Source organism: Nomascus leucogenys, chromosome 17 (assembly GCF_006542625.1).
Source record: "Nomascus leucogenys isolate Asia chromosome 17, Asia_NLE_v1, whole genome shotgun sequence".
Classification (NCBI taxonomy): domain Eukaryota; kingdom Metazoa; phylum Chordata; class Mammalia; order Primates; family Hylobatidae; genus Nomascus; species Nomascus leucogenys.
This window is the reverse complement of record NC_044397.1, coordinates 38,188,212-38,258,596: the sequence shown is the minus strand read 5'-3', so window position 1 is coordinate 38,258,596 and position 70,385 is coordinate 38,188,212. Positions and strand designations below refer to the sequence as shown.

The 70,385-nt window shown below is 49.3% G+C and overlaps 2 protein-coding genes and 1 pseudogene across 3 annotated transcripts; 2 read left to right on the top strand and 1 right to left on the bottom strand.

Annotated features, from left to right (window-relative positions):
• The first annotated feature begins 14,731 nt into the window (after window positions 1-14,731).
• On the top strand, window positions 14,732-21,469 carry TRIM73 (tripartite motif containing 73). Its single transcript, XM_030797550.1, has 4 exons — window positions 14,732-15,121; window positions 20,080-20,172; window positions 21,100-21,330; window positions 21,443-21,469. Exons 1-4 carry the CDS (start codon window positions 14,732-14,734, stop codon window positions 21,467-21,469), a joined length of 741 nt encoding a protein of 246 aa, XP_030653410.1.
• Window positions 21,470-23,358: 1,889 nt separating this feature from the next.
• LOC100604611 lies at window positions 23,359-41,815 on the top strand (annotated as a pseudogene). The gene is made up of 10 exons (XR_004026549.1): window positions 23,359-23,522; window positions 23,668-23,787; window positions 24,470-24,644; window positions 24,721-24,829; window positions 39,940-40,075; window positions 40,172-40,287; window positions 40,630-40,795; window positions 40,992-41,205; window positions 41,298-41,438; window positions 41,510-41,815. The product of XR_004026549.1 is annotated as a probable 28S rRNA (cytosine-C(5))-methyltransferase (transcript).
• Window positions 41,813-68,655, bottom strand: POM121C (POM121 transmembrane nucleoporin C). Its single transcript, XM_030797552.1, is given in 14 exon segments — window positions 41,813-43,946; window positions 44,374-44,496; window positions 46,891-48,477; window positions 48,480-48,581; window positions 49,405-49,581; window positions 49,886-49,988; window positions 50,432-50,553; window positions 50,984-51,057; window positions 51,710-51,801; window positions 62,629-62,800; window positions 64,565-64,645; window positions 66,668-66,826; window positions 67,155-67,370; window positions 67,867-68,655. Coding segments are annotated over 14 exon segments (3,669 nt in total). The 5' UTR covers window positions 68,430-68,655; the 3' UTR covers window positions 41,813-43,848.
• Window positions 68,656-70,385: the final 1,730 nt, after the last annotated feature.

The following is a 70,385-nucleotide window of genomic DNA, read 5'->3' as shown; positions in this document are numbered from 1 at the left end:
AGCAGAAATGAGAGGCAGCCAGTGAGGGCAGGGTACAAAGGCGAGATCCTGGAGAGACAGATGCTGGGACATCATCTTTGGGTACTGGATCCAACAGTACCTGCAGATGGAGCCACCCTCGGACAGTCCACAACAGCAGCCAATCCATTCTGTGCGTGTCTGAGCTACTTTAAATCGGGTTTTTGACTGTTGGAATGAGAGTCCCATCTTGGCTAGGCACCATGGCACAACAACTGGGGAGGTGGAGGTAGGAAGATTGCTTGAGGCCAAGAGTCCCAGAGCAGCCTGGGCAACATATCAAGACGCTGTCTTTACGAAAAGAAAACTAGTTAGGTGTGGTGGTGCGTGCCTGTAGTCGCAGCTACGGGGGAGGCTGAGGTGGGAGGATCGCTTGAGCCCAGGAAGTGGAGGCTGCAGTGAGCTATGATGGCACCACTGTACTCCAGCCTGGGTGACAGAGCAAGACCCTGTCTAAAAAAAAAAAAAAGTCCCACCGAATACCTGCACTGCGTGAAGGTCACCCCACCTGAAACATAAAGCCTGGGCACTTGGACTTGGACTTGGTGGCCTTTGCAAGGTGTAAGATGCGTTCCCCTCCTTGGGCCCCCCTTAAGCTTGTCCTGCACATTTCATTTACAAAGGACTTCCACAAGCATGAATGGAGATGACCCCACCACACCCCAGGTTTCAGATAAGGAAACCGAGGCTTCAGTAGGAAGTACTGTACCCCACGTCACGCAGGCAGTGGGGGGTGGGGATGTGAATGAACTTGAGCTTGTCATCTGACTCCACCCCCTACTCTAACCTTCACTCCTCTGCTCTCCCGCCTTCCCTGAGGACTGACTGTTCCTGACCTCCGCACTTGGGCGTCTTCACCATGCAGCGTACCTCAAACGCTTCCTTCTCCTCTCTGCTGATTCAGACCAGCTCAGTGTGTGCCACCTCCCCTAGGCGCTTTCTGCAGAAGCCCCTTCTCCTGCCCTGGTCCTGCACCTGCCTCAGGTGTTGACACCAGAGCTCCCGATGCTTAGGGCTGGGTGGCTGCCACCCATCTTGTTACCCAGTGTGCAGAACTGGGTGCTGGAGGCACGAGCCTGCTCTATACCTCTTTAAAAAAAATTTAAATTGTTATTATTATTATTTGAGATGGAGTTTTGTTCTTGTTGCCCAGGCTGGAGTGCAATGGCACGATCTCGGCTCACCACAATCTCCGCCTCCCAGGTTCAAACGATTGTCCTGCCTCAGCCTCCCCAGTAACTCGGATTACAGGCATGTGCCACCACGCCCAGCTAATTTTGTATTTTTAGTAGAGACAGGTTTTCTCCATGTTGGTCAGGCTGCTCTTGAACTGCTGACCTCAGGTGATCTGCCGGTCCTGGCCTCCCAAAGTACTGGGATTACAGGCGTGAGCCACCGCGCCTGGCCAATTATTATTTTTTGAGACGGAGTCTCAATCTGTTGCCCAGGCTGGAATGCAGTGGCACAATCTCGGCTCACTGCAACCTCCGCCTCCTGGGTTCAAGCGATTCTCCCTGCCTCAGCCTCCCGAGTAGCTGGGATTACAGGAATCCACCACCACGCCTGGCTAATTTTTGTATTTTTTTAGTAGAGATGGGGTTTCACCATGTTGGCCAGGTTGGTCTTGAACTCCTGACCTCAGGTGATTCGCCCGCCTTGCCCTCCCAAAGTGCTGGAATTACAGGCGTGAGCCACCACGCCAGGCCCCTCTTTAGATCTGCTTTTTTTTTTTTTTAAACAGGATCTTGCTCTGTTGCCCAGACTGGAGTGAAGTGGCATGACTATAGCCCACTGCAGCCTTGAACTCCGGGCTCAAGTGATCCTCCTGCTTCAGCCTCTCCAGTAGCTGAAACTACAGGCACACCACCACCACACCCAGCTAATTTTTATTTTTATTTTGTAGAGAAGGGGTTTCACTACGTTGCCCCAGCGGGTCTAAAATTCCTGGCCTCAAGCGATCCTTCTGCCAACGCCTTCCGAAGGGCTAGGATTATAGGCTTGAGTCACCACCGTGCCCAGCATACATCTGCTTTCTGAATATTTGAGAGGCGGAAGGCACAAGATGTGACAATTGATGGGATTTGGGATGTAAAGAGCAAGAGAGGACTCAAGCACAGTAGTCTGGAGGTTTCTAGCCCTGGCTGCTGCCACCAACCACTCTCAGGAAGGTAGGCGGAAGGTTACCCAGGAGAAACCGGAAGGGGTAGTTCTGAGGCCCCGGAAGGGGTAGTTCTGAGGCCCCGGAAGGGGTAGTTCTGAGGCTCAGGGGGTGCAGAGCTGAAGGTCCAGGGAGGAGCGGTGAGGCTGGAGGAAGGTGAGGCTGGAGGAAGGTGAGGCTGGAGGAGGACGTTCAGGGGGCTCTGACTTAAAGATGGAGGCGGGGGCCTTGGGAGTCGAGGAGTTTACCCAAGACGAAGCATCTGTGTGGAAGAAAAGATGAGGCTGGGCGTAGTGGCTCACGCCTGTAAACTGAGCACTTTGGGAGGCCGAGGTGGGCGGATCATCTGAGGTCAGGAGTTTGAGACCAGCCTGGTCAATATGGTGAAACCCCTTCTCTACTAAAAATACAAATATTAGCCTGGTACAGTGGTGCGCACCTGTAATTCCAGCTACTCGGGAGGCTGAGGCACGAGAATCGCTTGAACCCGGGAGGCGGAGGTTACAGTGAGCCGAGATCATGCCACTGCACTCCAGCCTGGGTGACAGAGCAAGACTCCATCTCCAAAAGAAAAAGAAAGTACAAACATCATTGAAATAAAGAAGACCTAAATAAATGGAAGGAAATCATGTTCATGGATTAAAAGACTTAATATTATTAAAATTTCAGGCTGGGCGCAGTGGCTCACGCCTGTAATGCCAGGACTTTGGGAGGCCGAGGCGGGCGGATCACGAGGTCAGGAGATCGAGACCATCCTGGCTAACACGGTGAAACCCTGTCTCTACTAAAAATACAAAAAATTAGCCGGGCGTGTGGCGGGCGCCTGTAGTCCCAGCTACTTGGGAGGCTGAGGCAGGAGAATGGCGTGAACCCAGGAGGCGGAGCTTGCAGTGATCTGAGATGTGCCACTGCACTCCAGCCTGGGCGACAGAGTGAGACTCTGTCTCAAAAATAAATAAATAAATAAATAAATAAATAAATAAATAAATAAAATTTCAATACTTCCGAAGTGATCTACAGATTCAACGCAATCCCAATCAAAATCCCAGTGGTGGCCGGGTGTGGCGGCTCACTTCTGTAATCCCGGCACTTGGAGAGCCAAGGTGGGAGGATTGTTTGAGCTGAGAAATTTGAGACCAGCCTGGCAACATGATCTGTACAAAAAATATAGAAATTAGCCAGGCGTGGTGGTGCCAGTCTGTAGTCCCAGCTACCCAGGAGGCTGAGGAAGGAGGATCGATTGAGCCCAGGAGTTCGAGGCTGCAGTGGGCTATGATCATGTCACTACTCTCCGGGCTGGGCAACAGTGCCAGGTCGTGTCTCAAAAAAACATCCCAGCTGCCTTTCTTTTTTTTGAGACGGAGGCTCGCACTGTCACCCATGCTGGAGTGCAGTGGCGCAATCTCGGCTCACTGCAACCTCTGCCTCCCGGGTTCAAGCGATTCTCCTGCCTCAGCCTCCCAAGTAGCTGGGATTACAGGCACCCACCACTATGCCCAGCTAATTTTTGTATTTTTAGTGGAGACAGGGTTTCACCGTATTGGCCAGGCTGGTCTTAAACTGCTGACCTGGTGATCTGCCTGCCTTGTCCTCCCAAAGTGCTGGGATTACAGGTGTGAGCCACCACGCCCGGGCCCCAGCTGCCTTTTTTGTTTGGCAAAAATTGACAAGTTGATTCCAAAACTCGTGGAAAAATGCAGGGAACCCAGAATAGGTGAAACAAAATTGAAAACAAAAACAAAAAACAAAGTTGAAGGACTCACAATTCCTGATGTAAAAGACTTACTACAAAGCTACAGTAATCAAGACTGTGGTAGTGGCATTATAAGAGACATATTGGTCATAGAAATCGAATTGGGAGTCCAGAAGTAAACCTATACATCTATGGTGAATTGATAATTCAGCAAGAGTGCCAAAATCATTCATTTGGTCTTTTTTTTTTTTTTTTTTTTTTGAGGCAGAGTCTTGCTCTGTCACTCAGGCTGGAGTATAGTAGCGAGATCTCGGCTCACTGCAACCTCCACCTTCCAGATTCAAACGATTCTTTGGCCTCAGCCTCCCAAGTAGCTTGGGACTACAGGCGCCCAGCAATGCTCCCAGCTAATTTTTGTATTTTTGGTAGAGATGGGGTTTTCACCATGTTGGCCAGGCTGGTCTCGAACTCCTGACCTCAGGTGGTCCACCCGCCTCAGCCTCCCAAAGTACTGGGATTACAGGTGTGAGCCACCATGCCCGGCCTGAAAATAGGTGTTTAAATAAAAATATACACAAATGGGCCGGGCGCGGTGGCTCACGCTTGTAATCCCAGCACTTTGGGAGGCCGAGGCGGGCGGATCACGAGGTCAGGAGATCGAGACCACAGTGAAACCCTGTCTCTACTAAAAATACAAAAAAAAAATTAGCCGGGCGTGGTGGCGGGCGCCTGTAGTCCCAGCTACTCGGAGAGGCTGAGGCAGGAGAATGGCGTGAACTCGGGAGGCGGAGCTTGCAGTGAGCCGAGATCGGGCCACTGCACTCCAGCCTGGGTGATAGAGCAAGACTCCATCTCAAAAAAAAAAAAAAAAAAAAAAAAAAAATATATATATATATATATATATATATATATATACACAAATGTTCATAGGAGCTTTATAAAAGGCAAAAAGTGGAAACATGCCAAATGTTCATCAACGAATGAACAGGTAAACAAAAGATGTTTTTTTTTTTTGTATTTTTAGTAGAGACGGGGTTTCACCGTGGTCTCGATCTCCTGACCTCGTGATCCGCCTGCCTCGGCCTCCCAAAGTGCTGAGATTACAAGCGTGAGCCACCATGCCCAGCCAAACAAAAGATGTTGAGTAGCGCCATATAATGCAATATTATTCAGCCATAAAAAAGAATGACAGGCCGGGCGTGGTGGCTCACACCTGTAATCCTAACACTTTGGGAGGCTGAGGCAAGCAGATTGCTTGAGGCCACGAGTTCGAGACCAGCCTGGGCAACATCGGGAGACCCTGTCTCTTCGAAAAATACAAAAATTAGCCAGGTGTGGTGGCACATGCCTGTGGTCTCAGCAACTTTGGAGGCTGAGGCAGGAAGATGGCTTGAGCCCAGGAAGTTGAGGCTAGAATATGCTATGATTGCATCATTGCACTCCAGCCGGGGTGACAGAGTGAGACCCTCTTAAAAAAGAAAAAAAAAGGCCGGGCACGGTTGCTCACGCTTGTAATCCCAGCACTTTGGGAGGCCGAGGCGGGCGGATCACGAGATCAGGAGATCAAGACCACGGTGAAACCCCGTCTCTACTAAAAAAATACAAAAAATTAACTGGGCGTGGTGGCGAGTGCCTGTAGTCCCAGCTACTCAGAGAGGCTGAGGCAGGAGAATGGCGTGAACCCGGGAGGCGGAGCTTGCGGTGAGCCGAGATCGCGCCACTGCACTCCAGCCTGGGTGAGAGTGCGAGACTCCATCTCAAAAAAAAAAAAAAAAGAAAGAAAAAAAAAAAGGCTTGGGGGGTGGGCGTGGTGGCTTATGCCTGTAATCCCAGCACTTTGGGAGGCCAAGGCGGGTGGATCATTAAGGCTAGGAGTTCGAGACCAGCCTGGCCAGCATGGCGAAACCCTGTCTCTACTAAAAATACAAAAAATTAGCCAGGCATGGTGGTGGGCACCTGTAGTCCCAGCTACTTGGGAGGCTGAGGCAGGAGAATTGCTTGAACCTGGCAGGCAGAGGTTGCAGTGAGCTGAGATTGTGCCACTGCACTCCAGTCTGGGCAACAGAGTGAGACTCCGTCTCAAAAAAAAAAAAGAATGACAGAATGACATATGGACATGGATGAACCTGGACAGTATTGTGCTAAGTGAAAGAAGCCAGACACAAAAGTCTACGCATTTAATGATTCAATTTTTTTTTTTTTTTTTGAAACGGAGTCTGGCTCTGTCACCCAGGCTAGAGTGCAGTGGTGCAATCTTGGCTCACTGAAAGCTCTGTCCTCTGGGTTCAAGTGATTCACATGCCTCAACCCCCCACGCCCTGCCTCAAGGTAGCTGGGATTATGGGTGCCCAACACCACACCCAGCTAATTTTTGTATTTTTAGTAGAGATGAGGTTTCACCATGTCGGCCATGCTGGTCTCAAACTCCTGACCTCAGGTGATCCACCTGCCTCGGCCTTCCAAAGTGGTGGGATTATAGGCATGAGCCACTGTGTCTGGCCAAATATAATTCCATTTCTATGAACTATAGAAAAGGCAAATCTGGGCCGGGCGCGGTGGCTCGTGACTGTAATCCCAACATTCTGGGAGGCAGAGGCAGGCAGATGATTTGAGGTCTGGAGTTCGAGACCACCCTGGCCAACATGATAAAAACCCAGTCTCTACTACTAATAAAAAATTAGCCGGGTGTGGTGGCATGTGCCTGTAATCCCAGCTACTCGGAAGAGTGAGGCAGGAGAATCACTGGAACTCAGGAGGCAGAGGTTGCAGTGAGCCAAGATTCCGCCACTGCACTCCAGCCTGGGTGACAGAGGGAGACTGTGTTTAAAAAAAAAAAAAGGCAAATCTGGAGTCAGAAGTGGGGAGTGACTGTTGTGGGGTGAGGGTTTCTTTTTGAGGTGATGAAAATATTCTGGAATTAGATAGTGTGATAGCTGCACAATGCTTAAAAAACACACCCCCTGAATTGTATACCTTAAAAGAGTAAAATTCAGGTTATGTGAATATCTTATTTTATTTATTTATTTGAAACAGAATCTTGCTCTGTTGCCCAGGCTGGAATGCAGTGGTGCAATCATGGCTCACTGCAGCCTCAAACTCCTGGCCTCAAATGATCCTCCTGCCTTGGCCTCCCAAAGTGCCAGGATGATAGGTGTGAGCCACTGTGCCCAGCCAGTATCTCAATTTTTTTTTAAATAGGGAAGAATATATAAAGATACTGTCATGTAAAAATTGCTCACTCTCAGCTGGGTGCAGTGGCTCACGCCTGTAATCCTAGCACTTTGGGAGGCTGAGGCAGGAGGGCTGCTTGAGTCCAAAAGTTTGAGACCAGCCTGGACAACAGAGCAAGACCTCATCTCTCCAAAAAGTAAAATAAAATAAATTAGCCTGGTGTGGTGGTGCACATCTCTAGTCCCAGCTACTTGGAAGGCTGAGGTGGGAGGATCACTTGAGCCTGGGAGTTTGAGGCTGCAGTGAGCTATTATTGTGTCACTGCACTTCGGCCTGGGCAACAGAGCTAGACTCCATAAAAAAAAAAAAAATTTCGGCTGGGCGCGGTGGCTCATGCCTGTAATCCCAGTACTTTGGGAGGCTGAGGCAGGAGACCAGCTTGACCAACATGGAGAAACCCCCTCTCTACTAAAAATACAAAAAATTAGCCAGACGTGGTGGTGCATGTCTGTAATCTCAGCTATTTGGGAGGCTGAAGCAGGAGAATCACTTAAACCCAGGAGGCGGAGGTTGCGGTGAGCCGAGATCACGCCATTGCACTCCAGCCTGGGCAACAAGAGTGAAACTCCATCTCAAAAAAAAAAACAAAAAGTCACTCACTCTCCTTGAGGCATGACTAAGAAAATGCTAACAGTGAGAAGGGCCTAGAATGGGTGAGACACAAGGATGGGTGGGAGGGCACTTGTTAAACCTCAATTTTGAATTGTGTGAATGGATTACATTTTCAAGACATAAATAAGTGGAATAAAATGAACGGATCTGGCTCTGGGTGAGAGGAGGAGGCAGGCTTGGAGGACTGTCACATTTGGAAGGAGGCATGGGGCTGTGCTTGCAGGTAGAGGATGGTAATGGAGCCCGTGGGGCCAGTGTCACTGGCACAGAGGAAGAGGCATGTCTGCCCTCAAGGACCCAGAGGAGGCGGTGAGGGTGGGTGAAGATTCAGGAGTAGGAGGAGGTGTGAGGGAAGGGGTCTTTGGCCCGTGGGAGGGCTTATTTCCTGCCTGGTGGCTTTTATTTTCTCTGGGCCTGGAGAGAGGCTTGGGGGTGCCTGGAAGGGAAGGGGAATCTGGGCGTTAAGGGGGAAGCTGAGAATGGCTTCCTTGCAGAATCAAAAAGGAGCCAGTGACGCAAGAAAGGGCTGCTGAGTAATTCTGAGGTTGGAAACGCACCTCGGTGACTTTCACGTCTATTCCATGGAGCCGGAGTGAGGCTCTTTGTATGCCACCGCGGAACACTGTGCTATTGATGGCTACAAGCTATCGGCTGTGTCCACACAGGGGTCACCCATCTAGGCACCTGCTTTATAGTCCAAATGCCAAGTGGGGTGGGGCAAGTGGACCTTCCAGTGCCCTTTGAGGAGCTGCTGCCAGGAGGCAGGGCCACGTGTGTGTGTGAAGAGGGGATGGAGGTACCTGGCCCAGGCAGATGTGCGCAGTGTCCATGAGGGCCAGGGGTGCCCCCTGTGATGGCTCCTCCTCTAAACTGGGTTGGGAGATGGGTGCGGAAGCTCATGCCTATAATCCCATAATCCCAGCACTTTGGGAGGCCATGGCAGGTGGATCACCTGAGGTCAGGAGTTCGAGACCAGCCTGGGCAACTTGGTGAAACTGCTTCTTTACTAAAAATATAAAAATTGGCCGGGTGTGGTGGTGGGCACCTGTAATCCCAGCTACTCAGGAGGCTGAGGCATGAGAATCGCTTGAACCTGGGAGGCAGAGGTTGCAGTGAGCAGAGATCCTGCCACTGCACTCCAGCCTGGGTGACAGAGCGAGAACCTGTCTCAAAAACAAAACAAAACAAAACAAAAACCAACCTGGGTTGGGGACCCAAATTGGTTAGGGGACGTAGAAGAGGTAGGTGACATGACTTAGGGTTTCAATTCTTCCAGTCAACTGTGATTTTTCTTTTTTTTTTTTTTTTTAGACAGGGTCTGGTTCTGTCACCCAGGCTGGAGTGCAATGGTGTGATCTCCGCTCACTGCAACCTCTGCCTCCCAGGTTCAGGTGATTCTCCTGCCTCAGCCTCCCGAGTAGCTGGGAATACAGGTGCATACCACCAAGCCTGGCTAATTTTTGTATTTTTAGTAGAGACGGGGTTTCTCTATGTTGGCCAGGCTGGTCTTGAACTCCTGACCTCAAGTGATCCACCTGCCTTGGCCTCCCAAAGTGCTGGGATTACAGGCATGAACCATCGTGCCTGGCCTCAACTGTGGTTTTTCTGACAATTATTCACAACTATGTTTCAAAACCTCCCTGCATTTCTAGCCAACAGGTTGCTTTCGGAGGCCCTGGGGCTCTCCCGACACCCCCACTGTGTGTCTGGCAATGTGCAGGTGCACCTGAGGATGTCATCGAATCTGAGGGTCACAAACAGCATGAAAGAAGGGAGCCCCATTGCCCCAGGTGGCGAAAAGCCACAGAGCATGACTTTGTTCACTCCATGTGCCCCCTGGCACTTCCCTGGGTTGGTGACTGTCCTAGAACTGCGGCCTGCAGGCCTGCCTGGGGTCCCGTGGCAGGAGTGTGACCCAGCACACTCCAGGGGCCACCATCTACCTGGATGGTGATCAGGGAAGGCTACCCAGAGGAGGAGGTGGAGCTTCAGCTGTTTTTTTCTGTCCAGGTTTGTGTGTGTGTGTGTGTGTGTGTGTTTATGTGTGGGTGTGGGTGTGTGTGTGTATATTTGAGTCAGAGTTTCACTCTTGTTGCCCAGGCTGGAGTGCAATGGCGCAATCTCGGCTGACTGCAACCTCCACCTCCTGGGTTCAAGCGATTCTCCTGTCTCAGCCTCCCGACTAGCTGGGATTACAGGCCCATGCCACCATGCCAGCTAATTTTTGTATTTTTAGTAGAGATAGGGTTTCATCATATTGGTCAGGCTTGTCTCAAACTCCTGACCTCAGGTGATCTGCCTGCCTTGGCCTCCCAGAGTGCTGGGATTACAGGTGTGAGCCACCATGCCGGGCCTATGCATATATTTTTAACTACCTTCTATGCATGGTTTTTGTATAAGGAAATGAAAATATTTCTTTGAAAACATGAGAAAGGAATATTTTAATACCAAGCAAAGAGGAGAGTTCCTGTAGTTTTGTTTGGATTGGGAAAGAGTTCACTCCTGTGCTGAGGGGCCCCTTTTCCATGGCTGCTGGGGCAATGGTACCTGGACTCCTGGGTCCTGCGCCCTGAGGCTTGTGAGCCATGGGGCCTCTGCTGTTTTGGAAAGAGGCGGAGATATAGTCCAGGAGGATTGAGCCGCTGGCAGGAAGGCACGGGGTGTGGGTGGCTGCTGTGGACATTCAGGACCCGCAGTGGTTCAGTGCGGCTGGAAGGCAGAGACCAGCTGTTGTGGGGGGTAGCAGGGTGGGCTTCTGTGCTAAATAGAGAGTTTGAACTTGGTCTCAAAGGCTGCTGAGGCGACTGCAGGACTTCCAGCTGGGGCGAGGCAGGCTGGCAGGTGGAGAGGGGAGGCCGTGGGGACAGTTTGGCAGTAATCAATCTAGGTGAGAAGTGTTAGCATCCCATCCGGGCAGGGCAGAGAGATGAGAGGAGGAGTGGGTACCTAAAGCCACAAAGCCCAAGGCCTCAGAGACCAGTCGGATGGGGCTGCAGGGAGGAGGGGCAGCAGGACAGTGTCTGGCTCAGGGGCTGGGCAGCAGGTGGAGATAAATGACCTTTTTTTTTTTTTTTTTTTTGAGCCAGGGTCTGTCGCCCAGGCTGGAGTGCACTGGCATGATCATAGCTCACTGCAGCCTCAACCACCCTGGCTCAAGTGATCCTCCTGTCTCAGCCTCCCAAGTACCCAGACCACAGGCACACACCATGACCCCTGGCTAATTAAAAAAAACTTTTTATAGACAGGGTCTTCCTATATTGCCCAGGCTGGTCTCAAACTCCTGGGCTCAAGTGATCCTCCCGCCTTGGCCTCCCAAAGCTCTGGGATTACAGGCGTGAACCACCATGCCTGGCTGATAAGTGACTTTACCTTGTGTGGAGGGTACTGAGGTCCACACTGTGTGTGAGGCGGTCTCTCGACCTGTGTAGGAGGTGTTTCGAAAAAACCCAACCAACCAAAGCTTGGCGAGCCTGTTCAGGAACAGACCACGGCTCCAGCCACTTCTGAGACTTCTCCATCTCATCGCCTACCTCAATGTGAGAGCCCACATGAAGGTGAGCGTCAGCGACTTCACACTCCACTGGCACTCCTCGAACACCCACAGTGCGCCCAGCACAGAGTGACAGAAGCTCCCTTGGGACAGGCCTCATGGGTGCCACTGCAGTGACGCCGGGGCTGTCACCTGGCAGGAGTAAGTTCGGTGCTCTTTCTGGGATGCCATATGGCCCCTTTTCCAGAATCTACCTTTTCCACTGTACTTGTTTTCCAGAGACTGGCCTCCTGGTGCTGCTCCTGTCTTTGGGATTTCTCCAAAAGCAGCTACCAAACCTCCAGCACCCCCAAGCTCTTTCCCTTTTTGGGAGGCAACTGTCTGGGTCTGAATGGTTCTCTTACCTAGAGGGGCCATTCTGCCTTGACCTCAGCAGTGGGGTAAGCTCAGCAGGAGGGAGTGGGAAGAGGGGCAGGACAGGGGACAATGGAGATTTGACTCAAGCCCCCCCCACACCAATGTCCCTCCGCAGCACATTTATATTTTTATTCCTTTTTTTTCCCCCAAGATGGAGTCTTGCTCTGTCACCTAGGTTGGAGTGCAGTGGTGCGATCTGGGCTCACCACAACCTCCGCCTCCTAGGTTCAAGTAATTCCCCTGCCTCAGCCTCCTGAGTACCTGGGATTACAGGTGCCCACCACCACACCCAGCTAATTTTTGTATTTTTAGTAGAGATGGGGTTTCACCATGTTGGCCAGGCTGGTCTCGAACTTCTGACCTCGTGATCCACCCACCTCAGCCTCCCAAAGTGCTGGGATTACAGGTGTGAGCCACCGTGCCTGGCCTTCATTTTTTATTTTTAATAATATTTTCTGGCCGGGTGCGGTGGCTCACACTTGTAATCCCAGCACTTTGGGAGCCTGAGGTGGGTGGATCTCTTGAGGTCACAAGTTTGAGGCCAGCCTGGCCAACATGGTGAAACCCCATGTCTACCAAAAAATACACACACACACACACACACACACACACACACACTAACTGGGTGTGGTAGCTCATGTCTGTAGTCCCAGCTATGTAGGAGGCTGAGGTGGGAGAATCGCTTGAACCCAGGAGGTGGAGACTGCAGTGAGCTGGATTGTGCCACTGCACTCCAGCCTGGGCAACAAGAGCAAAATCCATCTCAAAAAACAAACAAACAAACAACACCTGTGTAACAGAGGTCATTGAATTTCTAAACATTGAGAGACTTCACATTAAAAAAAAAAACTCACAATTCAATATTATTGAGTGAAAGAAACCAGACACAAAAGGGTACATTCTATATGATGCTGTTTATGTGACATTCATTCAAAAACAGGCCACATGACAACATAGTAATAAGGACAGTGGCTGTCCTTGTTAGGAGTTATGACTGGGAGGAGGCAGGAGGGAGCTTTCTGGAAACACTCTACATCTTGCTGTTGAGAGTGGGTGTATATACATCAAGTGTTTATCAAGCTGTGTGGTTAAGATTTGCACACTTGTATATATTATACCTCGATTTAAAAAATCTAAATAAGTAAATAAAGATACCTTCAAATCTCTTAAAAAACAAAAACAAGAAGAGGCCAGGCTCGGTGGCTCACACCTGTAATCCCAGCACTTTGGGAGGCTGAGGCGGGAGGATTGCTTGAGGCCAGGATTTCAAAACCAGCCCAGGCAACAAAGCGAGACCCCTGTCTCTACTAAAATAAATAAAACCATAAAATAAAAAAATTAATTAGAGAGATCGAACCATCATCTGCCAGTTTGTATTAGAAAAAAAGAGAGAGAGAAGGAAGGTGCAGTGAGGCTCATGCCTGTAATCCCAGCACTTTGGGAGGCCAAGGTGGGAGGATTGCTTGAGCCCAGAAGTTGAAGACCAGCCTGGGCAACACAGCAAGACCCGGTATCTACAAAAAATTTTTTAAATATTAGCTTGGCATGGTGGCATGCGCTTGTAGTCCCAGCTACTCAGGCAGCTGAGGTAGGAGGATGGCTTGAGCCTAGGAGTTGGAGGCTGCAGTGAGCTGTGACCACACCACTGCACTCCAGCCTGGGCAACAGAGCAAGAAGCTGTCTTTCCCCAGCCCCCAGCACCCCCACCCAAAAAAAGGAGAGTAAGAGCACGAGTTTGAGATTCAGAAAGAACTGTTTCCCAGCACCTATCTGCTCCTGTTGGGGTCATGAGGTGTGGATGGTGTACCCAGTCCTGTGTTTCTGCCCCTCCTCCACAGTGGCCAAGGCCAGCACCTGAATGTTATCAGAGCAGGCTCAACAAAGGCTGCCTCCCCAGTCCCATGATGTAACCCAGTTTCCACCTGATTCTGGTGACCTTGGGGACACAGGGGTGTTGCTGGGAAAAGGGAGGAGAGAAGGGGCAGAGACCAGGCAGTGGTGCAGGCGTCCAGCTGCACTTCTCACTTCTGACTCTGTGCCTGCTGTTCCCTGCTGGGAAGAAGAAAAGCCAGTGATGCTGGCTTGAGGCCGTAGTGGGAGGCCGAGGGGATTGTGAGAAGCCAGGTATTTCAATGTCCGGCTCTCCCTGGGGGCTGCTGGTGCTTCTCCTGCCCCATTGACAAGCTTTTGTGGGGGAGCAGGTGGGAGATCAGGGTAGAGGCCTTGTAGGTTCCAGGCTGTCTAGAATTACTTGAGAGTGTCACGTACAAGTGTAGAGTTCTGGGTCTCACTGGAAACCCCCTGAAGCAGATCCTCTGAAGGTGGGCCTCTAGAATCTCTATTATACTTTTGCTTTCAACAGTTTCTGGAAAGTCTGGGAACTGATCTAGAAGGTGGGGAGCTTGCCTGGGTTTTGCTGTCCAGTTCTAGGTCCGGATGCCTGCTGGGGCTGGACCTTGCATTATTAGTGTCACTGCAAATGACCCTGCAGATGGTCTCTTTCACGCTTGTCTCCAAAATTGAGTAAATGTAGACACACGGCTGGGCGCGGTGGTGGCTCACGCCTGTAATCCCAGCACTTTGGGAGGCTGAGGCGGGCGGATCACTAGGTCAGGAGATCGAGATCATCCTGGCTAACATGGTGAAACCCTGTCTCTACTAAAAATACAAAAAATCAGCCGGGCGTGGTGGCGGGCGCCTGTAGTCCCAGCTACTCGGGAGGCTGAGGCAGGAGAATGGCGTGAACCTGGCAGGCGGAGCTTGCAGTGAGCCGAGATCGCGCCACTGCACTCCAGCCTGGGCAACAGAGCGAGACTCCGTCTCAAAAAAAAAAAAAAGTAGACACACACACACACACACACACACACACACACACACACACACACGTATCTTCAAGGGACCAGTTTTTTCACTGCAGTCTTTTGTTTTACAGCTGGGGAAACTGGGGCCCAAGGTCATGTGGGTTAAGACTGGGATCCAGGACTCAAAGTGTTTCCTCTAAAATTCTGGTGCTCCTTAGGGTTGAGGGTGGTGGGTGAGTGCTGGACAGAGGGAGGAGAGGGGACAGGACTGAGGTCGGATGCCTGTGTTTCAGCCCAGGCAGTGAGTGTAGATGGCTTGGCAGGTGAGCCTGCCAGAGCTGGAGGACCGGCTTCAGTGTCCCATCTGCCTGGAGGTCTTCAAGGAGACCCTGATGCTACAGTGCGGCCACTCCTACTGCAAGGGCTGCCTGGTCTCCCTGTCCTGCCACCTGGACGCCGAGCTGCGCTGCCCCGTGTGCCGGCAGGCGGTGGACGGCAGCAGCTCCCCGCCCAACGTCTCCCTGGCCCGGGTGATCGAAGCCCTGAGGCTCCCTGGGGACCCGGAGCCCAAGGTCTGCGTGCACCACCGGAACCCGCTCAGCCTCTTCTGCGAGAAGGACCAGGAGCTCATCTGTGGCCTCTGCGGTCTGCTGGGCTCCCACCAACACCACCCGGTCACGCCCGCCTCCAGCTGCATGAAGGTGGGGAGCGAGGGTGCAGGCGGGGCGGCGGGGCCCGCGGGGACCGGATCCTGTGCTCTGTGGCGCCATCACCTGACACCAAAAGGATCCAGCTATCCTCGATTTCCCTGCAGCCCTGCCCTGGCGCATTCATTCCTTAGCGTTTGGGCGGCAGCTCAACCCAGGTGCCGGGGATTGAAGCCACACGCACAGGACGGGGAGCTCCCTGATGTCACGTGCTCACCCCTTCCTGTTTTTTTATTTGCAGTTCTGGTTCGTTAATTCTGGTTTGTTTCTTGTTCTTTTTTTCTTTCTCTCTCTCCCGCCCCCCTCTCTGTCCCCTTCTCCCTTCTTCTCTCTCTCCCCCTCCCTCCCCCGCCCCCCACCTTTCTTTTTCTTCTTTTTGGAGACAGCGTCTCACTCTGTTGCCCAGGCTGGAGTACAGTGGTGTGATCATGGCTCACTGCAGCCTCCAACTCCTAGGCCCAAGCAATCCTCCCACCTCAGCCTCTCGAGTAGCTGGGACTACAGGTGCACACCACCATGCCCAGCTCATTTTTTATATTTTGTAGAAATGGGGTCTTATTATGTTGCCCAGGCTGGTGTTGAATTCCTTGGCCTCCAGAGATCCTCCTGCCTGGGCCTCCCAAAGTGCTGGAATTAACAGGCATGCGCCACGGCCCTAGGCCCCTTGTTTGTTTCTGGACACTCCCCTGTTTGCACTCTCTGGTGCATGAGGGTGGGGACTTCATTTTGTCCCCTGGTGTATTTCAGTGCCTGGAGCCATGCCTGGCACATTGTAAATGTCCAAAATGCTGAATCAGTGAATTCCTGCCTTTATAGGCCATCACCAAACCTAGCAGATCACTCTTTAAGACGAGTAATAATAATACCTGGCTGGGTGTTATGTATATAAAACACCTGTTATAAAACATATGGCTGGGTGGCTTATGCCTATAATAACAGCACTTTGGGAGACTGAGGTGGGTGGATCACTTGAGTCCAGGAGGTTGAGACCAGCCTGGGCTGCATAGTGAGACCCTGTCTCTACAAAAATTTCAAAATTAGCCTGGTTGGCCAGGCACAGTGGCCACTCCTGTAATCCCAGCATAAAGCTGGAGGGAGCATGGGTGGGGGCAAGATAGGCCCAGCGAGGTAAGCTGCGGCCAGGGCATGGAGAGGCCAGTGTGACCCAGGAAGGGATTTGGAGTTTATTCACAGGATGAGGGAGAAAGGCGGGGGCTGGAGGGTTTTAAGCCCGTGATGATATGCTCAGATCCCTCTGGCAGAGGGGAGCTTTGAGGGTGAGATAGAAGGACAGTGAGAGATGAGGGTGCCAGGACCTAAGTTGGTGGGAACTGGGACAAAGGCCTGGGGCAGACCAAAGACAAATTTCAAAAAGAAAAAACCCTGACAACTGTGTGTGGCAAGGAGGGTGAGGAACGGGGAGGTTGACTCCAGCTCTGTAATTCCCCCTTGCACAGACGAAGTGATCGCAAGGGAGGATCTGGCATGGGCAGGTGGAGCGGGAGGTGCCTGGGGATGTGTAGTCGGGTGGGGGGGCGTGCAGACCAGGACAGCGATAGGGCTCAGGGTGACAGGTGTGGAGGGTCCTTCCTCCTGGTGGTCACTGAAGTCCCCTTTGGTGGAGAAAACCAACCCAGGAGAGTCTACATAGTGACAAGGGAAGACACTGATGATGACCCCAAGGGGTACCAGCCTTAAAATCTGGATTGAGCGAGAGAGAGCCCTGAAAAAGGGATAGAAAGAATCCTCAGGGCCGGGCGCGGTGGCTCAAGCCTGTAATCCCAGCACTTTGGGAGGCCGAGGCGGGCGGATCGCGAGGTCAGGAGATCGAGACCATCCTGGCTAACACGGTGAAACCCCGTCTCTACTAAAAATACAAAAAATTAGCCAGGCGCAGTGGCGGGCCCCTCTAGTCCCAGCTACTCGGGAGGCTGAGGCAGGAGAATGGCGTGAACCCGGGAGGCGGAGCTTGCAGTGAGCCGAGATCGTGCCAGTGCACTCCCGCCTGGGGGACAGAGAAAGACTCCGTCTCAAAAAAAGAAAGAATCCTCTGAGCGGGAACAGCGGCTGAGTGTGGCCTCCTGGAAATCAGAGAGACAGAGACTGAAGGAGGAGATCACATGCGTGAAATGTGTCTCTGAGGACTGAAAAGTGTTAGATGCAGCAGTAAGAACTGATTGTCTTGGCAAGAGCGGGTTTAGGGGAGAATGGAAGGTGGAAGCTGACTGCAGGTGAGGAAGCCGAGTTTATGTTTTATTAGTTGATGGGAAGGAGGGAGGGAAACAGGCTGGGAGCTTGTCTGTCCTTTGTGGTTAGGATCCAGCAGCCCAGCTTGGGTCCCTGTTTTAGATTTGGGCTTAATTTTTTTTTTTTTTTTTTGTAGAGACAGGGTCTCACTATTTTGTCCAGGCTGGACTCAAACTCCTGGCCTCAAGTGATCCTCCCGTCTCGGCCTCCCAAAGTGCTGGGATTCCAGGCGTGAGCCACTGCACCCAGCCAGATTTGGGTTTTGATGATCCCAAGGCTCTTCTCTGCTGCAACACAGAATACAACTAAATTGCACTCCTTTATTGCCCTCTTTTAGGTGTTCCTGTTGCCTTCTGTTTATTGAGATCTTGAGATGCTCGATTGATGGGTGCATTGATTTGCATAACTTAGTTCCTCTCTTGGGGAAGGAATGAGTCCCATCTGTCTGCCTGGGGAGGGTGACATAGGAATGCCCTTCTTTTTTTTTTTTTTTTTTTTTTTTTGAGACGGAGTCTCACTCTGTCGCCCAGGCTGGAGTGCAGTGGCGCAATCTTGGCTCACTGCAAGCTCCGCCTCCCGGGTTCACGCCATTCTCCTGCCTCAGCCTCTCCGAGTAGCTGGGACTACAGGCGCCCGCCACCACGCCCGGCTAATTTTTTGTATCTTTAGTAGAGACGGGGTTTCACCGTGGTCTCGATCTCCTGACCTCGTGATCCGCCCGCCTCGGCCTCCCAAAGGGCTGGGATTACAAGCGTGAGCCACCGCGCCCGGCCTAGGAATGCCCTTCTTAGGCCGCTGTGAGATGTTCTGATGCCTCGTTCTCCAGAGCAAGCACTCTGTCCGTTTATGCCAGCAAGTGCTTTATTCTTTACTCAACTCCCTTCCTGAAAGCCCCTTTGGTGCTTGGGCACGATCCAAGCCAAATATTCTGTACATTGCATGGGTACAAACCGACGGGGGCTCTGGTCAAGTTGTGCAGTAGATGGTGGTCCAGGGGTCCTGGTTGGCACCCCCAAGGCTAGGTCAGATTTGGGGCCAGGGCAGTCCAGGAGAAGTGCATTTATGTCAGCTAGGGAAGGTCACAAATCCATGCTGTGTCCAAGCCCACCAGGAATGGATTCAGGTGTTTATAGGCGTGAGGATTCACCAGGTTTAACTCAGGCCCGTGTAAGCACCACTGGCCCTAGAATTAGCCTCACCTGGCGCCGGCCTTTTTGTGATGGCTCCTGATTAAATACCCACTAATTCTGGATCTGCTGGTGACCACAGAGTTCACCTGGTGGGTCCCCTGCAGACAGCATTCAATCCAGGAAGTGCATCACATGATGACTTCTGGTAGCTGTAACATTTAGTGACTCTCTCCATGTCATGCAGAGGGGTGACATTGAGACCCTCTTGTGCCTGAGAAGTTCCTGCTGTCAATGCAGAATATTCTTTTTTTGTTGTTTTTTGGTTTTTGGTTTTTTTTTTTTTTGAGAAGGAGTCTCGCTCTGTCGCCTAGGCTGGAGTGCAGTGGCGTGATCTCGGCTCACTGCAAGCTCCGCCTCTTGGGTTCGCGCCATTCTCCTGCCTCAGCCTCCCGAGTAGCTGGGACTAGAGGGGCCCGCCACTGCGCCTGGCTAATTTTTTGTATTTTTAGTAGAGACGGGGTTTCACTGTGTTAGCCAGGATGGTTTCGATCTCATGACCTCGTGATCCGCCCGCCTCGGCCTCCCAAAGTGCTGGGATTACAGGCGTGAGCCACCGTGCCTGGCCCAGAATATTCTTTAAAAAAAAATCATTAGAGATGGGATTTCACTGTGTTGCCCAGTCTGGTTTCAAATTCCTAGCCTCAAGTGATCCTCCCACCTTGGCCTCCTAAAGTGCTGGGATTACAGGCATGAGCCACTGTGCCCAGCCTAGAATATTCTTTTTTTTTTTTTCTTGAGACGGAGTCTCGCTCTGTTGCCCAGGCTGGAGTGCCGTGGCGCAATCTCGGCTCACTGCAAGCTCCGCCTCCTGAGTTCATGCCATTCTCCTGCCTCAGCATCCCGAGTAGCTGGGACTACAGGTGCCTGCCACCATGCCTGGCTAATTTTTTTTGTATTTTTAGTAGAGACGGGGTTTCACCATGTTAGCCAGGATGGTCTCGATCTCCTGACCTCATGATCAGCCAGCCTGGGCCTCTCAAAGTGCTGGGATTACAGGCGTGAGCCACCACGCCTGGCCCTTAGAATATTCTTGAATTATTTTATTTTTTATTTTTTTTGGAGACAGAGTCTCACTGTGTCACCCAGGCTGGAGTGCAATGGCATGATCTCAGCTCACTGCAACCTCAAATCTCCCAGGTTCAAGTGATTCTCGTGCCTCAGCCTCCCAAGTAGCTGGGACTACAGGGGTGCACCACCACACCTGGCTAATTTTTGTATTTTCAATAGAAATGGGGTTTCACTATGTTGGCCAGGTTAGTCTTGAACTCCTGACCTCAAGTGAAGTCCCACCTCAGTCTCCCAAAGTGCTGGAATTACAGGCGTGAGCTTCTGCGCCCGGACTATTCTTGAACAATGTAACTTGTTTTGGACTCAAGGGTACCTGGGTGGCTCTGGTTCCCACCCCGGTTTCCCTGGGAGTGCTTGTGGCTATTGGGATACTCCCAAGAAGGTGACCCAAGGAGCTGAGAGGGGGAGGGATCAGCTGCTCATGGGGCCATGGCCTGTTGCCTCCAGGAGGAGCTCGCAGCCCTCATCTCTGAGCTGAAGCAGGAGCAGAAGGTGATTGAGCTCATCCCCAAACTGGTGAACAACTGGACCCGAATCGTCGTGAGTGCCCCTTCCCTCTGCCCCTGCCTGGGACCGGCCACCTTCACTTTCCTGTAGAGCTCAGTTCTCATTGGTCCTTTACAGAAAACCATGCTTTCCATATAAAGCCAGAACTCAAAGCATTCTGGAGGGGGGTGGGGGGGTGGGGAAAGCGCAAATCCTCTCAGGGGAATTCAACCCAGTTGTCGTCAGGACTGGCTCCAAGTTGGCTTTTGCCCTCTGTGTCCTTGAGACGGAGATAATCCAGGACTTGAGTCCCAGGGGGTAAACAGCTTAAAGCATGGGTGTGACTCCTCCGCCCCTGTGCCACCTGTGTCTGCTTGACCTTGCCAGCCTGTCATGGTGCCCTCCCAGTACCTGGGTGCGCAGGTGTGGAGAGGCTGGCAGCCCTGGGCCCTGGCTGATCTCCCGAAATGAGAGGTACATGGGGCTGGGAGGCGTGGAGCCCCGGCCTTGGAGGTGGCTGTGAAACAGAAACAGGAGCCGAGCATGCACATTTAATAGCTGAAATAGGCAAAGTGGGGTGCGGTGGCGTGCATCTGTAATCCCAGCAACTTAAGAGGCTGAGGCAGGAGGATTGCTTGAGGCTGGGAGGTCAAGGCTACAGTGAGCTATGATCGTGCCACTGCACTCCAGCCTGGGCAACAGAGTGAGACCCTGTCTCTTAAAAAAAATTAAAAATTAAAACAGGCCGAAGCAGAGCCCCTCCATTTGAAATGGGAGCTGGGGCCACCCTCCCCACGGCCACCGCCAGGGCTCCCCATGCATGGGGTGAACTTCCTGCCCGGCGCCAGGCCATGCAGCCTCCCCTGAGACTCAGGTCCCAGGACCAGCCCGGTCAGGAAGGCCCTGGGGACACCGAGGCCAACCAGACAGAGCCTGGCAGCTCGGCTGTGACTCTGCAGTGACCAGCCCTCCCTGTCCCAGAATGAGTCGGATGTCTTCAGCTGGGTGATCCGCCGCGAGTTCCAGGAGCTGCACCACCTGGTGGACGAGGAGAAGGCCCGCTGCCTGGAGGGGATAGGGGGTCACACCCGTGGCCTGGTGGCCTCCCTGGTCATGCAGCTGGAGCAGGCCCAGGGAACCTGGGAGCGGCTGGCCCGAGCCGAGTGTGTGCTGGAACAGTTCGGCAATGAGGACCACCACGAGTTCATCCGGGTGAGTGGACAGGGAGGTGTCCCATCCCTATACCTGCCAGGGCCTTCCCCTTCCCAACAGTGCCCTAGCTTCCCACCTTCTAGCCGTAACCTGCCTCTCTCTTGCCTTCCAGAAGTTCCACTCCATGGCCTCCAGGTAATAACCTTGGAGAGAGCTCAGCCAGGGTCTGGTGGCTGCGGGCACGGGCTTCTCAGCTCCACTGGTTCCTCCATTCGGCTTAACCAGCGCCTCCCAAGCAGCTGCCCACAGCTGGCTCTATAACTGAGCCTGGGGAAAACAGAGGAAAGTCACGTCCCTGCCTTCAAGGGTCTCGTAGACGGGTGGGGAGGCAGATGGTGAACTGTGGGTACTAGAACAGCAGAAGTTCACTCAAGCTACAGAAATACTAGAGGAGGGTAGCTCGTGCTTGCAATGCCAGTACATTGGGAGGCCAAGGCAGGAGGATTGCTGGAGGCCAGGAGTTCGAGACCAGCCTGGCCAATGTAGTAACACCCCATCTCTACAAAAAATACAAAAATAAAAAAATTAGCTGGGCATGGTGGCATGCGCCTATAGTCCCCGCTACTCATGAGGCTGAGGTGGGAGGATTGCTTGAGCCTAAAAATTTGATGCTGCAGTGAGTCGTGATCATGCTACTGCATGATCCAGCCTGGGTGACAGAGCGAGACCCTGTCTCAGAAAACAAAACAAAACACTAGAGGAGGAGGTTGGGCGCGGTGGCTCACGCCTATAATCCCAGCACTTTGGGAGATCAAGGCGAGCAGATCACCTGAGGTCGGGAGTTCGAAACCAGCCTGACCAACATGGAGAAACCCTGTCTCTACTAAAAATACAAAATTAGCTGGGCGTGGTGGCGCATGCCAGTAATCCCAGCTACTCGGGAGGCTGAGGCAGGAGAATCGCTTGAACCCACGAGGCGGAGGTTGCGATGAGCCGAGATCGCGCCACTGCACTCCAGCCTGGGCAACAACAGCGAAACTCCGTCTCAAAAAAAAAAAAAAAAAAACAAAAAACACACTAGAGGAGGAGCAAGTGTCTGGGGGGCCTGGCAGAGGGGCACAGGCCTGATGGCTGAGAAGGGCCCAGGACCCGAGTTTGCCAGGCAAGCTGAGCGAACGGTCCTGTAAAAGGGGGAGTGGCGTGCGGACTCTGGTTATGAGAAGTTCAGGGTGGGTGGGTGTAAGGCAGGATATCAGGAGGAGTGGGAGCTGGGAGAGGTGGGAAATGGCCAGAAGCAACATCCAGGAGCACCGGGCATCCCTTGCTTACCCTCCTCACCCTGGCGCAGCAGGCAGTATGAGCCCTGCCTGAAACTTGCTCTGCAGATTGTGGAAAGAGAGCGGATCCACGTTCTAGACCCAACAAACAAACACGTGCAGTTCCCAAGCCTTCCTCACTCCCTGTTTATGGGAGACTCCTTGTTTCTCACATTTCTTTTAGTCTTAGAGACAATTTGGTCAGGAGACATGGGTTTAAATGAAAGGACAGAGGCTGGGCATGGCGGCTTACACCTGTAATCCCAGCATTTTGGGAGGCCAAGGCAGAAGGATGACTTGAGGTCAGGAGTTCAAGACCAGCCCTGCCAACATGGTGAAACCCCCGTCTCTATGAAAAATACAAAAATTAGCTGGGTGTGGTGGTGCATGCCTGTAATCCCAGCTACTCGGGAGGCTGAGGCAGGAGAATTGCTTGAACCTGGGAGGCGGAGGTTGCAGTGAGCCGAGATCGCGACACTGCGCGACAGAGTGAGACTTTTTGTCTGAAAAAAAGAAAAAAAAAATATATATATATATAGAGAGAGAGAGAGAGACCAATACACGTGAAGATACTCAACCTCAATAACTGCAGTTAAACAGCAGTAAAATCCCATTATTTGCCCATCGGATTGACAAAGACTGAAGAACTAGAGAGGAAGTGGAAAAACGGGCTTGCAGCCTCGCACTCCCTACCCCGGCAGGTGCGCGATCACACACACGCCTCGCAGGGGGACTTCAACCGGCACTTCCGGTCCCGGAAGGTCGTGCTCTTGGACCCCGGAAGTCCGGGCGGGCGCACAGCCGGGTGCGCTTTGCCACAGAGCCTTAAAGGCGCGCGGGAACATGGGGCTGTATGCTGCAGCTGCAGGCGTGCTGGCGGGCGTGGGGAGCAGCCAGGGCTCCATCAAGGGGCTGGTGTACTCCAGCAACTTCCAGGTAGCGGGACCGGGCGCCAGAAGTTGGGGTGGGGGGTGAGGAACCCGGGGTGGGGTGGGACGGGCCCGGGTGGGGTCGGGAGGTGGGGCCCGGCGAGGAGGGCCGGCAGAGCCGCCGACCCAGCTTTTCTCCCTCGGCCACACAGAACGTGGAGCAGCTGTACGCGCTGGTGTGCGAAACGCAGCGCTACTTTGCAGTGCTGGATGCCGTGATCTCCAGCGCCGGCCTCCTCCGTGCGAAGAAGCTGCGGCCGCACCTGGCCAAGGTGAGGGGGGGCGGGGCAGGGAAGTGAACCTCGACGGTCAACGCTTTGTCATCTGGTCTCAGACCTGCTGCCCTGCACGGCGGGACTGGAGCAAGTCGCTTATCTGAAATGAGTATGAGCAGACCTTCCCTGGGTTACAAATTGAGATGGGATGAAAATGCTTTAACTTCGAGTGTTTTGAAAGATTAAATAACCGAACTACAAAGTAGTAGTGGCGGAGACTGTAAGGAAGTCGGGCGTGGCAGCGCGCACCTGTGGTCCCAGCTGCTCCGGAGGCTGAGTGGGTAGGATCACTTGAGCCCAGGAGTTCGAAGCTGCAGTGAGCTATGATCTGGCCTCTGCACTTCAGCCTGGGCGACAGAGCTAGACCCTGATTCTAAACAAAAAAACCCCAAACCCACACCCACGAAAGGGTAATGTTGGCAAGAAGTTGGGTGCAGAGGTCTACTGGTGAACATCTGTGGGGAAGGGGTCTAAGGCTTTTAAGCAAGATGCCAGGTTCCGATCCTGTTGTGTAGTTAATTTCTGGTGTGATCTTGAGTAAGGTACCCCACCTGTATCTGTTACCATCTAGCCAGGTGATCTCTTTAGCCATTCCAGTGCCGGGGCTCTATTAGAGTTAGTTCTAAGGCATTCATGCTTCATGCTTAGGGCATTTTTGTCTTTGTTCCCTCATTCCCAGGTGCTAGTGTATGAGTTGTTGTTGGGAAAGGGCTTTCGAGGGGGTGGGGGCCGATGGAAGGCTCTGTTGGGCCGCCACCAGGCGAGGCTCAAGGCTGAGTTGGCTCGGCTCAAGGTTCATCGGGGTGTGAGCCGGAATGAGGACCTGTTGGAAGTGGGATCCAGGCCTGGTCCAGGTGAGCTGGAAGGAGTTGGGGGGTGGGGGAGGCGGGGAACTTTGCTCCTGCCTACTCACTGCTCATTGTGTCCTAGCCTCCCAGCTGCCTCGATTTGTGCGTGTGAATGCTCTCAAGACCTGCTCCGATGATGTAGTTGATTATTTCAAGAGACAAGGTTTCTCCTATCAGGGTCGGGCTTCCAGGTGAGAGCTTAGAGCCCTGGCTGTCCTCATCTAGGGAGGTGTCTGGGGTACTGGGAAGAGAAGTGGTTGGATAGTTGTGGCTTTGCTCTCTGGGCTTTCTTCCTACCTTTCTAGCAGTTTCTCCATCTCCAAGGTTTGTCTTCCTCCCATCCCTTAAACATCGAACTCCTAGGAGCCCCATCCTACATTCGTCTCGATCTCTCCGTTTTTTCTCTAGCTTTAACTCCTGCTTCCCACCTGGTGATTCTCACCGCCCAGTGTAGACTTCCCTCTTGCAGTCTTCCCTCCTCAGGTTCATACGAATGCACCACAGATGCTACAGTCGCTGCATTCGTCATCTTTTCTCTCAGACTTTACACCTAGTGCATCCCCAGTTAAATCTAACAGATGTCACCATCTTCCACCCATTTGGTCAAGCCAGAAACTGAGTCATCCTAGATGCTTCCTTCCCCTCCCTCCAATCATTTCCTCCTCCACCTTGAGCATCTTTCTCAGCTCCACTCCTTTCTTTTTTTTTTTTTTTTTTTTTTTTGGGACTGAGTCTCGCTGTGTCACTCTCACCCAGGCTGGAGTGCAGTGGCATGATCTTGGTTCACTACCTCCCAGGTTCATGCATTGCTCCTGCCTCAGCCTCCCGAGTAGCTGGGATTAGAGGCTCCCACCACCATGCCCAGCTAATTTTTGTATTTTTAGTAGAGATGAGGTTTCACCATGTTGACCAGGCTGGTCTCAAACTCCTGACGTCAAGTGATCTGCCCGCCTCGGCCTCCCACAGTGCTGGGATTACAGGCGTGAGCCACAGTGCCCGGCCTCCATTCCTTTCTCTTAATTCCCCCAGACACTGCCTAGGTTAAGCACTCATTTCTTATTGGGATGACCACAGGAACTTGCCAGACTGGTCTCTCTGCTTCCAGACTGTCTCACTGCATTTTCCTTGAGGTTGACTATAGGAAGCTCTAAAGGCAGATCTGATGCTGATGCTGTTACTCCCTGCTAAGCCTTTTTTTTTTTTTTTTTTTTTTTTTTTTTTTTTTTTTTTGAGACATTCGCTCTTGTTCCCCAGGCTGGATGGAGTGCACTGGCACGATCTTGGCTCACCGCCACCTCTGCCTCCTGGGTTCAAGCGATTCTCCTGCCTCAGCCTCCCGAGTAGCTGGGATTATGAAGGGGTGGCCTGCCCCTCCACATCTGTGGGATATCTCGTCAGGTGGGACGAGAGACTGAGAACAGAAATAAGATACAAAGTACAGAGAAACAACAGTGGGCCCAGGAGACTGGCACTCAGCATACCAAGGACCTGCACCAGCACCAGTCTCCGAGTTCCCTCAGTTTTTATTATTATTTTCATTATCTCAGCAAAAGGAATGTGGTAGGAGAGCAGGGTGATAATAAGGAGAAGGTCAGCAAAAAAACATGTGAGCAAAAGAATCTGTGTCATAATTAAGTTCAGGGGGAGGTACTATGCCTGGATGTGCATGTAGGCCAGATTTATGTTTCTCTCCGCCCAAACATCTCAGTGGAGTAAAGAATAACAAGGCAGCATTGCTGCCAACATGTCTCGCCTCCCGCCATAGGGTGGTTTTTCTCCTGTCTCAGAATTGAACAGATGTACAATCGGGTTTTATACTGAGACATTCAGTTCCCAGGGGCAGGCAGGAGACAGTGGCCTTCCTCTATCTCAACTGCAAGAGGCTTTCCTCTTTTACTAATCCACCCCAGCACAGACCCTTTATGGGTGTCGAGCTGGGGGACGGTCAGGTCTTTCTCATCCCACGAGGCTATATTTCAGACTATCAACATGGGGAGAACCTTGGACAATACCTGGCTTTCCAGGGCAGAGGTCCCTGCGGCTTTTCACAGTGCATTGTGCACCTGGTTTATTGAGACTAGAGAATGGCGAAGACTTTTACCAAGCATACTGCTTGTAAACATTTTGTTAACAAGGCACGTCCTGCACAGCCCTAGATCCTTTAAACCTTGATTCCAGACAACACATGTTTTTGTGAGCTCAAAGTTGGGGCAAAAAGTTACAAATTAACAGCATCTCAGCAAAGCAATTGTTCAAGGTACAGGTCAAAATGGAATTTCTTATGTCTTCCCTTTCTAAATAGACACAGTAACAGTCTGATCTCTCTTTCTTTTCCCTACATATCCCCCTTTTCTTTTTGACAAAACCGCCATTGTCATCATGGCCCATTCTCACTGGTCACTGTCTCTCCGGAGCTGCTGGATACACCTGTAGACTAATAACAGAGAATAGACATCCAAGGATTAATACAAAATTTGCAATTATGGAACTTCCAGTGGTTTTTTTTTTTTTTTTTTTTTTAATTTTTTTTGCACACAAAAACAATAAACATTTTCTAAAAATACATACAAACAAAAAGATGCGTATCAAACATATTAGGAAGGTTACACATGGGAAGTCGGGGAATAGAAATGGGGGGTGGGAGTTAAAATAAGGTAGAGAGGGACTTTATGTGGATCAGTGATAATAACTCAATCCTCTATTTGACAAAGAAGAGGGAGGAGGAAGAGGAAGAAAAAGAAAGTGGGATAAAGGATCAGAAAGGGAGGGAAATAGAAAAAATTAGAGTATGACTCCAGGGTAGACCTGTTTTGTTGTCACTGAGTTGGTTGGTTGGTTTGTCTGTTGTATTTTTCATGTTTCGCCAAGTTGGCCAGACTGGTCTCGAACTCCTAGCCCGAAGTGATCAACCCGCCTCGCCCCCCAGAGTGCCGGGACCACAGGCATGAGCCACCACGTCCAGCCCCCACATTGCTTCTGGCCTCCATTGTAGACCTCCCAGAGGGAGCGGCCGGGCAGAGGCGCTCCTCACTTCTTCCCAGACATGGGGCGGCCGGGCAGAGGCGCTCCTCACTTCCCAGACGGGGCGGCCAGGCAGAGACGCTCCTCACTTCTTCCCAGACGATAGGTGGCCGGGCAGAGGCGCTCCTCACTTCCCAGACAATGGGTGGCCGGGCAGAGGCGCTCCTCACTTCCCAGACAATGGGTGGCCGGGCAGAGGCGCTCCTCACTTCCCAGACGGGGCGGCCGGGCTGAGACGCTCCTCACTTCTTCCCGGACGGGGCGGCCGGGCAGAGGCGCTCCTCACTTCTTCCCGGACGGGGCGGCCGGGCAGAGGCGCTCCTCACTTCTTCCCGGACGGGGCGGCCGGGCAGAGGCGCTCCTCACTTCTTCCCGGACGGGGCGGCCGGGCAGAGGCGCTCCTCACTTCTTCCCGGACGATAGGTGGCCGGGCAGAGGCGCTCCTCATTTCACAGATGGGGCGGCCGGAACTTCCAGTGGTTTTAACCCAAGTGACGGGGTTAAGATTTGTGAGGCCATCAGCAGCTTTCACCATTGCCTCAGTTTCTGGCACCAGATTTAACTGGGCTTTTGATGCCTCAAAAATTTGTTTTTTTAATTTTGAAATATGTAAAGTAAGATTATGTTCTCTTCCTTGTAGATGGCGTCTAACCATGTCCCAGTGGTGTTCAGATTCATTATAGGCTCGAGGTGTAATACAAAAATCTGACATATTCCAGTCACACTGTAACTGAAAAGGATGTCCCAAGCTGATGAGCCTATCTCCCATCCAAATGACAGTTTGTCTAAGATCATTAATTTGGTTTACCAATTTTTGATCTATTTGGGTCTGAGAATTCCACAATTTTGAGGAATTCGTTTGCCAATTATTTACACATTCTGCAGTTTGAACAGAGGAGTGTAAAGCAATTCCAGCAGCTGCAGTAGTAGCTGTGACTGCAACAAGACTCGTCATCACTGCAATCAAAGTAAAAATGAATCTTTTGGATCTAGTTAGAACTCCTTTTAATACCTCTGTTAAAATATGGACGGATGGGGAGGCCTCCCATGGTCGGTCCATGGACACAGGAATCCACACGCCCTCTCTTGCCCTCACTAGCAGAATACGGTGCTGCCAGTCAAAAGTTGAATCAATGCAAGTAAATCTACAATTTTCACAGGTTATAGTTTGGGAATCTGGTTTAATAACTATGTTACCTACAACTAACATATAAGGGGGTTTTACACAACTTTGCAAAGGAATTGTCAGATTGGAATTTAGGTTAATAGTATAATATGGCTTACGATTTCTTGTTCCCATAGCTTGATTTCCAGACCAAATTCTAATGTGGTGCGAGGCCACAGTAAGCTTCCATAATTCTGGATGTTCAGGACCAGTAACAGGGCTAACTAATTTTAGTCGAGGTGATGAAATTCCCTTTTCACCCCATTTCCATGGATAGGGTGATTCTAACCTTCTATAAACCTGGTCTAGCCTTTCAGTTAAATCACTATCATAGGCCAGATTAGTGGGCCAGACAGATGGGGCCTGTGAACATGAGTGAGTCTGGCCCATACAATCATAATAATTGGCCTCAAGGGGCCCAGTCTATAATAGTTCCAAATTCATTGTTTTGTAATACCACCGCAGTATCAGCCACACATTCTTCCCAGATTACAACTTCTGGGTCTTTTGATTCTTTGGGAATTTCCTTGGGGCAAGGTTTTCCCTTAGGCCTAAATTTTAATGATCTTTGATAAGAAGAGTCCTGTACATTATTTATTTGTGACCCGAGTTGTTGCGGGAAGTCAGGGACCCCAAATGGAGGGACCAGCTGAAGCCATGGCAGAAGAACGTGGATTGTGAAGATTTTATGGACATTTATTAGTTCCCCAAATTAATACTTTTGTAATTTCTTATGCCTGTCTTTACTGCAGTCTCTAAACATAAATTGTAAAGATTTCATAGACACTTATCACTTCCCCAGTCAATACCCTTGTGATTTCCTATGCCTGTCTTTACTTTAATCTCTTAATCCTGTCAGCCGAGAAGGATGTATATCGTTCCAGGACCCTGTAATAATTGCGTTAACTACAAAAATTGTACAGCATGTGTGTTTGAGCAATATGAAATGTGGGCACCCTGAAAAAAGAACAGGATAACAGCAATTTTTCAGGGAATAAGAGAGATAACCTTAAACTTCTGACTGCCAGTGAGCCGGGCAGAACAGAGCCATATTTCTCTTCTTTCAAAAGCAAATGGGAGAAATATCGCTAAATTCTTTTTCTCAGCATGGGATATCCCTGAGAAAGAGAATGCGCACCTAGGGGTAGGTCTCTGAACTGGCCTCCCACCGGGGGGGCACCCTACCTGCCTCTTATGGTCGAGACTGCAGAGGTGAAATAAACTCCAGTCTCCCGTAGCGCTCCCAGGCTCATTAGGAAGAGGAAATTCCCATCTAATAAATTTTGGTCAGACCGGTTGATCTCAAAACGCTGTCTCCTGATAAGATGTTATCAATGACAATGGTGCCCGAAACTTCATTAGCAATTTTAATTTCACCTTGGTCCTGTGGTCCTGTGATCTCGCCCTGCCTCCACTTGCCTTGTGATATTCTATTACCCTGTTAAGTACTTGCTGTCTGTCACCCACACCTATTCGCACACTCCCTCCCCTTTTGAATATCCCTAATAAAAACTTGCTGGTTTTTGTGGCTTGTGGGTCATCACAGATCCTACCAATGTGTGATGTCTTCCCCGGACGCCCAGCTTTAAAATTTCTCTCTTTTGTACTCTGTCCTTTTATTTCTCAAGCCAGCTGATGCTTAGGAAAATAGAAAAGAACCTACGTGATTATCGGGGCAGGTTCCCCGATACCAAGTGACATTCCACTTACCATGTGATAAGTAAATTTACTGGTGGCACTGACAGTAGGTACTTCTACCAACCAATTTTGGGTTGTAAGCATTAAGCATCCTGGTGCTTTCCCCAGGCAAATAGGAGGATAATGATACCCAGTGGAAATGTTTATTATCATTCCTTCTTCTTCAGGTTGGGCAGGGCCACGGTCATCTGTGGGGCCTGGTACCCAAGCACTGTTATTAACATATACTTCAATAGGATTATCTATCCAAGTGACTGCCTGAATTAAGGGCGGGAAAGGTACATAGGCCCAGTAAGTATAATTAGCTGCAGCTGTTCCTGCAGACTTGTATCCGCCGTTGATACAGTCATTAAAGCTGCAAGCAGCATATTCTCTGGAGTTTGTGTTACCCTTGTGTTCTTCAGGCTTTTTTCAGCTAACTGTGTCAGCTTCTTTAGTTGGGCCCAGGTCAGCGGCTCTGCTTCCTTGGTGGACAGCAACGTCGTCTGTTCTTCTAATATCACCATTTTGTTCACGTGGCGAGTCGATGATGCTCAATTGCGGGTTTTCTGTCTCTGTGGAGGCACTTTTTTTTGCATCTCCGATGGGTTCATTGCAGAACTTTAAATGTCTAGTGGGTATCCAAACAGGAAGCTGATTTTCTCCTGGTGAAACACAGCAAAACCTCTCTCCCATGTTATCACCTTACCTATTTTCCATGCCTTATTTTTGATGTCTTTCCACCAAATCAGTTTTCCCTCCTGTGGGCTGTTCTTTTTACCAGTAAAATGTTGTTCTGCAGAAATAGCGGTCTGATTTCTATAAATGTTTAAAAAATTTAAAGTATAGAGTGCTAGATTAAGTTGCATCTGGGGAGTGTTATACTCCTTACTCTCTTTTTCCTTTTTTTGTTTAACCAATTGAGCTTTGAGTGTTTTATTAGTTCTTTCAATTATGGCCTGTCCTTGGGAATTATAAGGGATTCCTGTTGAATGTGTAATTTTCCACTGATTTAAGAATTTTTGAAATGCTTTACTACAGTATCCTGGCCCATTATCTGTTTTAATTTTTTCTGGAACTCCCATGACAGCAAAACAAGATAATAAATGTCTTTTAACACGGGAAGTATGAAGTTCTTATGCTTCTATGAAGGCAGATGATACCAGCAAGTCAGCTTGTTCATTTGCCTTAGTTAAAGGCCCTGGTAAATTAGTTTGTGCTCAAACATGAGTAACATAAAATGGGAAATTTCTTTTTCTTACAGTTTGTTGTAACAAATTAAACAGCTGATTCAACTGATCATCCATACTATATTTGCTTAGGGCTGTCTCAACATCCTTTGTAGCCTGTACTACATATGCAGAATCTGAAACAATGTTAATAGGCTGATTAAAATCTTCTAACACTGAAATGACAGCAACCAACTCTGCTCTTTTTTTTTATTTTATTATTATTATACTTTAAGTTTTAGGGTACATGTGCACAACGTGCAGGCTTGTTACATATGTATACATGTGCCATTTGGTGTGCTGCACCCATTAACTCGTCATTTAGCATTAGGTATATCTCCTAATGCTGTCCCTCCCCCCTCCCCCCACCCCACAACAGTCCCTGGTGTGTGATGTTCCCCTTCTTGTGTCCATGTGTTCTCATTGTTCAATTCCCACCTATGAGTGAGAACATGTGGTGTTTGGTTTTTTGTCCTTGCGATAGTTTGCTGAGAATGATGGTTTCCAGCTTCATCCATGTCCCTACAAAGGACATGAACTCATCATTTTTTGTGGCTGCATAGTATTCCATGGTGTATATGTGCCACATTTTCTTAATCCAGTCTATCGTTGTTGGATATTTGGGTTGGTTCCAAGTCTTTGCTACTGTGAATAGTGCCACAATAAACATACGTGTGCATGTGTCTTTATAGCAGCATGATTTATAATCCTTTGGGTATATACCCAGTAATGGGATGGCTGGGTCAAATGGTATTTCTAGTTCTAGATCCCTGAGGAATCACCACACTGAGTTTCAATGACTCGTTCTTTTGGCTCGGTGTAAGCTGCTTTTCCACTGCTGGAACCATCAGTAAACACTGTCAGAGCATTTTCTAAAGGTTTATGTCAGGTAATTTTAGGTAAAATCCAAGTAGTCAATTTTAAAAACTAGAAGATTTTTGTTTTTGGGTAATGATTATCAATAATTCCCACAAAATCAGCAAGACCAATCTGCCATGCAGCAGGATTGATAAAGGCTTGTCTAACCTGTTCCTTGTTTAAAGGAACAATGATTTCATCTGGGTCACTTCCACACAGTTTTTCTATTCCTAGTCTTGCCTGACAAATTAATGTAGCCATTTGATCTAAATACAATGTAAAAGTCTTAATTGTACTGTGAGGAAGGAATGACCACTCTACAAGATTTGTATTTTGAACAATAATGCCTGTTGGAGAATGTACAGTAGCAAAAATCAGAAGTTGGAGTGGGGCTAAGTGATCTATTCTATTTACTTGTGCTGACCGAATTTTTTCTTCAACTAATTCAATTTCTTTAGTTGCCTCTGGAGTTAATGTTCTTTTACTATTCAAGTCTGGATCCCTTCTCAAGATAGAGAACAAATTTGACATGGCATAAGTAGGGATGCCTAGAGTTGGCCGAATCCAATTAATATCTCCTAGCAATTTTTGAAAGTCATTTAATGTTCTTAATGTGTCTTTTCTTATTTCTATTTTTTGTGGTTTAATTTTCTTTCCTCGCCGGGCGCGGTGGCTCACGCCTGTAATCCCAGCACTTTGGGAGGCTGAGGCGGGCGGATCACGAGGTCAGGAGATCGAGACCATCCTGGCTAACATGGTGAAACCCCGTCTCTACTAAAAATACAAAAAATTAGCCGGGCGCGGTGGCGGGCGCCTGCAGTCCCAGCTTCTCGGGAGGCTGAGGCAGGAGAATGGCGTGAACCCGGGAGGCAGAGCTTGCAGTGAGCCGAGATCGCGCCACTGCACTCCAGCCTGGGGGACAGAGCGAGACTCCGTCTCAAAAAAAAAAAAAAAAAAAAAAAAAAAAAAAAAAAAAATTTTCTTTCCTCTACCTGCATTCCCAAATAATGAAAAGGAGTAGAGATCTGAATCTTATCAGATGCTATTGTCAGGTCTGCGTTTGCAACCTCTGTCTGCAGAAATGTGTAACAGTCAATTAATTTGTCTCTTGTTTCTGCAGCACACAAAATGTCATCAACATAATGAATGACAGTCTGAAAACTTGTCTCTAACTAGTTGAAGAACCTGAGCTACAAAAGTCTGACAAATAGTTGGACTATGAAGCATTTCCTGAGGTAACACTTTCCACTGAAATCTGGTGGTTGGTTATTATTTATGGCTGGTATAGTAAAAACAAATTTTTCAAAGTCCTGTTTTGCCAGAGAAATGGTAAAAAAAGCAATGTTTTAGATCAATGATAATTAAAGGCCGGTCTTTAGGGATCATGGCTGTAGAGGGCAGCCCGGGTTGGAGAGGCCCCATGGGTTGAATTACCGCATTAACGGCTCTTAAGTCAGCATGCGCCATCTGCCGGATTTTTTCTGAATTACAAACACAGGAGAATTCCAAGATGAAAATGAAGGCTCGATATGTCCCTTTTCTAATTGTTCCTTTGCCAATAAGTGTAAAGCCTCCAGCTTTTGTTTTGGTAGTGGCCACTGATTTACCCATACAAGCTTTTCTGTTTTCCAAGTTAATGGAATGGGTTTTGGAGGCTCTACAGTGGCCACTCCTAAAAAGGATACCCTATTCCTTTTCTTTCTGGATTTCCTTTAGCCTCAGTTGGAACTTTAATGACTTCTCCATCCTTCCCTAGTCCTTTGCCAGGGAGCTATCCCATGTTAGTCATGATTTGTTGACTCATGGGGCTGTATAGGGAGACTGGAATAGTAATCTCTGCATGCCGCTGTTGTAAGAAGTCTCGGCCCCATAAATTAATTGGAATATAAGTAATCATAGGCTGAACTGTACTGTCTTATCAGGTCCTAGACAGTGTAAAATCATGGCACTTTGATACACTTCTGAGGCAGTGCCCACACCGACAAGTCCTGTAACAGGCTTCTGTTTAGGCCAATTTTTTGGCCATTGATTTAAGGTGATGATAGAAACATCAGCCCCAGTATCCACTAATCCTTCAAACTGCTTTCCCTGAATAATGACTGTACACACAGGTCTATTCTTTGAGACCTGACTAGCCCAATAAGCAGCTTTTCCAGCAGGGTTGGTACTTCCAAACCCTTCTGTTCTTTCTGTTTTGCTATCCCCAATTTTAATATAAGGCAAAAGCAATAACTGAGCAATTCTATCACCTGGCTTGGCACTGCAGGGAACAGACTGAATTTTCCCTTTATAATCTGAATCAATTACCCCAGTATGAATTTGGACTCCCTTCAAATTTAGACTTGATCTTCCTAAAATAAGGCCTACTGTCCCTTCTGGCAGCGGGCCATATACCCCTGTAGGAATCTTTTGTGGGGGCTCTCCAGGGAGTAAAGAAACCATTTGAGTGGAACATAAATCTACTGCTGGGCTGCCTGCTGTGGCGGGGGATAGCTGTTATATTGCAATTGGCCGATTCCCTGAAATGGTGATATTTGCTGTGGGGGTTGTTGTCCCTGAAAACCCTGAGGAACAAGTGGCTGAATTGGAACGCCCTACTTTGTTGTGGGGCCTGAGGCTGGCCCCTCTTCCCATTTCCCAACAATGGTTGCCCATTTTTATCAAATTTAGAACAACATTCCTTAGCCCAATGTTTGCCTTTTCCTCTTCTTGGACACAGGCCAGGTGGCCCTTAATTTTTACTGTTTATTTAAGCCTGGGCAATTCGTTTTTAGATGACCGATTTGACCGCAATTACAACATTTCCCCCCCAATGTTCTAACTTGTCTTCCTAAAGCAACCCCTGCAATCGCTTGAGCCGTTAGCATTGCCTTATGCATAGCTCCTCCAATCCCATCACAAGCTTTCACATATTCTGTAATTACATCAACTCCTGCTGGAACTTTTCCTTGTAATGGCTTTACGGCTGAATGACATTCTGGATTTGCATTTTGATAAACCATTATTTCTACAGTAACTTTTCGGGTGTTATCATCTGCAATAGATTTTTGAGCGGCATATTGCAACGTTGCCACAAAGTCTGGATATGGCTCTTTAGAGCCTTGTCTGATTGAATTAAAAGAAGGGCAGGTGGTTCCTGGGTCCTGAATTTTTTCCCAGGCCCTGAGGCAGATAGCTCTAGTTGTTTAATAGCCTCATTTTGCATTACTGATTGTTGGTTAATAGTGCTCCAATTTGGACCTGTTCCTAGCAATTGGTCTGCATCTATATTAACAGTAGGATAAGTAGCCTGATTTTTCTGTACCTGTTCTTGTATTCCATCAATCCACCAGGTTTTAAACTGTAGAAACTGAGAGGGTGAAAGGGAAGGTTTAGCCAAAATTTCCCAATCATAAGGAATAAGCCTATTTCCATGAGCAATGGAATCTAATAATGTTCTCATATAAGAAGAGTTGGGTCCATATTGTTTAACTCCTTCCTTCATATCTTTTAACATTTTTTCTTTCTTTTTTTTTTTTGAGACAGTTTCACTCTTTTTGCCCAGGCTGGAGTGCAATGAATGGCACGATCTCGGCTCACTGCAACCTCCGCCTCCCGGATTCAAGCGATTCTCCTGCCTCAGCCTCCCAAGTAGCTGGGATTACAGGCGGCTGCCACCATGCCCAGCTAATTTTTTTTTGTATTTTTAGTAGAGACCCTGTTGGCCAGGGTGGTCTCGATCTCTCGACCTCATGATCCGCCCGCCTCGGCCTCCCAAAGTGCTGGGATTACAGGCGTGAGCCACTGTGCCCGGCTAACATTTCCATGGTGAAAGATTCGTATCTAGCCTCAGTTCGGACAGACGCTCCTGCTTGACTCCCTTTCCCAGCCGGCCGGTATCGGTTGTAAAATTACGGGGTACTGCCATGCCTCAAGATCTCCCTGTTTTCTGGCTGTATCAATGGTTTCATGCAGTGTACTGCCTTGTCCACTAGGTGGTGCTGTAGGATCAAATGCCATCGTCGTGGGTTGCTGGTATAGTGCCCTGCTATTTGGCACAGGACACACCGCCTGAGGTCTATACTGAACCTCTGGAGGCGGCCAATACTGAAATTTGGCTGGCGGCCGGTATCGATAAACTACCAGTGGTTGGGTTTTATTTTCTACCGGCCGATATTGTGGATACTGTGGCTGGATTGGCATTGCTGGGATAGAGACTCTATCCTTTTCTACTTGATACTCTCTTGGGGTTTGTACTTGTCTAAACTGCATTTGAGGTTGTAATGTCACAGGCATCTGAACCGCGGGAGGAGGAGTTGATGGCCATCGTGATTTAGACTCTGATGGCCCAAATAATTTTGGACCTCCTTGCCCTAATTTTGATGATTCAGGATATATTACCTCGTGTCCTCCTGTAATTGATTATAGTCAACATTTTGCATTGACCGAGCCATTACAGACTCTGCTACAATTTTTTTTTTTTTTTTTTTTTTTTGAGACGGAGTCTCGCTCTGTCACCCAGGCTGGAGTGCAGTGGCGTGATCTCGGCTCACTGCAAGCTCCGCCTCCCGGGTTCACGCTATTCTCCTGCCTCAGCCTCTCCGAGTAGCTGGGACTACAGGCGCCCGCCACCATGTCCGGTTAATTTTTTTTGTATTTTTAGTAGAGACGGGGTTTCACCGTGGTCTCGATCTCCTGACCTCGTGATCTGCCCGCCTTGGCCTCCCAAAGTGCTGGGATTACAAGCCTGAGCCACCACGCCCGGCCGACTCTGCTACATTTTTACAGTGTGAACTTTCCATTCCTTTCTTGGACTCTCTTCCTGCTTCTTCTAAACAATCTATTACACAGCTTTCAGGGGCATCAGAAACTGAAACGCTATCTTCTTCTATTTGAAACGGTTCTAAAGTTGCTTTCATAATGGCCCAATCATTCCATACTGTAAGTGGGATGATTTTACCTTCCCTACTTGCTTGTTTTAGTTCTTTGCCAATTTTTTCCCAATATTTTAGATCCAAAGTTCCCTGTTCTGGAAACCATGGGCAGAATTGTTTTATTGTTTGAAATAGTGTAATTAGATTTTCTGTAGAAGCTTTAACTCCCCCTCTTCTTAAGAGAATTTTAATGAAGCTGAGAGAGGCATATTTACTTTCAGTTTGCCCCATTGTTACCCTGGATTTCTCCGAGCGCACAAGCTTACTGCAAGGCTGACCATGGGCGTACTCGGGAATTTCTCGTCGGCTGTCCTCAATGCTCATGTTCTTAGCGTACCTTCACCCTAGAGAAAGGCCCCACGCTGGGTGCCAGATGAAGGGGTGGCCTGCCCCTCCACACCTGTGGGATGTGTCGTCAGGTGGGACGAGAGACTGAGAAAAGAAATAAGACACAGACACAAAGTACAGAGAAACAACAGTGGGCCCAGGAGACTGGCACTCAGCATACCAAGGACCTGCACCAGCACCAGTCTCCGAGTTCCCTCAGTTTTTATTATTATTTTCATTATCTCAGCAAAAGGAATGTGGTAGGAGAGAAGGGTGGTAATAAGGAGAAGGTCAGCAAAAAAACATATAGGAGAGCAGGGTGATAATAAGGAGAAGGTCAGCAAAAAAACATGTGAGCAAAAGAATCTGTGTCATAATTAAGTTCAGGGGGAGGTACTATGCCTGGATGTGCATGTAGGCCAGATTTATGTTTCTCTCCGCCCAAACATCTCAGTGGAGTAAAGAATAACAAGGCAGCATTGCTGCCAACATGTCTCGCCTCCCGCCATAGGGCGGTTTTTCTCCTATCTCAGAATTGAACAGATGTACAATCGGGTTTTATACCGAGACATTCAGTTCCCAGGGGCAGGCAGGAGAGAGTGGCCTTCCCCTATCTCAACTGCAAGAGGCTTTCCTCTTTTACTAATCCACCCCAGCACAGACCCTTTATGGGTGTCGAGCTTGTCAGGTCTTTCTCATCCCACGAGGCTATATTTCAGACTATCACATGGGGAGAAACCTTGGACAATACCTGGCTTTCCAGGGCAGAGGTCCCTGCGGCTTTTCACAGTGCATTGTGCCCCTGGTTTATTGAGACTAGAGAATGGCGAAGACTTTTTACCAAGCATACTGCTTGTAAACATTTTGTTAACAAGGCACATCCTGCACAGCCCTAGATCCCTTAAACCTTGATTCCAGACAATACATGTTTTTGTGAGCTCAAAGTTGGGGCAAAGTGGCTGGGATAAAGTTACAAATTAACAGCATCTCAGCCAAGCAATTGTTCAAGGTACAGGTCAAAATGGAATTTCTTATGTTTTCCCTTTCTACATAGACACAGTAACAGTCTGATCTCTCTTTCATTTCCCTACAGGATTGCAGGCATGCAGCACCACGCCTGGCTAATTTTATATTTTTAGTAGAGATGGGATTTCTCCATGTTGGCCAGGCTGGTCTCCAACTCCTGACCTCAGGTGATCCACCAGCCTCGGCCTCCCAAAGTGCTGGGATTACAGGCATGAGTCACCGTGCCTGGCCATGCTAAGCCCTTTCTTGGCTCCATTGTGCTGTCCCTCCTGCTTCCTCTCCAGGTCCATCTGCCACGGTGCTGCGTGCACCAGCGTGCCAGCAACAGTGGCTGGTCCCTGCCCCATGCCTCCTCCACTGGGCTCACACCTATCTTGTTTTGTCCTTTGGTGGCTCTGATAAGCAGCCTCTGCCCCTCTCCCTTTCCCCCACTCTTTGTAAGATCCTCTTCCTTCTGCCTCTACCATGTTGCTTGGGTGGAATAGCAGAGAACGGCTGCTTGCGTTTGAATTCCAGCTCTGCCACTTGGATAGATTTCTGAACTGAGACATGTGACTCTCTAGGCCCATTTCTGCATGGGTCGGGGAGAGTGGGCGGGACTCCTTTACTGAGTTATAGTGAATGTAGCTTTAATCTAAGCGCCTCACATGACTAACTCCTCATCCATCAAGAATGAGCTCAGCTCTCACCTCCCTCCATCCCCTCACCCCCCTGTAAAGTAACCTTTCTCCAAGGTTATGCTTCAACAGGAATAGCTAACATGTATTAAATTGTGGCAAGTAAGTATCTTGGATATATTGGCTCACTGAATCTCCACATCTACTATTTTACAGAGATGCCAGTGGGGCCTGAGATTGAATCACTTGCCCAAGCTCCCACTGCTGGTAAACAGTAGAGGGGGCTCCTGACCCATCAGTCTGGCTTGACAACCCATTCCCTCAACTGCGGATTCCCGGATTCCCTTATCACCCTGTTGATTTCTCCGTAGCTGTGGTAGCATTTGTTGTGTGAATGGACCGTTGAAGTGGGGCCTGGCAGGGAGAAATTCAGGAAATGATGAATGAATGGTTCTTCTTCCCTGGCAGCCTTGACTTACAAGCCCTCAAGGGGAAGCATTTTCTCCTGGACCCCTTGATGCCAGAGCTGCTGGTGTTTCCCGCCCAGACAGATCTGCATGAACACCCACTGTACTGGGCCGGATACCTCATTCCGCAGGACAGGGTAGGCAAGAGGAATAGAAAAGGGAAGAATGTGTAGGCATGGGAAGGGCCTATCCTGGGGTCTCTGTTCAGCTGACCCCTGTGCTCTGCTCGCCAGGCCAGCTGTCTCCCAGCCATGCTGCTGGACCCCCCGCCAGGCTCCCATGTCATCGATGCCTGCGCCGCCCCAGGCAATAAGACCAGTCACTTGGCTGCTCTTCTGAAGAACCAAGGGTGAGTGCCACGGTCAGGAGCAGGAGGAGGACATGGGGTTTGATTCTGTGCGTTTCAGTGGGTAATGAAGGCTGAAAGGATGACTTTTGCTTAACTCTTTCCTGCTGCACCAAAGCAGTTCATGGTATTCGCCCCAAGCTAAGCTTCCCCCACCGCAGGTGCGAGATGTGGATCCCTTAGCCCTTGGGGCAGAGACCCCAGGCCAGTTACCTCTGACCCTGGGCCCTTTAAACGTAGGCCGTTTCAATATTGTGTGTCCTGGCTTAACCTGCATGTTCTGGTTGGCTGTGACAGGCCCTTAGCTGCTCCACGCATGCTCAGCTCACCCCCGCTTTGCCCTAGGAAGATCTTTGCCTTTGACCTGGATGCCAAGCGGCTGGCATCCATGGGCTGGCGTCTCCTGCTGTGAGCTGGCTGGGGAGGACTTCCTGGCAGTCTCCCCCTCAGACCTGCGCTACCGTGAGGTCGGTCCACTACGTCCTGCTGGATCCTTCCTGCAGTGGCTCGGGTGAGATGGGGAGAAAGCATGGCCTAGGGACTCGCAGGTCCACAGCAGCTTAGACCTGGAGTCATTTGTTTTGGTCTTAGTTCTGACACTTTAATGGGCTTGGGACCCTGGGGCAAAAGTTCTCCTCTGTGAAGCGACGATTTCAGGACTGAGGCAGCCTGTGAAGCTGTGTTAACCAAGACACGCTTTTCCTTAGGTATGCTGAGCAGACAGCTGGAGGAGCCCGGGGCAGGACAACCGAGCCTGTGGCAGGACGACCAAGCCCGGCTCATCTGCATGCCCTGGCAGGGTTCCAGCAGCGAGCCCTGTGCCACGCACTCACTTTCTCTTCCCTGCAGCAGCTCGTCTACTCCACGTGCTCCCTCTGCCAGGGAGTGAGATGTGCTGCAGCAGAACCCTGGTGCCTTCAGGTACGGCGCATGTGCCAGGATCGTGGAGGGGGGTGGGGGTGTGACGGGATGAGCTGCTCTCTTACCCAGCATTGGGGCGGTTTCTCTCGCAGGCTAGCTCCCGCCCTGCCTGCCTGGCCCCACCGAGGCCTGAGCATGTTCCTGGGTGCTGAGCACTGCCTCTGGGCCTCCACTGAGACTATGCTCAGCGGTGGCTTCTTTGTTGCCATAATTGAACGGGTCAAGGCGCCAAGGTGAGTGAGTGGGGGGTGTGCTTGGGAGACGCAGGATGGCACCGGCACATCTAACATCTACACTTCTCTAGCTCAGCCTCACAGGCTGAAGCATCAGCACCAGAATGCACACCCAGCCCAGCCCCAAAGAGAAAGAAGAGACAGCAAAAAGCCGCAGCCGGTGCTTGCACACCGCCTTGCACATAGCAGAGGCTCCGGGCTGACTCCTTCCTGGTGGGAAAGGAAGACGCCTGTCCTCTCCGTGGAGGACCCTGGGCCCTCACCGCAGGCAGCACTTTGGGTTTTGAAAGGGTATTGGGTCCCTTCCTCAGGCTGTGTTCTTGCTGGTGAGCAAAGTGTTGCCTGCAGAAATAAAAAGCAGAACGTACTCTATGATAGATCACAGTTTTTTATTCTTAAAGACACAAGCAGGAGAAAAATCTCACATTCATACTAAAATTCCAACCAGACTCAACAGGAATGAAGTCTCTATTTGTAATGGAAAGTCCCAGCCTCCCGCTGCCATCCAGTGCGCGTACTGTACACATCCACACTCACACTCACTCAGGGTTCCCGGACCGGCTGTCCTGCCTGCGGAACTGAGGTAAACTAGCTCAGGTACTGACACTAGGAGGGTCTACCTTACGTAAGGTACAGGTAGAAGCTTGATTGCTAGGCCCAGGCCCGGGCCCACCCCGACCCTCCAATCCTAACAGGTATTTAGGCTTGAGGTTCACTCCCTCCTCAGGGGCACACGCAGCCGGGTGTATAACACTCGCCCTCAGTCACAATGGGGGGGGGGGGGGCACCGGTTACATTTACATCACATTATTTATAAAATAAGAATTACATTTTATATAACATGGCCAGAAGGAGCTCTAGTCCCCCAGGAAAGCTGCTGGGGACAGCATTTGAGCCTCTTCTTTGCACAGGTATAACTTAACTATACAGCTAATATCCTAGTAAATAGCATTTATACTTAACCACCTCAATGAACCAAGCTTGAAGGAATTTAAAAGGCAATTTAGCTTAAATACAAAAATAAATTTTTGTTAAAAAATGTTTAAATATTTTTTTCTTTTAATTTAGACACACGCATTCATACTTCTCCCAAAGAGGTTGGGCGTGGCAGCAAGGTGCTTGGGCCTGGGGTATGTGGTTTCCAAAGGAAGGAAGGAAAGGATGGGCTGCAGAAGGCCCTGTTTGGGAAAAATAGGATTTTAAAAATGTGGTTCATTAATTTAGGTTTTCTAACATCTACTTTGGGTGATGTAGCCTCCAGTGAGGTCAGGTAAGTGGGACAGAAACAGCAGAGGGAAGAGGTCTTTGCTTCCCCCCGGGCCCATTCTCCCAGGCTGCCAGCCCTTGAAGTCAGAACACCATTGGAAAATTCAGGAGTCAGCACTTGTAGCCGTCAAGTGGTGCTACTTTCCACATTCAATTAGTGAGGCCCCAGAAAACTTGAAACAGGAAGTCCGGCACTACCAACATGCCGCCACTCATACAACTCAATTCTTCCTCCAAACTCGATTCAAAGAGCAATACACGGAGCATCAGACAAAGGAACACAGGACAAGGCTTGAAACATACGATCCTGGAGAGGCAGACGAGGGCCCAATGGGGCCAAAGGGTAGCTGGGCGAGGAGGCAGCTGAAGCAGCGGTGGGCATCCTGCCTGCTCCAAGAGCTTCTCCCTCCTGGAGCAAGGTATCTCACCCCTGGCTCTGCCAGGCTAACAGTCTTGAGCCACCAAGCTTTGAGGGGCCAAACTGGCAGAGGGTTGGAGATGACATTGACTCAGACTTGGCAGGAAGAAAACGGCAGGAGCAGCACCCACTGGGGTCTCCAAGGCAAAGCTAGATTCAGGGGCATTTAAAAAGGAAGGAATCCTGCAAGGAACCGGTGAGGGACACAGCAGCAAGAAAATGGGGAAACAGTCCCCAGAAGGGACCAGAGGAAGAGAACCACTTCTCACAGCTAAGCCAAGCAAGATAAAGCTTTAGGGATAACCCATTTCCCAAATCCCATCAGGTGCATACCAGCACACCAGGCGGGCTGGACCCTGCACCCTCCAGCGACGATGGCTCTCAGGGAAAGGTAGAAGGGGCACCTGCCTAAGGGCGTGCTAAGCGGGAGTCAGGGTAGCGGACATTATGTACAGGTGTTTCCTTAGTTCTCCAGCCTCCCCAGTGGAACTGTTCAAGTAGAGGTCCCGGGCTTTGGCCCTCTGCATCCTGCTTCCCCATCCCTGAGGTTTGTGCTTCCTCCAGAAGGGAAGGGGCCCCAGGGCTGCCACTACCCCCTGGCGGCTGAAGCCAGAGATCCGGGGTAGGTTTGCTTTATGCAGCTGGAAGGGTCCAAGGCTCTTCCTAGCAGGTGCCAAGGTCCAGATTTAGGGAAGGGGTGGGGGGAACAGGGACAGGGGACAAAGGCTATTTTTTGCGGGTGTGCTGCCTTCGGGCTTGCAGTCGCTGTCGAGCCCCTGGGGTCTTGGATCCCGCACCAATGGAAAATGAAGGGGCCGCCGATCCTGGAAAGATTCAACAAGACCTCATCAGGGCAGCTGCTACCTGAGACTCTGGCTCTGGGTGCCCGAACCTCTGGAAGGCCAGGCCAGTAACAAAACACAGGGTGCCTCAATAGGGCTTTCCCGCTGCGTCAGCAACACTGTGTGGGAGGAGCCTCCTGAAACGCAAACTCCCAGAGAGTCTCAGAGCGAGGCCCACGCATCCATTGTTACCCGGCTTCCCATGGGAGGCAAACTTCCGCCCCGGGCAGCTCCTCTCTGATCTCTGCCATCCAACTCCCATCCCTGGGCTGTGCTGGACTCCTAACCCGAAATGTCCTTCCTGTGCTGAACCTGATCTTCACGGGGCCTCAGAGGGCCAGGAGCCTGCCACCCCGCCCAACCCCTCCTCAGACAGACGAGCAGGGCCACAGGGCAGCTTGCTGCTTACCAAACGGTCCAACACCAACAAAGCCTTGGGCGGGTGCTGAGGATGCCCCAAAGGAGAGGCTGCTGCCCGATGTGCCCGCTCCAGGCGCAGGGGTGTTCTGACCAAAGGTGGGGGTGGCGGTGCCTGGAATGAAGAGAACAGAGAGCTGCAGAGAGCTGGCCAGTGAGGAGAGGGCCGGGCAGGAGCCTGCGCTCTGCAGGGCACTTCCCACAGGACCCTCAGCCCCACTCCTGCTCCTGGGGCACTCCTCCATCAGCAACTGAGCCAGACAACCGAGTCTTCATGCCTGGTGCCCCAGCTCAGCCTGCTTCTCCCACCTGCTAATGGCCACGCCATGCCAGAGAAAAAGTCTCCTTACTTAGGCCAGGCGTGGTGGCTCACGCCTGTAATCCCAGCACTTTGGGAGGCCGAGGCGGGCAGATCACGAGATCAGGAAATCAAGACCATCCTGGCTAACACGGTGAAACCCCGTCTCTACTAAAAATACAAAAAAAAAAAAAATTAGCCGGGTGTGGTGGTGGGTGCCTGTAGTCCCAGCTACTGGGGAGGCTGAGGCAGGAGAATGGTGTGAACTCAGGAGGCAAAGCTTGCAGTGAGCCGAGATTGCGCCACTGCACTCCAGCCTGGGGCGACAGAGCGAGACTCTGTCTCAAAAAAAAAAAAAAAAAAAAAAAAGCCCCCCTGCCCCGCAGCCACCTCGTGGGCCTCCTGACCATCGCTGCAGAGGGGAGTACTCTAGGGCCCCCGCCTCCTCGCGTACCCGGGTTGGCTACCTCCTCTGTTCAGGCTTTTTCCCCCTAGCCCCTGTCCCCTCCCCTCTGAAGCCTGGTTTGTCCACCCCTCATCTTTTGTGATGCCCCATGGTACTCTCCCTTCCCCGGCCTTGCCCTGACTGGCTCTGGCTGCCTGCCCGATGCCCTCTCTGGCAGCCCCTCTGCAGGGAAGGCTGCTCTCAGGGCTTGGCCTCTGGCCCGGGTGAGGGGAGGCTCCCTGTACTCCCACGCTGCTTTCACACTGTTTCTCTTCCTTCCCTAAATACCGTAACTCAAGTTCAGATCACTTTAATCTGCCACGTCCTCATGTCACCTGTCAACTGCCAGGTCACTCCCTGATTCACAGAGGACCCTTGGCTCACTGGCTTCCTCCCCATCACCACTCATGGTGACTTCGCCCTGTGAGGCTGACTGATGGTCCTCTCAGCCCCTCGACCTTGCCACCCCCATGACCTCCTCTCCCCGACCCCTGCCACCACTCCTGCGGTCAGTGTCACCACAACTGCTCCGGCTCCCGAATCTCCTGCGGACACCACCCCTCCTGCAGCTGACTTCACCCGCTCTCCACTCCTGCACCCCGAGCTGCATCGGGGCACTGACCCGCTGCCCCTCCTGCTGTGCTTGCTGGGGTCTCCACGGCCGGGTGGCACCAGCTGTCCACTGACCTTAGGTCTACACCCACAGTGTCGCTGGGAAACACACGCCATGCTAACTGGCCTCACTTTAACTTCACGATCACAATTCTCCAGCCCACAAACTGCCTGGAAACTGATTACACTTTTTAATATGATGTTCCTTTCCCCCACTGTCCAAAATGACTATTTCAAAAGACCTCTTTTTTATACACTTTATCCCGACCCTCTCTCTCCCAGATTTTCTCTCCTACTTCACGAAGAAAACAGAAGCCATGGGATCTACATTCATCTTCCACGCGGGAGGAACCATCACTGTATCCTGCCTGATTCTGCAATGGTTTTCCTGAACACTTAAGACCCAAACACCCAACCCTGGCCACAAACAATCCTCGCCTCTTGGCCTCCTTCCACACCACTGCTTCTGCTCCTGCCCTCCTGCCATGCTTGTCTTTGTTCTGCTCTTCAACACACCAAACATATTTCTGCCTCTGGGCCTTTGCATGCGCCATCCTGGACCTGAAAGGCATGTCCACTTGTGCTGTGCCCAGCCCCACCCCACCCCCATACTCAGCTTACATTTGTTTTTTTGAGACAGGGTCTTGCTCTGTCACCCAGGCAGGAGTACAGTGGCATGATCTTGGCTCACTGCAACCTCCAACTCCTGGGTTCAAACCATTCTTGTGCCTCAGCCTCCTGAGTAGCTGCGATTACAGGGGGGTACCACCACGCCTGGCTAATTTTCTGGTATTTTTAGTAGAGACAAGGTTTCGCCATGTTGCCCAGGCTGGTCTTGAACTCCTGGCCTCAAGTGATCCACCCTCCTTGGCCTCCCAAAATGTTGGGATTACAAGCATGAGCCACTACACCCAACCTTCAGCTTACAATTGTTAATTACTCAGAAGGGCCTTCTTTGACCAGTTAAATCCACAACGGCTCCTCCAGTCATTATTACGTTAGCAAAACATGTATCGTGCCCTGGCATTTCACTGAGTTCTATATTCATTGCCTGTCTTTTCACTGCCACAGCATAAACTCCCCGAGAATGCAGGCTTCGCGGGCACAGCTTTTCAGTGTCCAGCCCGGCAGCCCAAGTCCACACCCCTCCTTACCTCCAAACACAGGTTTGCTCTCAGGTGTGCTGCCCACGTTGAAGGCAAACGGTGTGCTCTGACTGGTGGTGCCCAGGGCGTTCTGACCTAAGCCCCCCGCGAAGGGGGTGGAGGTGGCTGTGCTCTCACTCTGTCCTGCTCCAAAGCTGAAAGCTCCGGAGGTGGTGCTGGAGCCTGGGGTGGCCACATTGATCCCAAAGCTCCCACTGCCAGCGGGGGCTGCCGAACCCCCAAACGTGAAGGGTGATGGTGTTGTGCTGCCGAACACTGAGCTGCTACTCCCACTGCTGGCGGTCTGGGTGGTGGCTCCAAAGCCAGAGCTCGTGGCTGCACTGAAGGAGAAGACAGCAGTGGAGCCACCAAAGGCGGGCTGTGAGCTGGTGGGAGTGCCAAAGGCCGAAGCCGTGGCTTTCAACCCAAACGCTGAGTGCGTGGCACCGCCAAAGGTAGGATGGATGGGCGTAGGCACGTGCGCAGGCACGATCTTGATCGTGGATGCAGGTGCAGGTGTGGGTGCAGTAGCCGGGGCCGGGGCTGCAGAGTTTCCAAAAGTGAAAGAGCTGCCAAAGCTGGGGGCAAGGGCTGGCTTGGCGGCCCCCAGTGGCTGCCCCTCAGCGGCCCCAAATGTGGGCTGGGGGTTGGCTCCCGGATATGATGGGAGCAGGGACTTGGCGCTTGACCCAAAGGGAATGTTGAACGTGGGGGTGCTCGTGTTACTGAACGTCAGAGCAGGCTGGCTGCTGGTGGCCGGGGAGGAGGTGGTGAGGGTGCTGCCGAAACCACTAAAGCCGGCAGCGCTGCTGCTGGTGGCCGTTGGCACGGCAGTGGGCAGGGACTGGCTGAAGGTGGTGACTGTGGTGGTTGTGGGCAGGGCAGGAGGTTTGCCAAACTGGAATATGGAGCCCATGGCCGGGGTGAAGCTGGCAGCAGAGGCCTGGGGCGCCCCGAAGAGGAAAGGCTGTGAGGCGGCACTGGCGGTGCTGGTTGTGGTGCTCACACTGCTGCTGCTGACACTGTTTATGCCAAAGCCAAACGCAGGCTTCGAAGCAGAGTCTGCGGATGGACTGGCGGAGGTGACGGGAGCCACAGCAGAGGTGGCGGTGGCCAGGCCAGTGAAGACCGGGGCAGTTGTGGTGGGAGCAGTGGCGGGAGCAGTTGTCTGCTTGAAGGGAGCAGGCAAGGGCACAGATGCAGGTGGCCCCATGCTGCTAAAGACAGGCTGGAAGGTCGGGGCTGTGGTGCTGGTGGTCGTGGGGAGGGAGGAGCTGGAGGGTGCTGTGGCTGTGACTGAAGGGCCAGGCGGTGTTGGGCCTTCCTTCTCACTCTTGGGTGGGGCCGTGAAAATGGGCTTGAACATGGGAGATGCTGAAGATGCGGCAGGGGCGGCAGGGCTGGAAGGTGAGGTGCTCCGTGTTCCAAACAGGAAGCTTTGCTTGGGGGCAGGAGACGGGGCAGATGTGGCTTGGGGTTTGGTAGCCGTCTCTGTCTGAAGGGTTGGAGGTGACTTGGTGTCAGTGGCTGGTACTGTGGATGGAGCAGGGATCAGCCCCAGCAAAGTGTTCGGGGGTTTGGAGTCTAAGGAGGGCTGGGGAGCGGCCCTGGTGGCCCTGACTGTGATAAGCCCAGCGGGGGCAGGAGGCTGGGCGTCTTTGGAGGCGAGGGGGCCTCAGTGGTTGCTGCTCCAGCAGATTCTGGAAGAAGAATAGAAAATGTGAAGTTGGCATAAACACTTCGAAGATGATGGTATTCAGTATTTCAGTGTCCTCCCCACGCCTACCACAGAGCCTGGGATCCAAGAGTCAGTCAATAAACTCAGCTAAGTCTACACTACAGGCCTGTACAGTAAATCAAGGAAGTGTTCATTATTTCCACCTCACAGATCATCAGACAGAAGGGGATAAAATGGGGCCTAAATGGGGGCCTAATGTGTAGAGACTAAGACAGTCCAGTTGTCTGAACTCTGAAGTTCACGTATGAATCTAGATATACTTTATTTGCCTACTAAGCTCACCTGCCAGGCGCTAAGAGCACGCAACTATGAATGGGGAAGTCTCTGCCCTTGGGCAGGGAGGGTGAGTACGAACCCCAGGTTACCGTCTGATAAAGGCGTGCACAGTGCCATGAAGGCCTGGGCCGGGAACACCAGCAGCCTTCAAAGTGCTGGAGGAAAAGGAGGCAGTGCTGTTCTGGACCGGTGGTTCTGATAGGCAAGGACATCCTGACCACGCCACCACATTCACACTTCAGAGGTGCTGCACCGGGAAGATCATTCTCATCTGACAGATGAGGAAGGCGAGGCTCAGGGCAGCTACGAGCCAGGCTTCAGATCCCGAGCGTCACAGCACCCCTTCTCTAACACTCCCTGATGCAGGCTCCGGCGCTGTTACATGTGGGCGCGCTCCGGTGTGCTGAGCCAGGGCAATCTCCAGCGACTGACAGGCACAACGCCCTTATTCCAACCCAAGCAGGGGATGCTGCTCAGAAGGCTGGATCCACGGCCCCACTCCAGCTCACCTGGGCAGAGTGGCAGGCTCGGGGGACTCTGCATCTTCTTCAAGCTCTCTAACAGTGGGTTGGTGCTTGGGGCCGGGAGGGAGGTGGGTGGGGAGGCAGTTGCAGCAGCAGGTAGGGTAAAGGTAGACGAAGGCTGAGTGGTAAGTGGGGTCTCAGTGACAGAGTTCGAGGCAGCATCTAAGAAAGAAAGAAAGAAAGGTGACGCAGTCCTGGCTTGTCTGGGACTTCTTTCCAGATGCCTGTCGGAGAGCAGGGTCTCAGCACAGCTCATGGAGGAATGCCTGCCCTCAATTGCAGTGGTCCCTGCTGTCCAGTTCCCGTGAACACCAACATGGATGTCTCAGGTGAGAAAGACCACAAGAAAACATGGAACCCTACTTGGGATTTTCCCAGAGAAACCTATTTTTTCAAACACCAAAATAAAACCAGAGAAAACAGACACCTGAAACCTCTCGAGTGTGCAACGATCTATGCTCCTTACCGCTCTTGTCCTCCAAGGCCTGGTTGAACCACTGTAACGAAGCCTTCTTCTCTAAGTCTACGTCCTCGGCAGTGATCGAATAGCCAAGCTGGGGAGGTGGAGGCTACCAAAGAGAAAAAGAAGTCAGGCCAATCAGAAAAAACAGGAAGGCTGGGCACGGTGGCTCATGCCTGTAATCTCAGCACTGTGGGAGGCCAAGCCAGCTGGATCACTTGAGGTCAGGAGTTTGAGGCCGGCCTGGCCAACATGGTGAAACCCCATCTCTACTAAAAATACAAAAAATTAGCCAGACATGGTAGCAAGCGCCTGTAATCCCAGCTACTTGGGAGGCTGAGGCAGAATTGCTTGAACCCAGGAGGCAGACGTTACAGTGAGCCAAAATCGAGCCACTGCACTCCAGCCTGGGTGACATAGTGATGCTGTCTCAAAAAACAAAAACAAAAACAAAAATAAATTAGAAAAAAACAGAAGAAACTTGTCCTTAGCGTTCCTAAGACTTAGGAGAGCTAAGCCGGGGAGGGCAGGAGTAGATGGACAAGACCATACCAAGGTCAGCTGTTCCCCTCGCCGAGAAGGCAGCAGCTGAACTTTCCGCTTACGCTGCCCAGAGCTGCCAGGTGTAGACTGAGAATTTGAGTTTTGTTTCTTCCTTGGGGTTGTATCTGCAACTAAAGAAAGAAACCAAGACTCGTTTGCTTCCTTCCCTCTTCCAGAAATGGATGGTTGTGTCTACCCACTTTGCATTTCACATTGAGTTTTCACTAAGTATCCCTGAAAAGATTCAATCTTCTATGGTTTGGTTGCTTGGACAGTGTTTGCAAGATTAAGGCGCGCACACAAACCGCTTACTGTGCAGTAATTACCAGGATCACCCAAAGGTGACTCAAACTGAGCTTACCTCTATCCAATCGTTCGCCCCCGTCTGTAGCCTTTCTCCCTCATCAGACTATAAACTTCTGAAGGAGAGGAAATCTCTCTCTTTGTATCTAACATGCTTTAGACATAGCAATGCTCAAGACCTTTTTTCAGTAGGTATTAATCTCTATATCCTCCACAAACACCTCCACCACCAACAGCAGACCCTCCTCAGCAACCTACCCTTTTCTCCCTGGGACCCCTTGTCTGTCGCCAATGGAATTGAAGAACTGGAATGATGACACAGCTCCTCTTCTCTGTCGGGAGAAAAGGAACGATTTAGTCTAGAAAGACTTCTTGGCTGAAGTATTAAATAATTTCTCACACCCTCCTAACTACCAAGTGGCCAATGTCTAAAACAACCATAATTTAAGATCTCAGTATGCAGGATAAAAAAACTCAACAGGAAATTCCAACAGAATGAAGGGAGGCTGTTCACAGAGGCCATGAAGACAGCTTTTGTCTTAAAACAAGCATAAAACGATAATCTTCAAACCTTACTTACAACCTACCAAGTCCCTGGGAGTTCTAGACACAGATGTGATCCCTGAGGGAGTGGCATTCCAGCCAACTGCAAGCACCTAGGGCGTCAGCTCAAGTCAAGAACCTGATGGCGACTGCCCGCTGACTCGACTCTCTCTGCTCTCCACTCTGCATGGCCTCTGTGCTTGCACCCGATCCCTCATGCTGGAGTGGGAGGCGACGGCCAGAGGCCACTGGAGTCAGTACCCAAGATTGTAGGGATGATAGCGGTTCAGGTGGGTGCCGCATTGTCCCTCTCAGGGACTTAGTTTCTTTGATTCTGTAAGTCATAGCAGCACAAAGCCTAACAGCCAGGTTCGTTTCCCACCTTTCCTCACCCCCATCTGTCCACGCAGCAAATTAAAACTGCAGGAGAACGCAGAGTACCTTATTTTCTTTGCTGGCCTCTCCGGTGTCTGGGAGCGGGACGAGGCTGGGCTAGAGAAGGGTGATGAACTGGGGCCACTTCTCCTCCAGAGCTAAAAATCAAGAGAGACATGACTGAGCCTGCTGATAACTTAGCATCTGACCCTCAACACGACGAAGTCTCTTTTTAAGTGACTAAAAAAATATTTTTTATGGTTAAATGGTTAGTCATGCCTGTAATCCCAGCATGCTGGGAGGCCAAGGTGGGAGGATCGCTTGAGCCCAGGAGTTTGAGACCAGCCTGGGTAACATAGCGAGACCCCCGTCTCTACAAAAAATTGAAAAATCAGTTGGGTGTGGTGGTTTGCATCTGTAATCCCAACTACTCAGGATGCTGCAGTGAGCTGAGATTGCCCCACTGCACTCCAGCCTGGGTGACAGAATGAGATCCTGTCTCAAAAAAAAAAAAAAAGAAAAGAAAATGAAAATGAAAAAAATTTGTTTGTGAAGAAAGACCCCTGAAAAGAAAGTCAACAGCCAGTATTAATTATGAAAGCAAAAAAAGAAAAGTCTATAAAAGTAATGGAATGTGAATAAAGGTAGAAGGGATGGACACACTTTTGCATATATTAGGTGGAACGTTAGCCTCAGTAATGAAGAGCCAGGACACATTCAAACCTGTGCTAGACTGTCTATGGAAAGGATACAAGTAAATTAAAGAAGATAACCCAGTAAACTAATTTAGTCTTGCTTCCATTAAATTTTCGATTTTAATTTACTAACTTCATTTTAAAAATACGCTGTCATGGCCAGGCGCAGTGGCTCACGCCTGTAATCCCAGCACTTTGGGAGGCCAAGGGGGGCGGATCATGAGGTCAGGAGATCGAGACCATCCTGGCTAACACAGTGAAACCCCATCTCTACTAAAAATACAAAAAAATACAAAAAATTAGCTGAGCGTGGTGGCGGGTGCTTATAGTCCCAGCTACTCAGGAGGCTGGGGCAGGAGAATGGCGTAAACCTAGGGGGCGGAGCTTGAAGCGAGACGAGATCGTGCCACTGCAGTCCAGCCAGGGCGACAGAGCGAGACTCTGTCTCAAAAAGAAACAAACAAACAAACAAAAATAACAAGAAAAACCCGCTGTCATAACATTTATGACTTTTGCAGCAACGATGGCATTTATCATCATGTGATGATTATCCATACATCTGCCTCTTCCACCAGGCAAGTTCTTGACAGCAAAGATGGTGTTTTCATCTCTGCTTCCTCCACAGACCAGCAGCAAAGTAGATGGCACAGAGCGGACGCTGCAAATAGTCTCATAAGTGCTGAGCCTAATTACAAAGCCACTAAACTGTCACCTCAGACCGTCTTTCCTACTAGAAAAGCTGCTAGTGATTTCTTACCCAGTACCAGCTACATCATGTAAGTACAAACAGGAAGCCAACAATGCTTAATAAGAGTTCAAAAAGGGAAAAGGGGAAGCTTCAGACAAGTGGTAAGCAGCAGAACAGTTCAGTGAGGCTACCATCAGGAAGCTGGGCCCGGGAGGAGCTTGAGAAAACTGCTCACGGCAATAACAGTTGAAGTTACGCTCAAACAGCAAGAAAGGCCAGAGCACAATGGTTTAAAAAACATGGGATTACACGGATATAAAAGAGCAGAATACAAAAATTCATCAAAGGGATCCAAGGATTGAATATATAAGCAGCATTTTCAATCACTTCAGATCCCTGACACTACCTCACTGGTTCTCACACGACTGCTCAGTCACCTGTGGAACTTTTTTTTTTTTTGAGGCGGAGTCTTGCTCTGTCGCCAGGCTGGAGTGCAGTGGCACGATCTCAGCTCACTGCAACCTCCACCTCCCTGGTTCAAGCGATTCTCCTGCCTCAGCCTCCTGAGTAGCTGGGACACTACAGGAGCATGCCACCACACCCGGCTAATTTTTGTAGTTTTAGTAGAGATGGGGTTTCACCATGTTGGCCAGGATGGTCTTGATCTCTTGACCTTGTGATCTGCCAACCTTGGCCTCCCAAAGCGCTAGGATTACAGGCGTGAGCCACCACACCTAGCCACCTGTGGAACTTTAAAAGCACATAGATGGCCGAGTGCAGTGGCTCACGCCTGTAATCCTAGCACTTTGGGAGACTGAGGCAGGAGAACTGCTTGAGCCCAGGAGTTTCAGACCAGCCTGGGCAACACAGGAAAACCCTATCTGTAGTTAAAGTAATAAAATTGAAACAAACAAAAACATAAACCTTGCATTTTTGTTCACAATGTGCTCCAGACACTAAGGGATACACACCACTGAGCAAGCAAGGGTCAGAAATGCCAAAGGGGCCGGACGAGGTGGCTCACACCTGTAATCCCAGCACTTCAGAAGGCTGAGGCAGGAGGATCACCTGAGGTCAGTTCGAGAACAGTGTGGCCTACATGGTGAAACCTCATCTCTACTAGAAATACAAAAATTAGCCAGGTGTGGTGGTGCACGCCTATAATCCCAACACTTTGGGAGGCCAAGGTGGGAGAATCACTTGAGCCCAAGAGTTTTGAGACCAGCCTAGGCAACATAGTGAGGTCTCTTCTCTACCAAGGAAAAAAAAAAAGAAATGCCAAAGGTGACTATAATGATTAGCTAGGACTGGAAGACAACTGGACAACTGGTTTAACAATTAGGGGAAAAAAGTATTACTCCTCTACTTCACTGACTGTACATACACACTCATTTCAGATATAACAAGACAAAGATGTTTATTATCATGTCTATTCAACTCAAAGTCCTAGCCAAGTGCAGTAAGACATAAAAAGAATAAGACTGCAGAGGAAAGGAAAAACTCATTATCATAGACATGAGTGTATGTACTAAAATCCTAAAGAACATACAGATTTAGCGAACTTTCTGAATACAAAATCAGTTGTATTTCTACACACCGGCACAGTCAATCACATTTTGAAGGCACTATTTATAACAGCATCAAAACCATATACCTAGGGCCAGGCACTGTGGCTCATACCTATGATCCCAGCACTTTGGGAGGCAGAGGCAGGTGGATCACTTGAGGTCAGGAGTTTGAGACCAGCCTGGCCAACAAGGTGAAACCCCGTCTCTACTAAAACTCCAAAATTAGCCAGGTGTGGTGGCGCATGCCTGTAATGTCGGCTACTTGGAACGCTGAGGCAGGAGAATCACTTGAACCCAGGAGGTGGAGGTTGCAGTGAGCCAAGATTGTACCACTGCACTCCAGCCTGGGCGACAGAGCGAGACTCCATCTCAAAAAACAAAAAAACCCCAGATACCTAGAAATAAATCTAATACCAGAGAAGTAAAACTTCTACAGAGAAGAATTAGAGATAATGTAAATAAATGAAAGAGGTGGGACATGGTGGTTCATGCCTATAATCCCAGCACTCAGGGAGGCCAAGGTGGGAAGACTGCTTGAGCTCAGTAGTTTGAGACCAGCCTAGGCAACATAGTGAGACCTTGTCTCTGCTATAAGTTTTTAAAAATTAGCTAGGTGTGGTGATGCATGCCTGTACTCAAAAGGCTGAGGCAGAAGGATTGCTTGAGCCTGGGAGTTCGAGGCAGTAGTGAGCTATGATCATGCCACTGCACTCCAGCCTGGGCCACAGAGCAAGACCCTTGTCTCAAAAGTTAAATAAAGAAATGAACGACATTCCATGATCATAGATTAGAAGTAAACAAGGTCAATATTATAACAATGTTAATTCCATCCAAAGTAATCAGTAGATGAAAGGCAATCCCAATCAGTATCTCAAAACTTTTGTGTGTGTGGAAATTGACAAGTTGATCTAAAAATTATATGAAAATGCAAAAGGCCAAGAAACAAGACAGTCCTGAAAAGAAATGAGAAAGTGGGATGACTGACTCTATCAAGACTTGAAAGTATAAGGGTAGGGGTAAAACAAAGACTGGCACAAGGGTAGTAAGAAAAACAGTCCAATGGAACAAAACAGAGTCTAGAAATGGACCCACATATATACGGACACTTAAATTAGACAAAGGCGATGCTGCAGAGAAATAAGGATGGTCCTTTCAATAAATGTTGCTGAGAGAAATGGGTATTTCTACAGTAAAAAACAAACAAAAAAAACTAATTGTGATCCCAACCTCACACCATACACAAAAATCAATTTCAGGTGGATTTTATGGATTTACATATGAAAAGTATTAATAAAATAATAAAGCTTCTAGAAGGTAGCAAAGAAGAAAATTATCATGACCTTAGGTTAGACAGGCAAAGACTTCCTAAATACTACACAAACTAGGCTAACGACAAGGAAGTAGAATGGCAAGAGCAGGACACTTTTGTTGTAACACATACATGACAGAGAGCTTGTTATCTAGAATATATAAAAAGCATATTCAAATCTCTGAGAAAAAGGCAACTTAATAGAAAAGAGCCAAGAGGCTGGGCGCGGTGGCTCATGCCTGTAATCCCAGCACTTTGGGAGGCCAAGGTGGTTGGATCACCTGAGGTTGGGAGTTTGAGACCAGCCTGACCAACATGCAGAAACCCCATCTCCACTAAAAATACAAAATTAGCTGGGCGTGGTGGTGCATGTGTGTGGTCCCATGTACTCGGGAGGCTGAAGCAGAAGAATCACTTGAACCCAGGAGGTGGAGGTTGCCATGAGCCAAGATCGTGCCATTGCATTCCAGCCTGGGCAACAAGAGTGAAACTCTGTCTCAGAAAAAAAAAAAAAAAAAAAGAATATAAACTGAAACACTCCCTTTAATACATTGCTTAGCAGCTGGGCACAGTGGCTCATGCCTGTAATCCCAGCATTTCGGGAGGCTAAGGTGGGCAGGTTACTTAAGGTCAGGAGTTTGAGACCAGCCTGGCCAACATGGTAAAACCCCATCTCTATTAAAAATTTTAAAATGTAGCTCGGTGTGGTGGCGCACGCCTGTAATCTCAGCTATTTGGGAGGCTGAGGCATGAGAATCACTTGAACCCAGGAGGCAGAGGTTGCAGTGAGTGCCAATACGGTGCCACTGCACTCTAGCCTGTAATCCCAGCACTTTGGGAGGCTGAGGCCTCACCTGAGGTTAGGAGTTCGAGATCAGACTGACCAATATAGTGAAACCTTGTCTCTACTAAAAATACAAAAATTTGTTGTGCACAGTGGCATGTGCCTGCACCTATAGTCCCAGCTACTAGGGAGGCTGAGGCAGGAGAATAGCTGAACCTGGGAGGCAGAGGTTGCAGTGAGCTGAGATCACGCCACTGCACTCCAGCCTGGGTGACAGAGCAAGAATCTGTCTCAAAAAAAAAAAAAGGTTAGCAATATCTACTAAAACTGAGCATACACATATTTCATGTGTACCAAAAGACTTAGACAATTATCTATAGCAATATTATATATAATAACTGCAAACTGGAAACCCAAATGTTCAATGGCAGAATGGATAAATTAACTGTGGTTATATTCATAGTGTGGAACAGTATATATATCAATGACAATGAATTACCTACCGCTATGTGCATGAATGTGGACACATCTCACAAGTAAAATGTCAAGTCAAACACCAAAGAATGCATACTCTATTTCCATCTATATAAAATTCAAAAACAGGGTACACTATTAAAAGGTGGTAATAAGAAGGAAAGGAGGAGCATGATGGGGAGTGGGCAGGAGGGAGGTTTCTGGGTGATGAAAATGTTTTATTACTTGACCTGGGTGGTGGTTACAATTTGTGTTTTTCTGTTTATAAGGCCATCTAAAGAGTGAGGCAAATTACACGACACAAAATGCTACGTAAGATGTAATGGATAAAAGAGAAAAGAACATGCTTTTTAAAAAGCAAATATGCTGTGACCCTGCTATGTAGAACAGTCAAAAAATCCTGGGTATTATCTGTGTTTGCACACAGTAAAAATGTTAACAATGGGTACCTACTGGATGGAGACTCGGATCGCTGAGACAGAGGAATTTTACTTTTTTACTTAAAAAAGCCAAAACCAGGAAAGGTAATACTTGCACGTTACCGATTCCAACAATAAGAATGTACAGTAGGCTGGGTGCGGTGACTCACACCTGTAATCCCAGCACTTTGGGAGGCCAGGGCGGGTGGAGGTCAAGAGTTCAAGACCAGCACGGCCAACATGGTGAAACCCTGTCTCTACTAAAAATACAAAAAATTAGCTGGGCGTGGTGGCCAGAGCCTGTAATCCCAACTACTTGGGAGGCTGAGGCAGGAGAATCACTTGAACCCAGGAGGCGGAGGTTGCAGTGAGCTGAGATCGCGCCACTGCACTCCAGCCCCAGTGACAGTGTGAGACTCTGTCTCAAAAAAAAAAAAAGAATGTACAGTACAAAGTTAATTTCCTTTTTATCTCAATAACAATTACCAGTTTCTAATATATCCTGTAAGAATTATTTTATGCATATTAAAAGATATTTATTTATTTATCTATTTTTGAGATGGAGTCTTGCTCTGTTGCCCAGGCTGGAGTGTAGTGGTGCAGTCTCTGCTCATTGCAAGCTCCGCCTCCCGGGTTCACGCCATTCTCCTGCCTCAGCCTCCCCAGTAGCTGGGACTACAGGTGCCCGCCACCACGCCCAGCTAATTTTTAAAAAATATTTTTAGTAGAGGCGGGGTTTCACCATGTTAGCCAGGATGGTCTTAATCACCTGACTTCGTGATCTGCCCGCCTCAGCCTCCCAAAGTGCTGGGATTACAGGCATAAGCCACCGTGCCCGGCCAAAAGATTTTTAAAAGCCCGAATAATAGAGGATACTATACAATTCTGACCCTTGTTTTTTATATAATTCCTTTGAGATCATTCTCATGAGTACTTCTTCAGTTGCCTTATTCTTTTTACAGTTACATAGTATATTTCAACTTACACCAATACTGTAAGTTATTCAACCAGCTCCCTGAAAAGATAACATGTACATTGTTTCCAAGCTGCTGTTATTAAAACAATGTTACATTAAATCCTTGTATCCATTTCCCAGTATGTGTGTAGGATAACTTCCTAAAGGTAAAGCTGCTTGATCAAAGGGTGCGTTTATCTCTCATGTGGACAATTCCTGCCACAAAGCCCTCTAGAGAGCTGTACCAACTGACACTCCCACCAGCAATGCGTGAGGAGCCTGTTTCTTCTAACACTGCACTTCTATGGTTTCTATTTTACGTTCAAAACTTTGCTTCATTTGGAATAGGTTTCTCTACTATAGGAAAAACTCTTGAACGTGAGATTTGACTGGTAGCCCTTCAGAGAAATGGGTAAAGGATATGAACTAAGATTCACGGAAACAGAACTGAAAATAATCATTCAACATATGAACAGATGATTAAACTACTCATAAGAGACAAAAATTAAATACTGTGTTTTTTTTTTTTTTTTTTTTTTTAGATGGAGTCTCACTCTGTCATCCAGGCTGGAGGGCAGTGGCTTGAGGTCAGCTCCCTTGACCTCCGCCTCCTGGGGTGGAGCCATTCTCCTGCCTCAGCCTCCTAAGTAGCTGGGATTATAGGCACACGCCACCACGCCTGGCTAAATTTTTTGTATTTTTAGTAGAGATGGGGTTTGCCATGTTGGCCAGGCTGGTCTCAAACTCCTGATCTCAGGTGATCCACCTGTCTCGGCTTCCCAAAGTGCTGGGATTACAAGAGTGAGCCACCGTGGCGCTCAGCTAGCTTTTTTTTTTTTTTTTGAGACGGAGTCTCACTCTGTCGCCCAGGATGGAGTACAGTGGCGCTATCTCTGCTCACTGCAGCCTCTGCCTCCCGGGTTCCTGAGATTCTCCTGCCTCAGCGTCCTGAGTAGCTGGGATTACAGGCGTGTACCACCATGCCCAGCTAATTTTTATATTTTTAGTAGAGACAGGATTTCACCATGTTGGCCAGGATGGTCTCGAACTCAGGTGATCTACCTGCCTCGGCCTCTCAAAGTGCTGGGATTACAGGCGTGAGCCGCCACGCCCATCCTAGATACTATTTTTTACCTGTCAAATTGGTAAAAGCCCAGAGCTACAATAACCAAATCTGCTGGTGAGGCCATGGAGAAATGGTCCCTCTCATACAATGCTGAGGGGAATGCTGAGTGGTACATGCCCTGTAGGGGGATTTAACAATACCCAGCAAAATTACCTGCACATTTAACCCTTGACCCGAATCTGACTTCTAGGAATTTTTCCAGAGGCAAAACTGCCAAGGGTGAAATGACATATGAACAAATGTATTCTTTGCAACATTATCTGTGATAGCGGAAGACTGAAACAACCCAACGTTTGTCAACAGAGGACTAGGGTACCTATGCAGTTGTAAGACCAAAGATGAGTTTCTGTGTACTGCTATGGAATGACCTCAACTGTCTATTATGTGAAAAAGCAAGGTTCAAATCTGTATATACTGTCTACTACCTTAAATGTTAGAAAGTGGCGGTTTTCAGATACACTGATATGCATATCGTTTAAAAAAGAACAACAAAGGATAATTAAAAAATAATAAAAATGGAGAGGAAGGAAAAATGCAGAGTGGAAAGGGATGGAAATTGAATTTTTTAGTGTATCTTGTTTTAGTGTATTTTTTTTGAAACAACAAGTATTTTACATAATTTAAAATAGTAAAATAGAACTATTTCAAAAAGGAAACACAGAAATCCCTGTAACTTTCAAACATACTGGACAAACGAACCTCACTGTATATAAAGTTGGTGTACCCAAAGGACAATTAACATTACTTTAAAACACAATATATTGATTACATGTCCCTAGGTTTCACAGAGGGATATAAAGACAAAATGAATCACAAACAATTCTTAAACTGACTTCAGCAGTCTTAATAATGACAGTGTTAACAATGACACTGATTTCGCTATTTTGAAATTGCATGGGCCAGGCATGGTGGCTCACACCTTGTAATCCCAGCACTTTGGGAGGCCAAGGTGGGTGGATCACCTGAGGTCACGAGTTCGGGGCCAGCCTGGCCAACATGTTGAAACCTCGTCTCTAACTAAAAATACAAAAAATTAGCCAGGTGTGGTGGTGGGTGCCTGTAGTCCCAGCTACTTGGGAGGCTGAGGCAGGAGAATCGCTTGAATTCAGGAAGCAGAGACTGCAGCGAGCCAAGGTCGTACCACTGTGCTCCAGCCTGGGCGACAGAGTAAGACTCCGTCTCAAACAAAAAAAAAAGAATTGCATGTACTAGGATCAAAGTATTATAAACCAATATTTTTGGTGTAATACATAAAAATATAAAATCAAATAAATTACATAAAAAAATCCTGCCACTGCCGGGCGCGGTAGCTCACGCTTGTAATCCCAGCACTTTGGGAGGCCGAGGCGGGCGGATCACGAGGTCAGGAAATCGAGACCACAGTGAAACCCCGTCTCTACTAAAAATACAAAAAAATTAGCCGGGCGTGGTGGCGGGCGCCTGTAGTTCCAGCTACTCGGAGAGGCTGAGGCAGGAGAATGGTGTGAACCCGGGAGGCAGAGCTTGCAGTGAGCCGAGACTGCACCACTGCACTCCAGCCTGAGCGACAGAGCAAGACTCCGTCTCAAAAAAAAAAAAAAAAAAAAAAAAAAAAAAAAAAAAAAATCCTACCACCATAAATTTGAATTTGGAATATTATGAATTAATTATTTACATTCCTCTTTCTACAGGATCTATCTTATCTCTCCTAAAACTTAGGACTGTAGTCTCTACAGTTCTAACTGGAAGAAACCAAAGCTTTCTGAAGAAACAGCCAACTTCAGTATAGGCTAAAAATGGACTTTGGGAAGGTGGGCTAAAAGCAATGAAGCTATCTGTGGAAGACTGCTGGGATCAAAATAAAGGACACAGGAGTTTGGCTTCCATAGGCCAAAGCTGGAAAAGTTTGCATATCAAAAATAATAACTAGATATTAAATAATATTAAGGTTAATAATTTAAGAGGGATAATGATATTATGGTTATTAATGTTCATTTATATGACTGTCAGAGCCTTCTGGGCTGATGAACTTGTCTCAAAATTTTCCTCCTCTCAAAAACATTTCTCCTTACATGCTTTACATCTTTTTGTCTGGCTGCTGTATACTGGGTACCCACTTATTGACAGCCACTGTAATAGGTGCTTTTTAAATATTACCCTCAATCATTGCAACAGCACTTCAGAGATAAGAAAAAGAGATGTTATATGATTTGCCTGCCTGAGACCTTACAGCTATTAGACGCCAGAGCCAAGCATTTTTTTTCTTTTCTTTGAGACACAGTCTTACTCTGTTGCACAGGCTAGTCTTGAACTCCTGGGCTCAAGAGGTTCTCCCACCTTGACCTCCCAAAGTGATGGGATTACAGGCATGAGCCACCCCGCCCAGCCTCAGAGCCAAGATTTGAACCTAAGTCTGTCCAGCAGCAAAGCCTGCTCTGTTCCCTATACTATGCGATAATCCCCTTTACAAAAAATCATGACCACTTGTTTAAAAACCCTGAGCTCAATTCTAAATGCCTATAGGATAAATCTCTTTTATGACCCAATACAACCTGGACTCAGTCTACCTTTCGAATCACCCTCTGTCCGTTTATCTGCATCACAGCTGTGTCTCGAATCAGCTCGCACACATGCACTGCTTTACATTCCGGGCTTTCTATTCCATTCCGCTGGCCTATATTGATCACTCAATGATCTGTATTTTCTATTAGCTTAAAGACAATCCTAATGTCTGACAGATAGAAGGTGATTAGTAAACCTTTGCTAATCAATTACTTTATTTAAAAAAATTTCTTTAAAAATTCTTTTGTACAGACAAGGTCTCACTATATTGCCCAGGCTGGTTTTCAACTCCTGGGCTCAAGCAATCCTCTCGCTTTGGCCTTCCAAAGTGCTGGGATTACAGGGCTAAGCTACCATGTCTGGCCCTAATCAATGAATGAATGCTGGGAATTCATGTCCCCCACATTACAAGAGCTGTACTTGTACCTGTGAGATGCCTCGAGTGGAGCTGTAGGAACTGGTAATGGCATTGCGGCTGGAGCTAGGGATGCCACTTGTGTAAGCGCCTGTCAAGGAGCTCATGGAAGAGCTTCGGGATCTCTTATTCAAGTGGTCATCTGAGCTCTGAGAATTGAGGCCTCTCTTCAGAGACCCAGGCCTAATAAAAGAGAAGAAGACAGTTAGATGCTTTATTGAAGGCAACATTCTTTTATGGTTTCATCCACGGTCATGACATCTTTCTTAATAACATGATGGGAAGAGAATAATGCTTTTAATTTTTACTGCTAACAATCTGGCCAAATCTATCTGACAAAGTCAGTAGAAAAAGCCAATATTTAAAACTTAAATGTATGATTTATAGAATATTCTGCAAAATGCATACCTATCTACAGCGACAGAAGGCATATCAGTGGATGCCTGGGGACAGGGGTGGAACTAAAGAGAGGGATTACAGGCATGTGGGAACTTTTGGAGGTGATGGATGTTCATTATCTTAGTGGTGGGACGGTTCCACAGGTGTATGTGTGTCAAAATGTCACATGCTTTAAACAAGCACAGTTTATTGTATGTCAATTATACCTCAACAAAGCTGTTAAAAAAAAATCACAGTTAAGAGGAACTTATCATTTTTCTAAACCTCCAGTGGAAACAGAAATCTCCTATGCATCTTTCCTGTAGGACAGTCATCCAACCTGTTACAATATAGACAACTCTCTCCTAGAGTGACCCACATCAACCATGAACCAGTTTATTCTCACAGTGGATTACAGTGTATTTCCTCTAACTTTCTTTTTGAGACAGAGTCTCGCTCTGTCACCCATGCTGGAGTGCAGTGGCGCAATCTCGGCTCACTGCAAGCTCCGCCTCCCGGGTTCACGCCATTCTCCTGCCTCAGCCTCTCGGAGTAGCTGGGACTACAGGCACCCGCCACCACGCCCGGCTAATTTTTTGTATTTTTAGTAGAGACGGGGTTTCACCGTGGTCTCGATCTCCTGACCTCGCGATCTGCCCGCCTCGGCCTCCCAAAGTGCTGGGATTACAAGTGTGAGCCACCGCGCCCGGCCATTTCCTCTAACTTTCACCCACGGATCCTATTTGAAGTCAAACAGAGCAAGTTATTTCGCTTCTTTCAAGGGACAGTCCTTTGGTTTTTTGGAGACGAGAGGGAAGGACAATCCTTCCCTCACTTATTTCCTTATTCCTCCTGAGATTTTTCTCCTCTGGGCTAATACTTCCATACCTCCAAAACCCCACCATCCACCACCACCCCTTTGGGCTGTTGCAAATCTCCTTAACATCTTCATTGCTTCGCTGGGAATGAATTTCCGTTTGTGTACATCCTCCCTTGCAGTGCAGTACACTGATCTGACCACAGTGCTCCACGGACAGTGAGCAGAACTACGGAAGGCAGGAATACCATCCACCTGCCTCATTCTAGTCTTTCTTCTAACAGCACAGACCAGGAGCACTTTAGCTTTCCTGGCAACCACAACACACTGCTGACTCAGATGAGGTATCTAAGTTATCCTAAGTCTTTCCACACATACTTTTGAGCCACTTTCCTTTCCATCCAATTCTTCCTCCAGTTTGTTTTTAAACTGACATGTAGAAATTTAACATTTAAGTTTCATACTGTCTTATCCACTGCACAAACTTTGCAATCCTTCTGTGTATGTGCTTGGTTATTAAATATATTTATAAAACCTCTAGTCTCAGCATATTTCATCCATATTAATGCAAGAACATTAAAAGGAATTAGAAGGCAGTTAATTGTGACAAGTTAGAATATTCCTAATTTCAAAAATGTGAACCTGAACTAATTAAGCAATGCAAAAAACAAAGAGGAAAATCTACAGGGCAACAGCTCTGATCATGCCTTTTCCAAACAACTGGTATTTCATCCGGATGGACTCGCACTTACTTAGGCACAAAAGAAGCGGGGACTCCATTGGCCACCAGGGGCTCAAATGCTGAATGTCCACTGCCACTGCTATCATGGCGCCTGTGACAAATCAAAAAAAAGTCTCAATGAAATGACATGACTTTTTTTTGTCCCTTTAAAGTATTCTCACATTTCTGGGACCTTATACTATCTCTATGGAGCACAGATTCCATGCTAGACCAGAAAATGGTTGTTTAAAATCCCTAAGCTTCTGAAAGGTAATTTTTTTTTTTTTTTTCCAGAGTTTCTGCTCTTGTTGCCTAGGCTGGAGTGCAATAGCACGATCTTGGCTTACTGCAACAAACCTCTGCCTCCCGGGTTCAACTGATTCTCCTGCCTCAGCCTCCAGAGCAGCTGGGACTACAAGTATGCACCACCACACCTGGCTAATTTCTTAATTTTTTGTAGAGGCGAGGTCTCACTATGTTGCCCAGGCTGGTCTTGAGCAACTGGGCTCCAGTGATCCTCCCACCTTGGCCTGTCAAAGTGTCAGGAGTACGGGCGTGCACCACCACACCCAGCCTTATAAAATGGTGTTTCCCTCAAGAGTCCCATGAGAGCAGAGATTTTGTCTTGTCCACTGCTCTATCCACAGCACTTGCAGTAGGGTCTTATACACAGTGGGTGCTTAATAAATGCTCAGCCACCTCAACTTCCTTTCTTTCTATAATTAGAAAACTAGGCCAGGTGTGGTGGCTCACACTTGTAATCCCAGCACTTTGGGAGGCCGAGGCGGGCGGATCGCGAGGTCAGGAGATTGAGACCACGGTGAAACCCCGTCTCTACTAAAAATACAAAAAATTAGCCGGGCGTGGTGGCGGGCGCCTGTATTCCCAGCTACTCGGAGAGGCTGAGGCAGGAGAATGGCGTGAACCCGGGAGGTGGAGCTTGCAGTGAGCCAAGATTGCGCCACTGCACTCCAGCCTGGGTGACGGACCAAGACTCCATCTCAAAAAAAAAAAAAAAGAAAACTATTCCATTTTCATTAGCTTATTTTATAAACCACATAAGGATTTTTTTTTTTTTTGAGACAGTCTCGCTCTGTCACCCAGGCTAGAGTGCACTGGCACGGTCTCGGCTCGCTGCAACCTCCGCCTCCTGGGTTCAAGCAATTCTCCTGTCTCAGCCTCTGGAGTAGCTGGGACTACAGGCGCCCGCCATCACATCCAGCTAATTTTGTATTTTTAGTAGAGATGGGGTTTCACCATGTTGGCCAGGCTGGTCTTGAACTCCTGACCTCAGGTGATCCACCCGCCTCGGCCTCTCAAAGTGCTGGGATTATAGGCATGAGCCACCTTGCCCCGCCAGGAAATTGGTTTTAATCTCATTATTGATAAAACTACCAAACTCTATTTTTCATTTTTCTTTCACAAGCATTTCCTTCAGCACAATTAAGACACTAGAACTGGTGGGCCAGGCGCGGTGACTCAAGCCTGTAATCCCAGCACTTTGGGAGGACGAGGTGGGTGGATCACGAGGTCAGGAGTTCAAGACCATCCTGGCCAACATGGTGAAACCCTGTCTCTACTAAAAATACAAAAAAATTAGCCGGGCGTCGTGGCGGGCGCCTGTAGTCCCAGCTACTCGGGAGGCTGAGGCAGGAGAATGGCATGAACCTGGGAGGCGGAGCTTGCAGTGAGCTGAGATTGGGCCACTACACTCCAGCCTGGGGGACAGAGACAGACTCCGAATCCAAAAAAAAAAAAAAAAAAAAAACACTAGAACTGGTGGTTACCCAAATAACTGAACACCACAAAATTCCGACGGGAAGACTTAGAGCCTTCTTTCTTGAAAATAAACTTTAACACATTTCTACAGAAGCATGAGGCTAGCATGGCTAACAGCTGTCAGCTTATCTCTACTACTCATGGAAAAGGTAAATTATAACATTGATCTAACCTGTGCCTTGAAATGAACAGCATTAAAACCCTTGTTATTAGGTTCCTCCATGAAAGCCAAAGAAGGGGGCCTACGAAGGCTCACAAACTGGAGGTGGCCTCTGTATCTTTATGGGAATGTCTACATCTCATCCCATAGGAGTCTAAGCACGAAACCGGCTTAGTACTCTCCTGAGCCTGTTACCTTCTTTTATTTTCCTGGCCATCAAGGAATATTTGGTCTTCCTCCACTGTCCTTTTCTTCTTCTTCTCTTTGAGGGCACTCAGTACAGTCTCCTTTGCACATGGGTCTGGGGCATTACTTGATGGTGAGGACAGTGTTGAGCTGATTATCTGCTCTGGTCTATAAATGAAAGACAAGATTCTAGCTGTAAGATATTTTAATTCCCATGCCATATAGCACAGACTTCAGAAACGGAAATTGGAAGCTAACCAACAGGCCAAAGTATAATTTATACACTCACAACAGTTCCCCTCAGCAAGTAAAGCTACTTTTTCATCAAGGGCAAAAAGTGAAAAACAAACGGTTTTACTAGAATTTGGTATTTCTCATTCAAATAAGCAGCTTCATCCTTTCTTTTCTGCGTTGTAGTCATGTTGTCATAGCAACAACTGGAGAAGAATAAAGTGGACAGGAAAAGGGAGAGTATTCTTCCAACGATAACACTCACATCGCAGAACGCGAAAATCTTCTGTCAGGAGGGGCGATCCTCACAGTCACAGGGCTACACACCATCCTGGAGTTGCGAGGGGACAGCACAGCCTTCTTGTGATAACCATTCCAGCACACTGTGGGAAGTACCCCCAGACAGGAATATTGGGCCTGATGGATCGGATAGCGTCTTCGAGGTGTTATTACAAACCGATTTGGTAAAGTCCCACAATCCCTGCAGAGAATGCGAGACAAATCATGGAACCAAAGCATGAAAGAATGTCAAAATTTTAAACGGTTAAAAACCCAGGAGTTCAGACATTTTCCAAAGAACTTAAGTCTCTTTCTAAGCAACACAGAACACGTTGTTTTTATGGCAACTTTCCCCTATTCCATCTAAGGGCAAAGAGTGACAGCTGCTTAACAGCTGTCTCAGCAATGGATTGCAACAATTTGAGAGGGAAAATCTAAATCTAGACTAAATCTAGACTGCACTAAAATTCGGGGAGTTTTTAGAACTGGGAAGAAGGGAATCGTTTTGGCAACACATCTCATTCCAAGAGTTAGAGGAGGGCAGGAGACGGCTGGCATACACCAAGGTGTTAAGGAGGGCAAAACCACACATAATCCCTTTCGGACTTGATGAAAAAGCAAATCGGATTTAAAAGTCAAGTCCTCAATTTCAAGCCAGCCGAGCCAGAGGATGATCTGGGAAAATCGGCGCATCTTACCGTGGGGAAGGCCTCCCGGAGGGTCGGAGAGGAGGAGTGGGGAGAGAGGGGTAAACGTGGTGAACGCGATGGGTCGGCGGGAAGCGCGGCGCCGGGCGGGCGGGTGAGCGGCGGCCAGGCCTATCCCGCAGGTCCTGGCCCTCCGGAGCGGGGGCGGGCTGCGGCGGCCCGGGCTTGCCCAGGTAACTGCCCATGAGTAGCAGTTCGGCAGGGTCAGGTCCTTCGAGCAGGGTCCGCGGCTCTAGGAGGTTTCCGTTGGCTGTCGACTTGGCCGGAGGCGAAGCGAACAGTGTTTGCCGATGTCGCGCCTTCCTAAGGAAGGAGGACAAGGGGCGCGAACCTCGGGGCTCGCGGCTCAGTCCCCACCAGGCCGCGGTAGTCCCCACGGCCAGCCAGGCCAGCGCAGCCGCAGCAGGCACGAGGTACAGTAGAAGGCCGACCAGCGACAGGCCGAGAAGCGCCGCCCCGGCCGGCCCGCCGCAGCCCCGGCCCCGGCCGTCCCTGACACTCGCAATCGACCGCCGCCGCTGGCCCGCTCCAGCCGCCGCAGCCGCTGGAGACATTGCGGCTCCGCGCCGCGGAGGAGACTTAAATATCCCAGCGTGCACTGCGCCACGCGTCGCGTCATCGCGCGCCCGCTACGTCATGCGCGCGCGACTCGGGAAGACGCTACAGCCCCGCAGCTCCCCAGACCCAGCTGGTTTGGAAAATGCTGCCTGCCGGCCGGGCGCGGTAGCTCACGCTTGTAAGCCCAGCACTTTGGGAGACCGAGGCGGGCGGATCACGAGGTCAGGAGATCGAGACCACGGTGAAACCCCGTCTCTACTAAAAATACAAAAAAAAAAAAAAAAATTAGCCGGGCGTGGTGGCGGGCGCCTGTAGTCCCAGCTACTCGGAGAGGCTGAGGCAGGAGAATGGCGTGAACCCGGGAGGCGGAGCTCGCAGTGAGCCGAGATTGCGCCACTGCACTCCAGCCTGGGCGACAGACTGAGACTCCGTCTCAAAAAAAAAAAAAAAAAAAAAAAGAAAATGCTGCCTGCCTTCAACGCCTGTTTCTGACTCTTGCGGTTTCCTGCATGGCTCCCAGCGTGACACCCATCCGGAGGCGATCCCGTGGAAGGATCGCGTCCAAAGTAAAAGGGCCCCAGACCTATGCTTACATAATTCCTAATCTGTGATCTTTTCTAGGGGCTGAACTCCCCTCCAGCACAGCCTGTTACCAGGTGCTCTTCACAAACGTCACTGGCGGCTGAGTCCCCCCCCCACTCCATTTCTACAAGTTGATAACGTGGGGCGATTACCTACCAAATTTCACATCATGGCCCAGATATCGGGTGGATTTTGAGGCTCTGTGATCGATTTATACCTGTGCTAAAGTTATCGGTCTGAGAAAGTAGATTAGTGGTTGCCTAGGGCTAGGGAGTGGGTTTGGGGGTGGGGAATAGAAAGTGACTGCTTATAGTTACAGGCTTTCTCCTAGTAGCATAAACATAGTTTAAAATTAGACTGTGTTGGCGGTTGCACCACCCTATGAATTGTATAGTATGTGAATTATATCTTAATAAAGCTGTTTAAAAAGTCTGATAGTCTGCCAATACACTTTGGTGTAGTTAAGTTTCCTCAGACATTCATTCATTGATTTATTAATTCCATTGTTTATGTACATTAAAGAGATTAAGGGGGAAAATAGAGGATCTCTGATCTTTATAAGCTCTGTTTAGTAAGGAAGATGTGTAAGTAAAAGACTGCAATTCAATGTTATCAGTGTGATAACGGGAACAAAAAAAAAGGAGGAGGCCAGGCGCAGTGGCTCATGCCTGTAATCCCAGCACTTCGGAAGGCCAAGGCAGGCGGATCACCTGAGGTCAGGAGTTCAAGACAGGCCTGACCAATATGGTGAAACCCCGTCTCTACTAAAAATACAAAAATTAGCTGGGCATGGTGGCGCGTGCCTGTAGTCCCAGCTGCTCGGGAGGCTGAGACAGAAGAATTGCTTGAGTCCGGGAGGTGGAGGTTGGCAGTGAGCCGAGATCATGCCACTGCACTCCAGCCTGGGCGACAGAGCGAGTCCATCTCAAAAAAAAAAAAAAAAAAAGTTATGATAAAGGGGAAGGAAGGCAGGGAAGTGCTCCTGGAGCTGAGAGGTCTGGCAGGTTCAAGGCAGATGAAGGAGCACTGTGCAGAAGTCCAGAGATGGAATTGTTCAGTATCGCTGGAGATTAGGGTGTTTGGGGGATAGAAAAGTTGGAAAGGTATAATTGCCTCTGGGGCAACTCAGAGAGATGAGAAGAAGGTGCAGTTTGGGTTCCAGATCCTCCCCAACCCAGTGCCAAAGTAATTCTTCTATTTAATATACTGTGATTTCACATAAGACTTAATTTGAAAAAAAAAGGGGGGGGGGCGGCGGAGGGTGGGCTGTGTTGCTTAAGAAAAAAATCTCAGTATCAGTAGACTAGTGGGACAAAAGCCAAGCTGCCCTGGGTTGAACAGTGACTGGAAGGTGAAGAAATGGAGGCAGT

Excerpts from the sequence above, each read along its gene's own strand:
- TRIM73 (XM_030797550.1), top strand. The coding sequence starts at position 14,732 with ATGGCTTGGCAGGTGAGCCTGCCAGAGCTGGAGGACCGGCTTCAGTGT. Across the intron at positions 15,122-20,079 it reads CCGCCTCCAGCTGCATGAAG|GAGGAGCTCGCAGCCCTCAT; the intron begins GTGGGGAGCGAG and ends TGTTGCCTCCAG. Across the intron at positions 21,331-21,442 it reads ACCACCACGAGTTCATCCGG|AAGTTCCACTCCATGGCCTC; the intron begins GTGAGTGGACAG and ends CTTGCCTTCCAG.